Source organism: Castor canadensis, chromosome 14 (genome assembly GCF_047511655.1).
Source record: "Castor canadensis chromosome 14, mCasCan1.hap1v2, whole genome shotgun sequence".
In the NCBI taxonomy this organism is placed as follows: Eukaryota; Metazoa; Chordata; class Mammalia; order Rodentia; family Castoridae; genus Castor; species Castor canadensis.
Window position 1 is genome coordinate 62,729,963 of NC_133399.1, and position 72,089 is coordinate 62,802,051.

The 72,089-nt window shown below is 40.6% G+C and overlaps 1 protein-coding gene and 1 long non-coding RNA gene across 4 annotated transcripts; one reads left to right on the forward strand and one right to left on the reverse strand.

The window, feature by feature from the left end:
- Positions 1-31,319: 31,319 nt before the first annotated feature.
- Positions 31,320-52,876, reverse strand: LOC141416870 (uncharacterized). The gene is made up of 3 exons (XR_012441441.1): positions 52,437-52,876; positions 32,166-32,280; positions 31,320-31,791 (listed from the first exon to the last, which is right to left on the reverse strand). It is a non-coding gene; the product is annotated as an uncharacterized lncRNA (long non-coding RNA).
- Positions 51,052-60,717, forward strand: Dusp26 (dual specificity phosphatase 26). Of its 3 annotated transcripts, none has more exons than XM_074054660.1 (4): positions 51,052-51,176; positions 53,153-53,442; positions 55,070-55,284; positions 56,579-60,717. In XM_074054660.1, exons 2-4 carry the CDS (start codon positions 53,222-53,224, stop codon positions 56,776-56,778), a joined length of 636 nt encoding a protein of 211 aa, XP_073910761.1. In that variant the 5' UTR covers positions 51,052-51,176; positions 53,153-53,221; the 3' UTR covers positions 56,779-60,717. The 3 variants fall into 3 exon arrangements, with proteins under 3 accessions (XP_073910761.1, XP_020042399.1, XP_073910762.1); XM_020186810.2 differs by having other exon boundaries at positions 51,063-51,347; XM_074054661.1 differs by lacking the exon at positions 51,052-51,176 and adding an exon at positions 52,894-53,024.
- Positions 60,718-72,089: the final 11,372 nt, after the last annotated feature.

Below are 72,089 nucleotides of genomic sequence, written 5' to 3' on the forward strand. Positions count from 1 at the left end.
TGCATTTCCTAAAAATTCATTCACAGTACCAGTGTAATTCTTGCCTTAACACTTAGGTAACTGAGATGAGATAGGGTGACCTCCTCTCACCTTCCCTACACCTAAACCTAATGATACAGACGCAATAATAATAATAATAAGTTACAGCAAACAACCCCAGAATCGCAAAGGTCCAGAACCACACAGATGGTTCTCACTACAAGGGAGAACAGCCAAGGCTCTGCAACTTGTCTTCTGAGTTCGGGATAGAAGGAATGGCCTCTCATTTGAGATGAGCTGCTTCTCCAGGTGAATGGAGAATCATCCTGATGGACTCCACAGCTTCTCTGGATGTGCTGCACTGGCCTTTCCAATCCTTTAGATCATTTACAACACCCAGCTACGCCAGGTACGAATGGGGTGAAGTGTGAAATATACTCCTCCCAAAGCAAGCAGGGTAAAACTCAAGACAGTCAGCAGAGACTTCTATTTCTCTTACCAGGAAGGACAGAGAAAATACTTTAATTTTTTTTTTTTTGGGTCTTTTCTTTTTTGGTGCTGGGATTGAACCCAGGGCCCCACGCCTGCTAGGCAAGCACTGTACCACCCAGCTACAGCCCAGCCCAGAGAAAATACTTCTAAGTGATAATGTGATGTGCTCACATTATCACATTCTGTCCTCACTGACGGGCATTAAATCTATCAGCAGTTGTGCCATGCAGATAAGACGGAGCCAGCAGCCCCCATCCCTGGGTAAGTGGTTCCAGATTTCCTATTTTCTTGTATTGAACCCCAAAAATCACATCATTTTTTTCAATTTCTCTTCAAAACTTCAATGTCAACTTTATTTCATTGGCTCCTACTTTCTCCCAAAATTTACTGTATAAAAGAACTTTTTGTTCCCATCTAGCTCCTTTTTTGCAGTTTCTACCCCAACAAGCACACAGGCCTTCCATTCCTGCTAAGCATGAAAGGAAACAAACTGAGCAATAGCAAAAATACCCAACAGTGAGAAACTCCCAAGGCTCAATGAGGCACCCAAAGTCCCTACAGTCAGAAGGTTATGGACTGAACGTATCCTTCCAAAATTCATATATTGAATCCCTAATCCTGGCATGACAGTTTTAGAAAATGGGGCCTTTGGGAGCTAATTAGATTTAGATGAGGTCATGAGGGTGGGGTCCCCATGATAAGATTGATGTTGGTGTCCTTACAAAAAGAGGAAGAAACTAGATCTCTCTCTCTCTCTCTCTCTCTCTCTCTCTCTCTCTCTCTCTCTTCAGACACCTTGATCAGAACTGGAAAAAATAAATTTCTGTTGCTTACAAGCTACCTAGTCTATGACATTCTGTTACAGCAATTCGAGCTAGCCAAAACGTGTAACCTGACTTTCTTTCTGCAGATATCTGGAAGCTCCAAAACACCTTTCTGAAGATGGAGTGTCTCACCATCTAACCCCCTCACTCCACCTGTTATCAGTCCAAAGTCCTAAGAGTGTGGAGGTGGCATTATTTTACAAAGCTACTGTAACAAATTGCCATAAACTTGGTGGCTTAATTAACATGAAAATTTATTCTTTCACCGTTCTGGAGGCTGGAAGCCTGACATTGGTATCACTGGGCTGAAATCAAAGCTATTAGCAGGTCCCCGCTCCCTCCAGAGGCTCTAAAGAACAATTTCTCCCATTTTCTCCCAGTACTCTGACTCAAGCCCACATAGCTCCAACTCTTGCAACGTGGTCATGTTGTCTTAGTGTCTGTGTCAAATATCCTCTGCCTCTGTCTTTTTTTTGTTGTTGGGTGGTTGTTGCTGTTGTTCTTTGGCGGTACTGGGGTTTAAACTCAAGGCCTTTTGCTTCCTAAGCAGGCCTTCTACCATTTGAGCCACACCCCCCCAGTCCTTCTTAGTTGTTCCTTTACAACAGGGTCTGCTGTCATAGCCTAAACTGGCCTTGAACTCAGGATCCTCCTTGCCTCGGCCGCCCAAGTACAGAGATTCCAGACTTGCATCACCACACTCTGTTTCCCTCTTATACATTTAGGGTCACCTGGGTAATCTCCCCACTTCAAAATGTTTTTCCATGTAAGGCAAAAGTCAGAGTTTCCAGGGATTAGGATATGAATATCTTCTGGGAGAACCTTTGCAGACTACTGAAATGTTCCTTGCATAAATAGGAGAGGGTCCCCAGTACCTGCTTGGCCAGAAACTTGGTGGAACCTGAGGGCTCATGAAGCCAAAAGGAACTTTTCTGAACTGGAGAATTCACTGGGGTCACTTGTACTAGAGGAAACACTGAATTAATTTTCTATTCATCTTACAGAAAATACGCCATCACTCTTGCCATATGACGAGGTGATCCTCCTAAGGAAAGCCTTCGAACTTGTAAAGACATTTCAAATCTGACCTTTAGTTAGATTCATAGACATGTATGTTCTGGAGTTGTGGATTGGTTCAATTACAGCTTTGTGATGATCTGGGCATTGTGCTTTCTGTTCCTAGGATGGTCTGTGGCATACCTTCTTTCAGTTATCCAATCAAATCCTAGTTATGGTACAGCTGTGAAGAGATTGGGCCGACACAAAGTGCCAAATCCTTGAGTTAATCAAGAGGGAGAAGGTGCTGATTTGGGTGTGACTTAGTCTTGTGGAAGTACTTTTTTTCTTTGGTGGTGTTGGTACTGGGGTTTGAACTCAGGATGTTGTGCTTGCAAGCACACACTCTACCAATTGACACATGAGTCCAGTCCTTTTTTTCCTCTGGTTATTTTTGAGATAGGATCCTGATGTTTACCCTGGACCATGATCCTCCTATTTTAAGCTTCCCACTATAGCTGGGGTGACAGGCACGTACCCCATGCCCAGCTTTTTTCCATTGAATTTGTGGGTGGGGGTTCTCACAATTTTTTTTTTTTGGTCTGGGTTGGCCTGGAACCACAATTCTTCAGATCCCAGCCTCCCATGTACCTGGGGGTGAAAAGTGTGCACCACCTCAATCCAGCTATTGGTTGACATGGGGTCTTGCGAATTTTTTGCCCAGGTTGGCCTCAAACATGGTCTCCAAACCTCAGCCTCCCAAGTAACCAGGATTATAGGTGTAAGCCACTGGCACCTGGCTCCTGGAAGTACTTTAAACAGCCTATGTCCCTATGAGGTTCTGAAACTGCAGACACAGAGCAGTAAAGATCCTAGGAATGACTTCTACAGTTCCAAACCTCCAAGCATCCTATGTGTGGAAAATCACAGGAAGCTGGAGTACTCCTCCAGCTGGGAGCTAATTGAGCCAACACCAGGTGAGGTGGGTCAGAAAATGGAAAGGGAGAGAGAATTTCATGAAGGAAAGAAATAATCCTGCAGGATTCATCACCAGAAAACCCACTATCTTCCAAGTGTTTTGTAAGCAGAAAGCCATCAGCAGAGAACTGTATGTGTCCTGCCTGAAAGAAGGCTATGCAGATACAGACCTGACTGCCAAGCGGAAACAAGAGTGTTATGAGAATTTATGTTGTCACAGTGTGTTCAGAATCAGGACACCAACTGCAAAGATCCAACTTAACATGACTATAGCCATTTTGCCTGCTAGGTGACTGGCAAGCATCTCAAACACTATAGGACAGAGTCATTAAGAACATCAGCTAAGCGTGTTGTGCTGGCTACTATCTTAACTGATAACAGCTGGACCTCTAAACAGGTTTTGTTTTGTTTTTTGTTTTTTGAGAAAGGCTAGTATATTTATTCTGGGTAGCAGAGATCTACCTTTATCTAGCTTAGCATATAGCCTTTTCCTCCTATCTTGGGGTGCAGTGATATACCTGTCTTGCTGCTGCCCAAGACAAACTGCTGTCCATAAGTCCCCAATAAATTACACTTTGTGCAATTCTGAATCTGTTTACTTCTTTCTTTGGTTTCATGATGCCTTGTACCTTTTTTTTTCCCCCTGCACAACAGGCACCTTCCACCTTTTGAGGTCAGTTCCCATACTCTGGTGTTTCCAAAACACCGCCTTTGGAGCTAGCTTCATCTGCAGCATTCCCCAAAGCCAGCAGGAAGCACATGATATCATGTAGTGTGCCCAGTGGCACCAGTCTAAGCTACACTCCTGCTCCACCCTGGGCTTTGAACTTCCAACATGGCTGGGAAGACCCTACAAAGGGTCTGGGTCCCCTGAAAGTGGTTTGAATACATCCAATCTTGGCAGGAATTCCCCAACCCCTGAGTATACCATAGTCCCCTCCCCAAACACCTCTTCTATACCCCACCCAGCAGCAGACCTAAATCTCAGCTGCCTCTGAACCAGGATCCGGAATTTCAAGACAACCAGACATTTGATCTCAATTCCATTTGAGAGACAAAGGACCATTGCAGTTGTATATATTCATATTGACTCCTGCCGCCTTCAAGTCCTGCACAGGCAGGAAGACAGCAATCAAGGGACTTTGACCAACTTCCAGCACACATGCAGCCTTGTGCTTTCAGATTCTTTCCACCAGGTGGCGATGTGATGAGCCTTTAAAAAATAAACCAAAGATTTTATTTGAGAGACTTATATTTCCTTCCAAATACAAATAGGAACTTTGCTTTCTAGGAATGTGAGGCTGAGCCCAGGAAAAAAGGAACTTGAAATCAGGCTCAATATTATATGAAAGACTCCTCGCCTACTATCTTGGTCATGTTCCTATTCATCTCAGGAACTATCAAAGCTAAACAGGAGGCAGCTAACCAATCAATAAATGGTTATTAAGTTTTTCCAGGATGTCACCTGTTTTCTTCATGTACTTAATCATAAGATATGGAGGGAACTATTGTCCACTTTTAACAGGTGAAAGGTTACTGCTTTCTCATCTTGCTCAAAAGAAAAAGACTTGCCCAAAACCCTGACTTACACATTATCATGTAAAAAAGAAAGAGAGAGAGAGAGAGAGAGCGCATTAAGATTGTCTTTGAAAATAAGGCATTTAACAATTGACAAAAGAAGGTGTAGCAAAAGAATCAGAGTCCAGGTTTTCCACCCTGGCTTCAACTCTTAAAAACTTGAGAAGTTTTCGTCAAGCCACAATGTATAAGTTTCAAGAGCCCCCAAACGCTGATACTAATAGTTACTTAAAAAACCAAGTGGCATCTCAGAGTCTTAGATGCTGTACATTACTAGTCATTAGGAAATGCAAATCAAAGCCACAATGAGATAGCACTAGATAGCCATTAAGCTGGCTTTTACCAAAGAGAACTAGAAAAATCACAAATTTGTTACCTTGGAAAGTAACAAATGTTTTCAAGGATGTGGAGAAATCAGAACCCCATGCACTGCTGGTGGGAATGTAAAGTTAGGCAGTTACTGTGGAAAACAGTTCAGTGGTTACTCAAAAAACTAAACAAGAACTGGTAGAGTTGCTCAAGTGGTAGAGTGCCTGCCTAGCAAGCATGAGGCGCTGAGAGTGGAAGGGAAGGACAGAGAGAGGGAGAGAGGAGGAAGAAATGAATTTAAACAAACTTATCATCCAATACCAAGTACAGATTTGGGAATATTTTTTAAGTGACTATCTTGGTGATTAAACTCCCTGTTTAAAGCTCATTTAAATTACACAGGTGTCTGGTTGCTTCTGACCATGTGACCCTCCCAGCATTCCTTCAGGACTCCCAAACCACATATAAAGCCCCACTGTCTGTGCAGATTCCTCCAGGCAGAGAGGATAAGAGCATAGAGAATTTGGGGAGAGGACAGAAATCAGAAGAGAACATTCAGTGAGTGCCCTGTATACCAAGGAGCAAACGTGTGTTCTTGACCCCTCCTTTTTTTTTCTTTTTTTTTTCATTCATTTATTTACATGTGCATATATTGTTTGGGTCATTTCTCCCCCCTGCCCCCTCCCCCACCCTCTCCCCTCTTCCCCCTTTAGTTCCAGGCAGGTCCTGCTCTGCCTTTATCACTAGTTTTGTTGAAGAAAACAGACAAGCCTAATAAGGAAGACAAAACGTTTTTGCTAGTTGGGTTGAGGATAGCTATACAGAAATATTCCTAGCATTGCTTTCGTTACACATGCTATGACCCATGTTGATTCATCTCTAACTGATCTTTACCCTGGTTACTGATCCCCTGCTCATGATAACCTCAGTTGCTTTAAGATTTCTGTATTAGCTCTTCTGGAGTTGTGGACATCAAATGCTTTCATGTTTTGGGTTTTCTGCCTATTTCTATATCACCCAAATGTGCTCTCCCCTTATCATGTGATCCAAGGTCAACCACATTGCTGCATTTGCCCTAGATCTAAAGTCTGCATATGAGGGAGAAAATACGATTTTTGGTCTTCTGAGCCTGGCTGACCTTGCTCAGAATGATGTTCTCCAGTTCCATCCATTTACTTGCAAATGATAAGATTTCATTCTTCTTCATGGCTGAGTAAAATTCCATCGTGTACAAGTACCACATTTTCTTGATCCATTCATCAGTAGTGGGGCATCTTGGTTGTTTCCACAACTTGGCTATTGTGAATAGTGCTGCAATAAACATGGGTGTGCAGGTGCCTGTGGAGTAATCTGTGTTGTATTTCTTTGGGTGTATCCCCAGGAGTGGGATTGCTGGATCATATGGCAGGTCTATGTTTAGATTTTTAAAGAGTCTCCAAATTTTTTTTCCAGAGTGGTTGCACTAGCTTGCATTCCCACCAGCAATGGACTAGGGTTCCTTTTTCCCCACATCTGCACCAATACTTGTTGTTGGTGGTGTTTTCGATGATGGCTATTCTAACAGGGGTGAGGTGGAATCTTAGTGTGGTTTTGATTTGCATTTCCTTTGTGGCCAGAGATGGTGAGCATTTTTTCGTGTGTTTTTTGGCCATTTGAATTTCTTCTTTTGAGAAAGTTCTATTAAGTTCAGTTGCCCATTTTTTAATTGGATCATTCATTTTAGGAGAGTTTAGTTTCTTAAGTTCCCTGTATATTCTGGTTATCAGTCCCTTGTCTGATGTATAGCTGGTAAATATTTTCTCCCACTCTATGGGTGGTCTCTTCAGTTTAGAGACCATGTCTTTTGTTGTGCAGAAGCTTTTTAATTTTATGAAGTACAGTTTGTCCATCCTTTCTCTTAGTTGCTGGCTGCTGGTGTTGTATTGAGGAAGTCCTTGCCTATGCCTATTAGTTCCAGAGTGTTTCCTGCTCCTTCCTTTAGTAACTTCAGAATTTCAGGTCTGATATTTAGGTCCTTGATCCATTTTGAGTTGATACTAGTACAGGGTGATAGACATGGATCTAGTTTCAGTTTCTTGCAGATGGATAACCACTTTTCCCAGAAACATTTGTTGAAGAGGCTATCTTTTCTCCACTGTATATTTTTGGCACCTTTGTCAAAAATGAGGTGGGTGTAGTTGTATGGATTCATATCTGGATCTTCTATTCTGTTCCCTGGTCTTCATGTCTGTTTTTATGCCAGTACTGTGCTGTTTTTAAGGGTATTGTTTGGTAATATAGTTTGAAGTCAGGTATTGTGATACCTCCGACATTGCTTTTTTTGCTGAGTATTGCCTTGGCTATTCGTGGTCTCTTGTGTTTCCAAATGAACTTTAGAGTAGATTTTTCTATCTCTGTGATGAAAGTCATTGGGATTTTGATGGGAATTGCATTAAATATGTAGATTGCTTTTGGGAGTATAGCCATTTTTACTATGTTGATTCTACCGATCCATGAGCATGGGAGATCTTTCCATCTTCTGTAATCTTCCTCCATTTCTCTCTTCAGGAGTTTGTAATTCTCCTTGTAGAGTTCATTCACATTTTTTGTTAAATATACTCTTTGATATTTGATTTTGGGGGGGGCTATTGTGAATGGAATTATTTCCATATATTCCTTCTCAGTTTGTTCATTGTTGGTGTATAGAAAAGCTAATGATTTTTGTAGGTTGATTTTGTATCCTGCCACCTTACTATAGCTGTTTATGGTGTCTAAGAGTTTTTGGGTAGAGTGTTTTGGGTTTTTAAGGTATAAGATAATTTCATCTGCAAATAAGGATATTTTCACAGTTTCGTTACCTATTTGTATTCCTTTTATTTTTTTTTCTTGCCTAATTGCTCTGGCTAGGAATTCCAGTACTATGTTGAATAGGAGTGGGGAGAGTGGGCACCCTTGTCTCGTTCCTGATTTTCGGGGAAATGTTTTCAGTTTTTCTCAATTAAGTACAATGTTGGCTGTAGGTTTGTCATATATAGCCTTTACAATGTTGAGGTACTTTCCTTCTATTCCTAGTTTTCATAAAGCTTTTATCATTAAGTGGTGTTGGGTCTTGTTGAAGGCTTTTTCTGCATCTATTGAGATGATCAAGTGGTTTTTGTCTTTGCTTCTATTGATGTGCTGTATTACATTTATAGATTTGTGTATGTTGATCCATCCCGGCATCCCTGGGATGAAGCCGACTTGGTCATGGTGTATGATCTTTTTGATGTGTTGTTGGATTTGGTTTGCCATTATTTTATTAAGGATTTTTGCATTAATATTCATTAAGGAAATTGGCCTATAATTCTCCTTTTGGAGGTGTCTTTGTCTGGTATGGGGATGAGAGTAACATTGGCTTCATAGAATGAGTTAGGCAGTGTTCCTTCCCTTTCTATTTCATGGGACAGTTTAAGGGGGGTTGGTATTCTTCTTTAAACGTCTGGTAGAATTCATCAGTGAATCCATTGGGTCCTGGACTTTTCTTTTTTGGGAGACTCTTGATTGCTGCTTCAATTTCTTTTTGTGTTATCGATCTATTCAGATGACTAATATCTTCTTGGTTCAGTTTAGGGTGGTTGTAAGTTTCTGGAAATCTGTCCATTTCTTCAAGATTTTCAAATTTATTAGAATATAGGTTCTCAAAGTAGTCTCTGATGATTTCCTGGATTTCCATGGTGTTTGTTGTTATCTCCCCTTTTGCATTTCTGATTTTATTGATTTGGATTTTTTCTCTCCTCATTTTAGTCAGGTTTGCCAGGGTCTGTCAATCTTATTTATTTTTTCAAAGAACCAGCTTTTCGTTTCATTGATGCTTTGTATGTATTTTTTTGGTTTCTATTTCATTGATTTCAGCCTTTATTTTAATTATTTCTTTCCTTCTGCTTGTTTTGAGATTTGCTTGTTCTTGTTTTTCTAGGAGTTTGAACTGTAGTATTAGGTCATTGATTTGAGATCTTTCTGTCCTTTTAATATATGCACTCATGGCTATAAACTTTCCTCTTAGGACTGCCTTTGCTGTGCCCCATAGTTTCTGGTAAGTTGTGTTTTCATTTTCATTAACTTCCCGGAACCTTTTAATTTCCTCTTTTATTTCATCAATGACCCATTCATCATTGAGCAATGTGTTGTTCAGCTTCCAATTCTTTACGTTTTTTTTACTGCTGTTTTTGTTGTTGATTTCTAGTTTTAATGTGTTGTGCTGAGATAGAATGCATGGGATTATTTCTATTTTCTTATATTTGCTGAGGCTTGCTTTGTGCCCTAAGATATGATCAATTTTTGAGAAGGTTCCATGGGCTGCTGAGAAGAATGTATATTGTGCAGAAGTTGGATGAAATGTTCTGTAGACATCAACTAGGTCCATTTGATCCATGGTGTGGTTTAGTTCCAGAATTTCTTTATTGATTTTTTTGTTTGGATGACCTATCTATTGGTGATAGGGGGGTATTAAGGTCTCCCACTACCACTGTGTTGGAGTTTATATATGTTTTTAGGTCCTTCAGAGTATTTTTGATAAAATTGAGTGCATTGATGTTGGGTGCATATAGGTTGATAATTGTTATTTCCTTTTGGTGTATTTCCCCTTTAATTAGTATAGAGTGTCCTTTTTTATCTTGTTTGATCAATGTAGGTTTGAAGTCTACTTTGTCTGAAATAAGTATGGCTACTCCTGCCTGTTTTCAAGGACCTTTGGCTTGATAAATCTCCTTCCAGCCTTTCACTCTCAGCCAGTGCTTATTACTGTTGATGAGGTTGGTTTCCTGTAGGCAGCAGATTGTTGGATCTGCCAGTTGGTGTCTTTTAATGGGGGAATTTAGTCCATTAACATTCAGTGTTAGTATTAATAACTACATGGTGATTCCTGTCATGTAATTGTCCTTGTTGTTTAAGGGTTTGATTGTGTGCAGCTGAATCAATGTTATTCTTTACTTTCTTGCCTTTTCTTCTCCTGTGGTTTGGTATTGCCTGTCCTTTCATGGTTTTGTTTGCTTTCATTACCTGTGTGCAGAATTCCTTGGAGAATCTTTTGTAGTGGTGGCTTGGTGGTCATATATTGTTTTAGTTTCTGCTTATCGTGGAAGACTTTTATTGCTCCATCTATTTCGAATGATAGTTTTACTGGGTAGAGTATCCTAGGATTGAAGTTATTTTCATTCAGTGCTTGGAAGATCTCACCCCATGCTCTTCTTGCTTTTAATGTTTCTGTTGAGAAGTCTGCTGTGATTTTGATGGGTTTACCTTTGTATGTTATTTGTTTTTTCTCTCTTACAGCCTTCAATATTCTTTCTCTAGTCTCTGTATTTGTTGTTTTAATGATAATATGTCATGGGGTAACTCTACTTTGCTCAGGTCTGTTCGGTGTTCTGGAGGCCTCTTGTACCTGAATGGCCATGGTTTTCTCTAGATTTGGGAAATGTTCTGTTATTATTTTGTTGAATATATTACACATTCCTTTTGCTTGCACCTCTTCTCCTTCTTCAATGCCCATGATTCTCAGGTTTGGTCTTTCGATGGAGTCAGTGAGTTCTTGCATTTTCTTTTCCCAGGTCTTGAGTTGTTTAGTTAATAGTTCTTCAGTTTTTCCTTTAATTGCCATTTCATCTTCAAGTTCTGAGATTCTGTTTTCTGTTTGTTCTATTCTGCTGGAATGGCCTTCCATTTTGTTTTGTATTCCTGTTTCATTCTCCTTTTTTTTGAGGTTTTCCATATCATGGGTTACTCCTTCTTTAATATTGTGAATTTTTGCCCTTAATTCATTTATCTCTCTGCTTATGGTGATCTTTGTTTGAGTTTGGTGTTTGTTTAGGGCTTCTATGATTTCATTTATTTGTTTCTGTGTTTTCTGATATTCTTGAGTTTTGTTGTCTTGGAATTTCTTGAGTGCCTCCTGTACATTTTGGTTGACCATGTCTAGTAGCATCTCTATAAAATTCTCATTAATTACTTGTAGAATTTCTTCTTTCAGTGTGTTCTTGTGTTCTTCGTTGGGTTCCTTGGTATAGTTTATCTTTGTTTTGTTGGAGTCTGGGTCTGGGTATCCGTTTTCTTCATTTTTCTCTAAATCCTGTACAACTTTATTTTGGGGGGAAGAATGGTTTCCATCCCTTTTTCTTCTTCCCATATTTCCACTAGGTACCATTTCTGTACCTGGACTATGTGTAATTTGGTATTAGCTGGGTTACAATATTAATAATAACAAAATCATTAGAGAAGGTTAAAAAAGAGAAAGAGAAGGGAAGATAAAAGGAAGACAGAAGAGAGAAAAAAAGAAAGAAAGAAAGGAAAAAGAAATGGGAGAGATGGTGGGTGATCAAACAGCAAACCAGGCTGGCAAGCCCTTAAAGAAGGCAGAAAAAAAATAATCACCAGTTCTGGAACAGTAGGTTTGCAGGCTTAGTTGTTTTTAGGTCTTTAGTGTGCAGTCCAGTCTGGGCGTGTCTCTTAGGCACACTTGGAGTCCTCTAGTGGTTATCTGGGAAGCCTGTAGAGCTGGGGCCCACTCTGCACAGGGAGCAGGGTTCCTGGCAGGCTGGTGGGTGCCATGGTCTCACACTGGGATGGTGCCTGTCCCAGCAGAGCGGGGCTCCAGTTGTTCCACATGGAGCTGGAGCCTGGGGCTCAGCAGGGCCTGAAGGGCAGTGGGCTCAGGGAGAGGATATCTCCGATATCCCAGAGAGCTGTGGGACTGGCTCCTGGCTGGGGTATGGCACAGACTGGTGGTGGGATCCTGGTGGTCGTGGCCAAGGGGCGGGTATTCCGGCATGGTGTGGCCGGTGCAGCTGAGGGACGGGGATTCTGCCATGTGTGGGTCTGGAACAGAGCTGGGGCCTGGCACAGCCGGAGGGGCCGAGAGCCTGGCAGAACGGAGCAGCAGCTCTGCAGACCTGAGGGGCAGGGATTTGGCAGGCCGGCTGTTCTTATATTAGATCCTGATGGTGAAGCCTTCCACGATCTAAGTCTTTAGAGTGCCGTGTTTTTGGCTGTCCTTGGAGCTTTACCTCAGTCAGGTGTGTCTCCAGCTTCTCCATAGGATCTCTGGGTCAGCTCACGAGGTCTGCAGCTCTGTCTCCATCGCCATCTTGGATCTTGACCCCTCCTTTAAGCCTTCCTATATTAGAATTCATTTCTCTGCATCTGATATTTTCAAGCCTTTTTATGGCATTTCTACAATCCACCCTACTTAAGGTTTATATATACAGTTGTCCCACATCCACAGGGGATTTGTTCTGGGCTCCCTCCCCACATAGATGCCAACATCCACAGGTGCTCAAGTCCTTTGTACAAAATGGATAGTAGAGTGTGTTTGCACGTCCTCCCGTTTTTCTTTTTTTTTTTCTTTTTTTCTTGGTTTTGGTTTTGGTTTTTTTGAGACAGGATTTGTAGCCCAGGATGGGCTTTTACTGGAGTTCTTCCTTCCCCAACCTCCTTAGTGTCGAGATTACAAACATGTACCACCACACCTAGCTTCATCCATTTTAAATCATCTGTAGATTACTTATAATGCCAAATGCAATGTAAATGTTGTGAAATAGTTATCTTATTATTTTTTTAAAGAATAATGACCACACACAAAAAAAGCTGTGTGTACAGATGCAAACTTTTTCCCCAAAGCTTTTTGATCCATAGTTTAATCAGAGGATGTGAACCCTGCAGACATGAACAGGTGGCTGTATGTCCATACATTCCTGTGTCTTAGTTACCATATTATGAGGACCTAACAGGAGGGACCTGACTCTTTCCTTTCCCCTTCCTCCTCATTATCCCCTCTGTCAATGTTAGGAGCTAGCTTGACCTTAGGCAGTCATGGCTGGGGGTCAGAAAAAAGCAACTGAAGCACCAGGAAACAGAAGTAAGGCAAGAGAAAAGAGACAGTATTCCCCAAGTATGTCACTAGGATGTGGACGCAGGTGGGAGAAGGGGATAAGAGCAGTTAAAGCTTAAAGACAAACAACCCCAGGGGAAGGGAGGAAAAAATGAGTCAAGACCTTGTAAGAAACAAAACTAGTACAAACCTATCAGAAAACTGTTTCTGGAGCCTTGTAAAACCTACCCTAAGAACCAGATAAAAACCCCTAGATGTCAAAGTTGTGACAGCTCAGTCTTTCTGACCCCACCAGTGCAGGTGTTCTGCCTTTCTGTACTTCAATAAACTTTATCTCACTTGTCTGGGCTTGTCATTCTCTGATCAATCCTAGACAAGAACCTGACAGAGTTAACCCAGGTAGCATCACAATTGGTCATTCTAGTATCATCACCCCACCCATCTGCAGTAGGCTTAGGGAACATTTGCCATACCTTTTTTTGTCCAAGTTCTATAAATTCCAACCACAGAGTGATTTTTGCCAAGCATTTTTCACTAAAAACAATTTCCTTTGACTAACTTTATTTACTATAAGCTCAACTGTTATCAAGCTCCCCTCCTCCCAAGATATCCACACATCGCTTCATGAAACCCCAAACATAAGCACACACTGACAAATGCTGAAGAGGGTAAGATGTAAATAACATCAAAGGGAAAACTTTAGGAAGGAAAACGCTCTGAAAACAGCCTGTTTGCAGCTTCACTCAACATATAAAAACATGTAGTAACACCTAGCCCATGTTCCTTAAGAAGCTAGTAACTATCTGTGCAAGCAGTCTTCACTCAAAAGAACTCCCAACTCCACAATGTCTTTTCTCCCTGCACAAATTAAGTCAGGAAAGAATTGTTCCCACATATTATCTCATTTAATTTTACACCAACCCAGTGAGGTCCTTCTTACTCTGGCTCCTCACCAATCCCTAACACACCCCCCATACAGCTGAATCCACCAGCAGCTGTCTCTTGCCTCCAGTCATTAGCAAATGGTGTTTCTTCAGCCTGAGCACCTGCCTCTTTCACCAACACCTCCCTTAACATTCTTTTATCTAAAGTCTGCCCCTCTTTCAAGATTTATTGCAAGTCTCTTTCTCCTAAAAACTTTCCATGGCATCTCCACACTCTCAAGTCTGAGTCAGCTACCAGCCCTTCAAGATCCCATACAAACAATTATTACACCCATGGTGGCACAATCAGACTTGTAAAATGAAAATGTGTGTTAACTTGCCTATGTTCTCCAATAGGTTGAGAGATCCATAAGGAGCAGGGCCATTTATATACCTAAAACCTTATTATCAAACACATGATAAGCACTCAACAAGTATCTGTTCAACAGCAACAGCTATGACACATACTATTTTCCTATGTTAGAAATAAGGAAGCTACAACTACTATAGCAGCGAGGAGGATCAGAAGAAAACAGTCTAGGCCTGAGTCCTAATAAAGCAGCAGGGAGGTAGGGATGGCATAGCAGAAAGATAAAACCTGAGAAATCTGAACATGAGGAAGGTCACGTAGCACCAGGGAAAGAAAAGTCACATAGCACTAGGGTAAAGTAGCCTATAAAATTAAATATAACCACATACGGATTAGACCTTGCTTTTTACTTCTGTATCCTGCTTGCAAGGGTATATAAGGTGAGACTCCTTTGTTCTCGGGGCTCAGCCTTTGGACATGTGTCTGCTGAGTCTGTGCTGGCACAATAAAACGTTGCTTCCTGCTAATTGCCTCAGGAGTCCCGTATCTCAGCTAGCAAACTCCCGCAACATTTCTTGGAAGCTCGTTATCTGTGATTTCGGAGATAGTGAGTTATCACCTCCCTTGTCACCAGGGTGTGTCCCCTTAGACTGCCAGAGGAGATCCCACCAGGCACCAATGGGCAGCTTGATCCAGAGGGGGATTCATCCTCATGGCAAGTTGGGGTGAGGGCCTCAGATGCACAATGGAACCCAGTGAGGCACAGGAACTAGCAAGGGAAGGGGAGCACAGCTCATCAGACTGGTAAGAACCCAGCTTCAAATTCAGACTTGTCCCAGGAGGCAGAAGGGGAGCCTGATCACCTCCCAGTGGGACATCTTAGAAACCATGATTTTTGAGGTGAAACCATGTCTCTCAGGTTCAGGGAGCGCTATGGAAGTATGGGGCTGTATGAGAGTATATGAAAATGAGAGCTGAGATGCAGGTTGTGAAGCGAGTGAGGAGTTCCCTCTTGCTCTGTGTCTGTCCTCCCATCTGGTAACAGGAGGAGATGTGTGGAAATCAGAATAAAAACACTCCATTGGACTGTATGATTAATAATTTTAAAAACAGATTTAATGGAGACTACAGAGTTAAATAAACTCCTAACAAGCTAAAGGTCCTTAAAGGTCCTTTGTGAAGTAGATTGGCCTGCTTTTGGTGTAGGGTGGCCTCCGGAAGGGTCACTAGATAAAACTGATTAATGAAACTTACAGAGTAATTGTACAAAAAAAAAAAAAAAGCCTAACACCCAGGAGAATGGGAAAAGCCAAGAGGCTAAAATTGGTCTTCAAAAACCAGACTTTGTTGTTTATTGAAGTTCAGGTAGCAATTTATTGGGCAGACTAAGGAGAAATAGGAGTCTTTCTGTCTTGATGGATAGCTTTGGTGCCCCAGTTTGCACATCTTCACCCAAAATGGGCATCCTGAAGGAGGACTGAGGCTCAGCACTAACTGAGCTCTTACAAAAATTAACACACGAAGGATAGACTTGCACTGATACATCAGATCTAGTCAGATTTGAAAGACAAGGAATGTCACAAAAGGGTTGTGAATGTAGAGAGAGGGAAATGAAGAAATGGAAACAAAATTGAGATGAGGTCTTCATGGGTGAAGTGAGGAGAGAGAGAAAAAAAGAGGGAAGAAAAAAAGAAAAAAATAAAATGTTTAGAGACAGAACAGGATAAAAAGTTTAATACACCCCTTCAGCTGAGCTTTTATGTCTTAAAAATAAAAAGTAAATAAAAACAATTTAGGATTATTAAGATATGCCAGAAATGCTGAACTTGCTGGCACATTTACTTCTAGGGAGCATAAGCAGGGAGAACCTACCTAAAAGGGTAAAAAGAAAAGGAGCAACTTTGACTGTTGCTTGTTAAAAAAAACAGTTCCAAAAGGTTGGAACAGTAAGCTTGGTATGATATTGAGACAGTCATGAGATGCTTATGTTTCCCTTGCTGATGGCTGGTCAGATTATGCATCCATCTAATGGTGTGCTCACAGTGTGTTTGTATGTGTAAGCATCTTCAAAATGGTTCTTAAAATGCTGCTATAAGGTTAATATGATACTGAAGGTTAAAAAAAAAACAGGGTGTTTATTTTAAAGATCTCTATTATAAACTGCTTAGGCTTTTTACACATAAATATGTAAACATCTTGAGAACAGTTATTATAGAGTCAATGTAAAAATTATTACTCTGTTCAATTGTTACTTTTAAAAAATAGGCTATCAAACTTATTTCAATCAGGTCTCACTAAGATGCAGGCATTCAGGGGTTAACACTCTGGCTTAGACCAGAGAGGGGGAAAAAAGAAAAAGAAAAAGAAAAGGGGGACCACAGTCTGCAACAAAAATCTTGGAATTTGGGTAATTAAAGAAATGACCTTCACATGTTTCATTCTGCCATAATTACAATCTGGAATTTAATTATCTCTTATAATACAAGGGTCTATTAACAAATGGGCTTCCTATAAATTGTTTTTATACAAAAAAAATTTAAGGTTGCTTTCTTTCTGGTTTTTTTTCCCATACAAATATAAGGTTCTAAGTTAAAATGTTTTATAAGCCAATTTCAACAAGTAGCATGATATTGAAGATATGATTTTAAAAAATAAGAGAATAAAAAATAGTTTTGGATTAAAAAAGGGATAAAGAGAAGTTCCCCAGGGGATACAAAATAAGTTGTCATAAAGGTACAGAGTAAGTTGTCATAAAAAGATGAAGCTTATAGATGCTTACGTAAGTGACTAAGTTGACTAAAATCTAAGAGTTACATTAAATGTTTTATAAGGTCAAAATTTAATGTACTGGTGTTAAACTAAAAACTTAATTCTCTAAGCTCATAGCAACAAGGCTATCTTTAAAATATAGTATTGTTCTTAATAATGTTTACAAAAAATATTATCTTAAAATAGTTTTTGTTTGTCAAGATAACTGTCCAGGAATTTTTGGTGCAACAGGTTAATCCACAGTTTGGCAAGACAACAGAGTTTATTAAAACACAGAAAAACAAGAGCCAGCTGAGCACAGGAAATACTGCTGCACGGATGTGAGAGTTAAAACAAATTTACTTATGCAAAACCAAAGTGCACCCTCCAGATAGGATTTTTAAAAAAACAAAACAAAACCACTGCACTGGAAGTCAAGACCTCCAGTTTTTATTGGACTCAACAGAATAGAGGTGTTAGTCCTACTCCTTCCACATGTTGGATAGAGGGAATTTTTGCCCTGGGATGGCCAGATTGGGCCTGTTATTTTAGGGGGACTCCACTGACTACAGGTTGATGGGATCCTGCTATATGTCATAAGCCATATGTTAATGTCAACAATCTGGGATGTGATCCGTTATCAAAATCTGAGTCATGATTCTTAGCCACTATGTTTCCTAACTCCATACTTAGACCCCATAAATATTTACCTGTATTCTCTGGTGATTTTTGTCAGGGTTTTAACTACTAAGGTAACTGAATCATGTTCATTTAGGAGTTGGTTTGTGTAGGGGTTAGCAATGAAGACAGCCATATAGGACTAGACCCTCTCCCCCTTGCAGGTGACTTACCTTTACCTCCCTGGATAGATGCCAAGGACAGTTGGGCAGACAGTCACCTAACTACAACTTATCATTCTTGGTTGCCCAGCAACAATATCCCTGAGTAACCTTCCTGATACTTTTCCACTAGCCCCCTACATCTAGCCCAAGCCTGTGTATGGCAATGGGCTCTATCTCTCTTGCTGAGGTCTCCCTCCACAGAACTCCTGCCTAAACAGTAAACCCTGTGCTAGTGTTTGAGCTGTCTCTCTGCCTCTTCCATACCTCTTATTTTCCAGATGACCTCATGGTTAAACAACTGTTGTCTTGGGTGATTCTAATACAGTTGGTACCCTACATTTGTCTGTGACTGGGTATTTGGGGTCACTGACCCTGTTCTCCTCCCTCAACTGATGAAAAAAATCTAAGGTTTTACTTCAAGAGCAACAACTAAACTAATATGTATATATAACCTCTATAGAGCTGTGATGCTGTTGCTTATTCCTGTATATTAAATATATTTATGTTTTTCAAGTATATCAAGCCTCCTAAAACAAAAAATTTAGATAAACATGGTAACAAAAAGTTAGTGGTGCTGATATACTGTTCTGTTAGTTGCCAAATTGTCCATCAGAATTTTAACCATGATTCTTAATTTTTTGTCATTACAGTTCTGATTCTTCTGGGACACTTACAATCAAGTCCATAAAAAATAACTCTATAAACTACTTATGTGTCAACCAGTTTAACTTTTTAGACATCTGCTTTTGTTAGATTTTGTTTTGTATTGTCCTTATCTAGAAGCCTGCTCCTTCTAAGCCACTCCTTCTAAGCCTCTTTGTTGCTTAAATTTAGCCAAAAGGGTCTAGTTGGCACTGACTCCCACCTGATCTGCTTGTTATTCCCTCCCAACGTGGGACCAAGACCAACCAAACAAATAAAATCCAGGAAAAAGCAAATCAAGAAAGATCTTCAGTCTAAGGCCATATCACCCTGATGTGCCCAATCTCTTCTGGTCTAGAAAGGTAAGCAGGGTCAGTTTAGTACTTGGATGGGAGACAGATCTCAGAAGAGATTGTTCAGAGACAAGCAGTCTGGAGACAAGAGGAGAATGCCATCAAAGTTCAAATGGAGTCACTGGTGCCAGACCTCTCAAAAATAACTAAGGCCAAGAGGATTAAAGAAATGGTTCTTATGCATATGTGGCTATCTGGCATGAAAGCCCTTCCAGGCACAAACTTATAATTTTAGACAGGGTCTTCTACTTAAATAGAGACAAAATAACTATTTTTACTGGCTCTAAACATGTCTTTTGATACTTAAAGATGGTGATTTTAACTTTTTTTAAACAATGAGTTTTCTTGGACATATACACTGACATTATATTGTTGCCATAGTAATTCTACTTAGTTAAAAAAAAAGACATTGGGTAAAAAAATAAATAAATAAAATATTCAACCATTAAAACCCCATTGGAGGGGCCCTTTTGTTGTTACCTTGTCTACTCCCACCATAGTTAAAGTAGCAGTGATTTCTCCTTGGATCCACCACAGTCAAGTCAAGCCAGCCTCTCTTGAGTGGGAGTGCATCCCTGATCCAGCTTCACGGGGCAGAATCACCCTCCAGAACCTGAGCACCCTCCCCTGACAGGACTCCTCTTCCCAGGAAACAGCATGGGGCCAAGAAAAACTGAACTATAACCCTGCACTAGTCACCACTGGAAGCTGACTAGTCTATGCATAGCAGAAGCTTGAGGAGTCAACTCTCCAACTAGACAAATGGGTGTTTTCACCCCAGTTATCTCACTGTAATGCACTGTCACCCCTTGTCTGTATCTGCTTCTATAGTTCTCACCCTACTCTTCACCATGGGCTTGGCAGAAACTGCCCTGCTGACTGGTCTCACTGTGAAAGGTTTTTATTTAAAGCTCTCTTCTCTTTTGAGCAGGATGCATAATTACTATTTATTGTTACTGATCTGGTTTAACAAAGGACAAAATACATAGCCCTCCTCCACAAGGGGAAAGCTGCCCCTAACTACACCTGTGGCACCTGTAACCCTGTAAATTTCACTGTACTTAAGACATCTGATTAAACACGGGAAAAAGTAATTAGTATAAAAATAGATAAAAAGGGTCTTGACCCTGAGAGTCCGATACACCTCAAATTAGTAACTGTTATCCATGAGAGTTCCTCTCACTGGCTGAGTCTATAGCCCAGGCACTAAATGTCACTTCATGCTATGTTTGTGGGGGGCACCAACATGGGAGACCATTGGGCTTGAGAAAAAGATGACAAATGGCCTTATATGTAATGATGTTATGAAAATACAAACCCCTAAATTGATGCTCTTTGACCCTAAGTGGGTCCAATCATCAAAGAGGGGAATAATGTAGCAGGGAGGAGGATCAGAAGAAAACAGTCCAGGCTTGAGTCCTGAGAAAGTAGCAGGGAGGTAGGCATGGCATAGCAGAGAGATAAAACCTGAGAAATCTGAACATGAGGTAGGTCACGTAGCACTAGGGAGGGAAAAGGCAAGTAGCACCAGGGTAAATTAGCCTATAAAATTAAATATAACCATATATGGATTAGAACTTGCTTTTTGCTTCTGTAGCCTGCTTGCAAAGGTATATAAGGAGAGACCCCCTTTGTTCTCGGGGCTCAGCCTTTGGACATGAGTCTGCTGAGTTTGTGCTGGCACAATAAAACGTTGCTTCCTGCTCATTGCCTCAAGAGTCCTGTATCTCAGCTAGCAAACTCCCGCAACACTACAGCTATGGATGTTAAAATGTGTCCAGAGACACAGAGCTTATAAGCAGAACACCTGGACTAGAGCTGAGATCCTTCCAATAGTCTACACTGTAATTAAACTCCTCTACCTAAGTGTGTGAGAATTTGATTTAGTAGAAGACTATCAAAATGTCCCACTTGAGTGATTATTTCTCCTTTTGTTTTAGGAATGTTCATCAGAACTTCTCCCCACTACTAAAAATCCTTCCTACTCAAATTTATAAACATAAAGACTGGTAATTTATCAGGTCAGGGATAAAGGAAGTTGAGAAGAAAGATGAGATCTCCTTTTCCAAGTTTTTTACCTTTCAGTTGTATATGTTTTGGGGTCTTGATTTCAAATAACAATATCTGAGAAGTTTGCTATAAGCCTCCCCTTTTTTGATGATACTGAAAAACAGCCATTCAAGGTCGGGGGCATGGTTCACTTGATAGAGCACTTGCCTAGCAAGCACAATGCCCTGAGTTCAAACCCTCATACTGAGTAAAAAATAAACAACTAATTCAGTGATTTGTTGAGCTGTTCTCCTAATTATTCTGTGCCAGGAGCTCTTTAGGGTTCTTAGCGTAACTATAAAAGCCACAGTTGCATTTCCAGATAAGAATATTTTCATAAGAACCAGAAAAATGTTCAGGCTTTGAGTTCTCAGTGGTGATTGCCAGAAATCACCCATGGTATTAGTATCTATCCCTGTGTAACAGACTATGACAATATTAAAAGCTTAGAACAACAAACTTTCATTATCTCACAGTGGATCAGGAATCCAAAAATGGCTTAGGTGGATGGTTTTGGATCACGTTCACTTCTGAGGTTTCAGTCAGAATGTTGCCTAGGTCTACAGTCATCTGAAAACTGGACTGAATTCCAGCCCCAGCACCTGAGATGAAAGAGGAAGCGAGTGAGGAAAGGAGGAAAAAAGAAAGGGAGGGAGGGAGGGAGGGAAGTCATCCACTTGATGGATAATCCGCTCACCAGGTTGTGATCAAGACGGTTCTCAGCTTCTTGCTGGCTTTTAGAAGAGGCCTCAGCTCTTTGCCTTTTAGGTATCTCCATGGCATTGCTTGAGTATCCTCACAAAATGGCAGCTGGTTTCCTTAAAGTACATTATCCAAGAAATTGACAACGAAAGAAGCCACAGTCATCTTATGACCTTGTCTCATAAATCACACACCATCACTTGTACCACATTCTTTTCATTAAAAATCAGACAGTACAGCCCACATCCAAAAGCAGGACATTTCGTTTCCACTTTTAAAGGGAGAAATAGTAAAGAATTTGTGGACTTTTTTTTTTTAAGCCATCATACCCTCCAACTTACAAAAGAATTGATTCACAAATATAAGCCCTTCCTGGTGGACAAGATCTGAACTCTCTCAATGAAGTACCCCAAATTCTCAAGATCCTGGCATGTTCCCAGGCATTAGGAACTAATTATTCTCCTGACTCTAACACTCATTTGTGAATGGCATGATCCCTTCCTCAGTCCAAAGTAACAATCATTTCTCATTGCGTGAAATAGTTACTGAGTGCCGTCAACATCCAGAGTACTGAGCAGAAAGAGGGGAGTGCAGTTAAAAGACAGTAATCCTGCCAGGCGATATAGCTCAATGACAGAGAGTGTGTCAGCATGTAAGAAGCCCTGGGTTCAATCCCCAGCTCCAAAAAGAAGAGAGAGAAAAACAGTGTCCCTGACTCAGAAGGCTCCCAGTTTAGTGCAGGTAAGAAACAAGTGGACGGGTATTACAGTGGGGTATGACAACCATTCTAGAATTGTGCTTTGGGGGCAAAAAGAGATAACTATTCTAAAATGAGAGACAAACACTTACCAAATAAGGTAACATCAGAAATGAGTTTAAATAAAAACAGGATAGAACACAGGGTAAGAAAGCTTAGGTAAACAAATGCATGAAATTAGGAAATTTAATGCATGATGGAATAATTCGGGATTACACATTGTTTCTTAGGATTTGGTGTGCAATTGGATTCAAGGTGGGAAGTAGCCAGAAATTAAATTAAATAGAGGTCACATACTAAAGGAGTGGCCAGTGGGGAGCCATCAAACTACTTTAAGCAGTGAGGACAAAAAGCAAACTTGCATTTCAAAAGATCACTACTTAGCAATGTAAGAAATACATTTGGGGTAACCAAATATATTTTCAATATAAGAAAATAGACAAATAAGAAAGTACCTCAATAATGCCTGCTACTCAGGAAGTAGAGGCAGGAGGATCAAAAGTTTGAGGTCAGCTTGAGCAAATTTATTGAGACCCTGTCTCAAAAACAAAATACAAATGACAGGGCTGAGGCATGGCTGAAGTAAGAGAGTGCTTGCCTAGCATGAGCAAGGCCCTGGATTCAATCCCCAGCCCAGAGAAAGAAAGAGAGAGAGAGAGAAAGGAGGGAGGGACAAAGAGACAGAGAGAGAGAGAGAGAGAGAGAGAGAGAGAAGGAGAGAGAGAGAGAAGAAAGGCAGGGAGGAGAGAGAGAGAGAGACAGAAAGAAAAGAAAGAAAGAAGGAAGGAAGGGAGAAAGGGAGAGAGAGAAAGAAGAAGGAAAGAAGGAATGGAGGAAATAGATTTGGAGTAAATGCAAAATAGAATAAGAGATCAATCTAGAGGCTGTTAGGATGACCCAAATAAGAAATGAGAAGTGGCTGGTGATGTGGCTCAGTGGTAGAGCACTTGCCTAGCAGGTGCAAAGCCCTGGTTTGATCCCCAGTGCCACTAAAAATAAAAGGAAAAAAAAATGTGGCCCATTCAAACAGTCACAGTGATAGTTAGAGGAAAAGGATAATATGAAGGATTAGAAGATACAGGTAGTGACATAAATTGGTGACATGTTTAATAAAATGGGAATGGGGAAGGGACCAAGAGACCCCGAGGCGGTTAGGTCTCGGGATTAGGCAATGGAAGGAAAGCCTAGTAAGACTGGAATAGAACAGGAGTAGGGAACAGAAAACAAGTTTGAGTGCTTGGAGATAAATACGAATGCAAAAATACCTCATTAGTTTGTGCTCCCCAACCAGAGACTCATTTGAGTTAATAGAAAACTAAATTGTAGATTTCATGTGAAAAAATAAGATTGTGTTGCATTTTTGTTCTTCCTTGTTTTGTTTATTTATGTATTTTGTTTGGTTTGGTTTTTGTGAGATTTTTGGTGGGACTGGAGTTTGAACTCAGGGCTTTGCCCTTGCAAAGCAGGCATTCTACTGCTTGAGCCACATATCTAGTCCATTTTTCTATGGATATTTTGAAGCTGGAGTCTCACAAACTATTTACCCAAGCTGGCCCTGGACTTGGTTTCTTGAGGTAGTATCCCACCATACAGCCCAACTGGCCTTGAACTCTTCATCCTCCCACCTCTGCCTCCCAAGTGTTGAAATTATAGACATGTACCACCACACCCAGTTTACTTACATTTTTATTATTTTATATTTCTATTCTGATTCATTTTTATTTTTGTTGTTATTGTCTACTATTTGGCCTGCTTTATTGAGTCTCCTTTTACAGACATATACGAACTTTATAATTGTTTAGATTTAAATGGTTATTCCCAAAGATACAGAAAACAACTTCTTTCCCTGCATTTTTTTAAATGTCCCTTTCTAACTCATTAATTGATGATACACTCACACAATGAAATAATATGTTTCTTTAAAATGACTTGTATTTAACTACTCATGAAAATACTCCTAAGTGAAAAAAAGTTCGGGTTTCATGCAAAATACTATGAATGGTGATTTTAATTTTCCTAAAACTATGTGTATATTTATGCACACAGAAAAATGGAACATAAAACAGTAAAATAGTATGCTATCTCTGAGTGCTAGGATTTGGGAATGATTTTTTTATATTTCCTTTATGTGTTTCTATGTATTTGCTAAATTCTTGACAATAAATATTTAATATACTAGAGTTTAAAAATTAATATTGTTTCCAAATGTTTTGTTCTATAAATTTATTCTACACCTCCAGTGTCAAATCGTAAAGCTGAAAACAAAGTCATCAAATCAGCAGAAGTTATCTTTGGAGTGTGGGAATAAGAGAAGTATGTTTTCTTTGCAATATTTTACATTTTTCTTAGGTTAGAAATCTGTGTAATTAGAAACAGGTTTTGGAAGGAAACAGATTCATTTCCTTCCTCTGCCCCATCAAAGTTCTCTCAGGAAAGGGCCTGATGTTAGTCATTTGCACCTCAGTATGAATTTGACACTTCTTCCCCAGAGGCACTTACCTTCCCGTTATGCTCTCTAATTAGAAGGAAAACTAAGTTCTAGAAGGTTCAGATGGCATGTGGTTTACCCCCCTACTGGCCCACAGACTGCCATAAATATCAGTTCTGTCCTCAAAGGAGATCGCCTCTTCCTGATCCACCCCTCTCCTGCCAGGGATGAATAGCCCATCTCTGCAGTTTCCTTCTTTGATTATCATATTCCCCCATATGTTGCCTCTTCAGAGTTCTGTGTGAGATTCCTTGGCTGGGAAGCGTGTTCGCTGCATAGTCTCTTATAAGAAAAACCACAGCAGCCTCCAGTGGCTGCAGAAGTGAATTCCTCCTCAGTCTCTTTTTCTTTCTCCCAACCACAAATTTGTTTTCACTAATTTTCCCCCGTTCATTTATCCAAGATTTTCTGAAACAACTTAAGTGTCAGATGTCCCACTATTACTTTTTTGGACCCTCTGACTTTTCTCAGGTCATGCATTCTGATCCTTGGTTCAAAAAGTCTGGCTACCATAAACGACCTCCTCAGACTATAGCTCAAGAGAGAAGTATGTGATTAAGCATGCACAAAAATAAATAAGATATTATACAGCACACATACACATGCACGAGTGCACTCTCTCTCTCTCTCTCACACACACACACACACACACACACACACACTGCACATATGCTCCCGTGAAAAAATAATGAATGAGAAAATGTAGTCTGCATAAGAGACAGGTGACCATATGAGTTATACACAGTGTGGTGTTATTAATAATTATTTGCTGAGTACCTACTATGAACCAGGTGCTGTAGTAAAGGATTTATAGACCTTATCTCATTTATTCCTCACAAAAAATCAAATCACAGTACATATTGGATTTTAAAATTAAGATTTAGAGGCTGGCAGAGTGGCTCAAGTGGTAAAGCACCTGCATAGTAAATGCAAAGCCCTGGGTTCAAACCCCAGTACTGCAAAAAAAAAATTATATATATATAAGATTTATCATATATATATATATATATATATATATATATATATATATATGATTTAGAGATAGGCACAGTGCTTTATACTTGTAATCCCAGCACTCAGAAATCTGAGGCAGGAAGATTTGAGTTGGAGGCCAGCTTGGGCTACATAGTGAGACTCTGCCAAAAAACAACACCAAGAAGAGAAGCATCAGTTATCTGACTTCAAAGCCCATGCTATGCATTCCTGCCCTTGTGGTACAGTTTGGGAGGAAGCTAGAACAATCTTCCTGAGCCCTACCACTCAGCTCCAAAATAAGCCTTCAATTTGCACTTTACTTTGTAGATGGCTGTGTATGTGCATGTGTGTGTGGGTACAGTCTCACAACAGCCCTTTGAGGTTAATGGGGCCTGGTAAAATACTAATTCCTCTTTTACAGGGAAGCGACTAAGGCTCAATGAGATTGATTTGTCATAGGCAATGAACCAACTGAGGGCCAATACTCAAACACTGTGTTCTTTTATGTACTCCTCCCTTCCTGTGCTGGGAAATTCCCTTCCAGAGACAAAACCTTTCTTTCATCCCATCATCAGAAAGAACCCAGGATGCCAGCTGAACTTCTAGGCAATGAATCACTGTGGACGGCTGAGTTTTCTTGATAGCCAAGGACTTGCTGCCTCACTGTTACTGATTTCTTCCTACTTCTTTTATTTCTTCCCCCCCTGCTCCTGAGTGCCTCAATTGTTTTTTAGCCTTATGGGATAGTCTATATGTGATTGCTTTCTAATGTGAGCCACAACCCATACAGGGCTACTCGTATAGATCAGGAAAAATGAGGCATGGGAAACAATAGCCAGGAATTCACAGATAAGGATTGTACTAACAATAGCTTGATTAAAAACATACAGATATACAGATTTCCTTGCTTTAAATTTCACAAGCTGCAACATTCAGTAAAAAGGGAAAAAACAACAATTCTCTCCCTCTGACCTTGCCTCTTGCCCAAATAATTGGTATGCCTGAGGACTGAGAGCACAGGACTAATGAAATTCATTTATCCTGGGAAAAAATACCTGAGAAAATGACTCCTTTGGACACAAAACATGTTTACAAAGGAAAATAATTACCACAAAGATGGACTCCTGGCTTGAAGGGAGCATGTGGTGGGACCCATCCTTTGTTTAAAAGGATGCTCAAAAATCTATGTCATAAGACCAGTATTTAATAAGCAGGCTAACCTTGAAATCTTTGGGTCCAGCTGATAAAACAGTATAATAAGACAACTAATTAAATATACCAGGTATTTAAAAAATTCCTATTTTCCTAACGTGAATTTCAGCAAAACCGCCAACCCATTTTTTTCACCAGAAATACCCCTGACATTAGAGCACTGTTATCAGTTGTGCTCCCACCCATGTCTGGGCTTCAAACTATCTTTCTGTCTTTCCTTTGCTTTGCTTTCTTTACTAATAAACTTTCTTGGTCTCTTGATGTGTCCTATTGTTTTTTGAGACAACATCATGAACTCAGTGCCCACGCACCAGGCAGAGGCCTCCTCCTTTTTGCAGACCTTCTTCCAGGAGCAAAGCTGGTTCCAGTAAGAGGATAAGTTACCTAGCAGAATACACTCTGTAAGCATCAACGGCTCAAGTCAAGGGAGAAAGCTGGATCTACATTCCTCATAGACATGTGGGAGGCTCTGAGACGTCATGAGCAACTTCAACAACTCATCCTGCATGATATTATACCAAGTTTCTTATCTTCCTGGAAATAAAAGTGCTAAATGTACTTTTTGTGTGACAACATAAGGATATAAGGACAAATCTAATAACTATTTATTTAGAACTTACCATTAATTAATGTTTTAATTGCTTTACATACAAATTCATTACTCAATATTAACTCATGCTTTCATTTACTTTGCAACTCTGTGACATAGTAATGTCCACAGACTATTGGAGTATTTAGAACTATTTATCTCTACATTTTTTAGTTCTTAGATATTTCCCTTTTCCTGAAACCTCCATTGTTATTAGATTGCTAAATATCACCGCTCCTGATTTCTGATTTGCTTCCTTTGATCTGTGGATTTAGAAGGAAAAACCAATTGTTTTATATCCAGAAAAGGGTAAATCTGCTTTGATAAGGGCATATCAGTACATGTGTGGCACCCACATAAGAACATACACTAAATACCTACTCTGTTCATTTTAGATAACAGGGCCTTTATTTTTTAACCCTTTATGTTGAAATATTTCAAGCTTATAGATATGTTCCAAGAATATTTCTAGGAATTTCCATATGTCCTTCAGCAACTTTTCACTAACTGTAACTACAAGTATCAATGAGTTCATGGGATACAATTTCTCAGTATCACTGGTAAAGAATGAGGCCATTAAAAGGATCATTTAATCTCATACATCTAATCGCTGCTATAGTTTGGATACTGAATAGCCCCCAAAAGCCCATGTGTTAGAAGCTTGGTCCCAGGATAGTACTATTGGGATGTGGTAGGAAGTTTAAGAATTGGAACGTAGTAGGAATTCTTCTGGGCATTGCGGACATGACCCCAAGGGGTTCTTTTTCTCTTTGCTTCTTGGCAGTAAGGTGAGTGGTTTTACTCTACCACATACTCCCAGCACGGTGTCCTAGCTATCCACAGACCCAAACCAATGGAGCCAAAAAATCTTGGACTAACAGCTCCAAACTTGTGAGCCAAAATAAACCTTTTCTCTTTATAAGGTGGTAATTTCAAGCATTTGTTACACAGATGGAATAATGAGTAACAACCTAATGAACTGAAAGCTACCGTCAAGAATTGATTTCATTTTATTTATTTATTTATTTATTTATGGTTTTTTTGGTTTTTATGGTTTTTATGGTTTTATGTAGCTCAGGCTGACCTGGAACACGTGATCCTCCTGCCTCAGCCTCCCAAGTCAAAGTCTGTAATAGTATCAAAAGGAACATTCATTGCAACACTATTTGTAGCAGCAAGAGATCAAAAGCAAACCATTTGCCCATCAACGGCATATTGGTTGACTATACTATGACATCATGATACAATAGAATTAGGAGCATTTTTGATTCTGAAGACAAGTGAGTGCCAGGATATATTGTTAAGCTTAAGAGAAAAAAAATTTTGCAAAAAAAATCAAACTACCATTTATCAAAGAAGAAGGTGACTAATGGCATTTTTCTTATGTTTAATAATGGAAACATAAAACTTATTTATTTATTTGCAGATCTGAGGATCAAATGCAAGGCCCTGCACACACAGGGCAAGTACTCCACCACTGGGCTATAGCCTCAGCTCCAAAATTGTACAATTTTTTTGGCAGCACTGAAATTTGAACTCAGGGCCTCATACTGGCTAGGCAGTCATGCTCCCAGTTTGAGCCATGCCCCAAAATTTTAATTTTTAAAAATCATTACACATAGTGGGAAGGGGATGAGGATAGAAGCTAGACTTCCCTGAACCTGGGGATTTTGAAAATGTGTCCACAAATTCTTTCATACTCCTCCCTTTGTGAGATGTAGAATGGACTTAATGAGCTGTTTCCAAATATATAGAATAAGTAAGTAAATACAATACACGAGAAGTAGTGAGATATCTCTTTTAAATTCTTCTCCTCCTTCATCTTTGTCTTCGTCTCCTCTTCCCCCACCTCTTCCACGTGCTCCAGGGAGAGCCACCTTCCACATCTTAAGGACACCCACACAAGCCTGTGTCAGATCCCATCTACATACTTCTTCATAAAACAACAGAACATCAAAAATGAGAACTAAAATAGTCTATTACCACACAAACCATCTACATCTACATAGTTTACCATCTAATTTTCATTGTCTTCAAGCCTAGCTTTGCTATTCCAGGAGACGCTTGCCTGAGAAGGTAAAAGCTGCAAATAATGTTATTGTTCATCTTATGAACTTATCAAAAGGAATAGCAACCGAGGAAAACATCAACTTACAGTTTACATCCCAAAGTTCATTGAACTCCACCTCTCAAAATCCTTACTTTGCTATTTCACAAATCCCAAACTTTGTCACTCACCCAGTTCCAATCAAAAACCCACACTGAACAACATACTTTATATCAGGCTTCAAATGTCAATAAATTCAACCTTACCCTTACTCTGGAGACCTTATCAAATTCCGTTAAGTCTGTATTCATTCACCCTTACCATGTGCTATGGTTTGAAATGATTATCCCTCCAATTTATGCAGGATTTTAATCTCAGAGTCTGGCATTCATGGTTAAGAAGGAGGAAGTTTAACCCCACTCTGGTGTTTACTTTGGGAAATGATTAGATTAGATAAGGTGATTAGAATGGAGACACTATGATTGGATCCTGGTAGCTTTATAAGGAGAAGGGAGACTCAGACACAGACACACATACTCTTGCCATGATATGATAGAGCCAAGCAAACCCTCAGCAGAGCCTGTTGTACACTATTTGCCTCTTGTACTTCCATCATCATGAACCAGAATAAATCTCTTGTCTTTAAAAAGTAAGTTGTTTCATATCTTTTGTTATAGTAACAAAAAGCTGACTGGCCCCATTGCTGAGCAATAATTCCAATTTGGGCTGATGGACAGGTTGTTGGGGTGATAGCCAGAACCTGATATTTGATAATCTTGGAGGAACCACTCAGATCTGGTCAAGATCAAGATATCTTTTCCATCAAAGTCTAATATCCTGGACCTGAAAGCAGTACCTCCTTTGCACCTGATAGTACAGTAAGTAGGTATCATATAGGTTCTTCTCACTGAACTCCCCGTGTGCTGAATTTATGTTATCTCCTGTGAGGAAGGAACCATTTTAAGGAATCTTTTGGTTATATAATTAGATTTTTGAAAAGTTCTTAATTTTGAAGGAAGTCTGATTTATTACTAACAACATTAGTGTATATCTCTGACCTTGTCATTTAATTGTGCATCTACTAGAGGTAAGTCGTAGAGAACAGGACAGGCATGAGCCCTAAAATAAACTCACTCATCAAACTAGCCCTGGAGACTTGTTCAGAAGGTTTCTTCCCAGATCAGTAGTCTATGAACAAACTTTGCCCTGAGTCACTCATCAAACCACTCAGAGAACTTTCCTCAGTCTTCTCTTGTTTTGTCCATGAGATTGTAATCCTAAAAGAGATTTTCTCTACCAGTTTTTTTCCTTCTTCTGAAACTAGAAACCTTGACAGGGTTTATAGTCGGATGGGCACCTCATTAGAATGATGTCCCCCAAACATAAAGCGTACAGGCAGCACTGTGGATTGTCTCTCACTGCAGTCTGATGGGTTTGTCTCAGCCTAAACCTAAGTGAGACTTCCTCTGGGGCACATTTCTTTTACTTTCATGTATTTATACTGTAACACAAGTTTGGATACTTATCTTTTTAAATAGCATGGTTTCATGAAAGATGATTTAAAACACCAGTGATCACTCTGTCAACTGGTGATATGAACAAAATTGGTTATTTAAGTGGAATATTAGAATTTCAAAAAATATCTTTAATCAAACATCTACATTTTTTTCATTGGTATGAGGGGGCAGCCAAAAGAAACTCAGACTCCAAAATCTCTTTCTTAAACCAAGGTAAAAAAGGAAGTGAAAAATTTAATAATCTCTCTCTCTTAGATTTCCCTAAATCACAGCTCCACAGTTAATAGCTTTTATCCTACTATTCCTCATCCTAAATCCTTATTCCTCAATTTCCATCTCCCCTGTCTTTCCTTCTGATCTGTCCCTTTTCCTTTCAAGAGGGCCAGAAGCCCTCAACGATCAATTAAGCAAGGAAAAGTGGTTATAGTTGATTTTAAGCTCTTATCTCACTCTAAGCTGAGAGCTAATGTCAAAAACCTTAGAAGCCTAGATAGGCTAGAAAGAAATTTGCAGAAATGGTGTTTCCAGCCTGGAGAATTCCAACCTGTCCCACTATTGTCAGGGGCATTCATTTTACTGAGACTGGTATTAAAGATCTTTTCAAAGACCGGCCACACTCAGGTTCTTCACTGTCCATGTCACTAAAATATAAAAAGAAAAAATGAAATTCTAACATTCAAGTTAGCAAAGTTCTTTGAGACTCTCAAGCTTTCTTGGCCTAAGGTATTGTTGGGTTTTTGTTTATTTGTTTGTTTTTGTTCTTTTTGTGGTACTGGGGTTTGAAGCCAGGGCCTCACACTTGCTAGGTTTGCTAAGGAGGCCCTCTACCATTTGAGCGCTCTGCCAGCCCTAAGGTATTAGTTTTAATAATGAGCTCACCTACTGCTGTAGCTTATCAACTCTGCCCAGGAGTTAGTAACTGACAGAGTTAGAAATATCACTTTAAAGTCTAGACTTTCCCCTATTGCAAGAAGACACCATCAAATGTTTCAAAGGACTCATGCAATATACCTACTCTTATCATCCACAGGTAGGGGTAACCTTTCTTCAGCATCATTCTTGATGCTTTAAACATTCTTGTCTGGAGATCTGGATTTTGGGAACATTCATCGCAGAACAGCCCTTGAATCCTGATGGAAAGCACAATATCAGGCCCAGTTAACAGCAAATACAGCAGTGAAACTGCAAAGACTAGATTCAAGCCTATGCCTTGGCTTCAAGATGTCCACCCCCTAATTCCAAAAGTCTGTGGATACATTACATTACATAGCAGAAGGGATTTAGAATGTGTGATTAAACTAAGGACCTTGAGATAGATTATCCTGGGTTTTCCAGGTACACCTAATATATTCACAAGCATCCTCATAAAAGGGAACCAGGAAGATTACAAACAAAGAAAAGTCACTGTGAAAACAGATGTGTAGGGACAGAGAGATTTGAAAATATTACATTGCTGATTTTAAAATGAAGGAATGCATCATTAGCCAAGGAATGCAGGAAGCTTTCAGAAGCTTGAAAAGGCAAACAGATTCTCTCCTACAACCTCCAGAAAGAATGCAGCCCGTACTCTTCTTTTGAACTTTTGACATCTGGAAATGCAAGAAAATATGTGTGGGGTTTTTCAATGACCATTAGGAACATAAATTCAAAGTGAAAAGCTGTAATTGCCAACCCATCCATACTTAGATGGGGAAAGCAGTTATTCTCTATTTGTGTCGTTTTAAGCCATAAGTTTGTGAGAACCTGTTGCAGAAGCAATAAGAAACAAACACAATGTCACTTAAAGAGACATAAACTACCCTGAATCACAGGAAGACTGTCCTCCCTGTTGGAGACCCCATCCTGAGCATTCATAGGGACATGCAGGAATAGTCTTTGGGAAGAGACCAAAGGCCAAGATCTTTGAGCCATGCAGGTGTCTGACTGGTAGATGCAACAGCTCCTTCCAAAGTCCATGCAACGGGGCTATACACTGCCTCTCTTTAATGTGCGCTCCTTTGTCATCAGCTTCTCTAGCAATCATTTTTTTCTCTGACGCTGATTTAGCACCATTTTAACTATGTTATAGAGCCCATTCTTAAAACTGCTTTTTTGCATCCTTCATCTCTCCTTCATGTGAGCCTAATAGCTGGCTACAATTTACTCAAGGACTGGCCAAAATATAAAACAAACTGGCTGCTGAGTTTGTACATGGATTTCTTTAAGACCCAGTCAGCTTCCCTCCATACCAGGTCCATATTGTAAGCCAGCTGGGTTTCTGGGTAACTGACACTCAACTGTTAGATGACTTTTTAGATAGCAAGACCCACAAGCAAGCCAGGCATCCCAAAAGCTAAAACCTATCTAAAAACCTCTGAGAAAAGAAAGTTCTCAGGAACTAAAACAATACTCAGGGGACATTTCGTTGGAACTTTTGTTTGACTTTTTGATTTCTTTCTTTGTTTTTGTTTTGTTTATTTTTGTTTTTGTTTTTGGTGGTACTAGAGTTTGAACTCAGGGTCTACTGCTTGCTTAAGCAGGCACTCTACCACTTGAGCTTTGCCTCCAGCCCTGGAGCTATCTTTTATAACCGAACTTCCACTGAAACACATTTGGAAGAGGATAAAGGGGTTGGTGTATACAGCCATGTGTCACTTAACAAAGTAGATACAGTCTGAGAAATGCATCTGTAGGTGATTTTGCCACTGTAGGAAGAGTATAAGATGGTATGGTTATGATGTCACTAGACTATAACCTTTTTTCTTTTTTTTTTTTGAAACAGGGTCTTATATTGCCCAGGCTGGCCTCAAACTTATGATCGGCTTGCCTCAGCTTCCTAACTGCTGTGATTTGCAGGCAAGTACCACCATGCCTGATCAACTAGGCTTTAGTCTTATAGTACCTCCATTGTGTATACAGTCTGCCATTGACTGAAATGTCATTATTCAGCACATGACTGCATTTGGAAGATATCTCAGTTTCACAAGTAAGATAGGTTGCTTTCCTTTGCCGTATATCAATGTTATTCACCTGAGGGTAATTTTGTCCCAATGGAATATTTGGCAATGTTTACAGACATTCTTGGATGTCGCATGGGGTGGTTGGGGGTGAAAGTGCTAATGATATCTTACAGCATTAGTGCCAACCCCAACTGGGATACTGCAATACAATTCTGATGCTACCATTCCTGAGTTAATGCAGACATCCCTGGTTAGGTTTAAAGAGCTTCATAAGATTACTATTACTTTAGACACCTGCTATAAGTCTTGGGCATTCCCACGCTCCCCCAACTTATGATTGACTTTGCCTCCACCCCCAGTTCCATAATTCGCTAAAGTAAGTCACAAAAATCCAAAAAGTGCTACACTTAAAATTAGTTTTATTATGAAGGAGAAACAGTGAGATCTGGGAGGCAGTGAAGAGTTTCCCTACCCTCTCTATGTGGTAAAGGGTACCACCTTCTCAGCACATCAATGAATTCAACAACCAAGAAGTTTCTCTGAACTTCAGTGTTAGAGATTTTTTTGAGTTTTCTTTATATTGACTCATTGAATCATTAGCAACACAATCGAACTCACTCTTCAGTTACTCCTAACCCCCAGAAGTTACATGGCTAAAAATTCCAACCCTTTAATTTTGTACTTACTTTTCTGGAAAGCTTGCTACATCTTGAAACTTGTTGGGGCCCCCATGCATCAATTTGCTATAGTCTGGATCTGCAACATCCCTGAAAGGCTCACATGTTAAAAGCTTGGTTCTCAACCTGTGGCACTATTGGGAGGCAGTGGAAACTTTAAGAGGTGAGGCCCAGTGAGAGATTTTAAGTTACTGAAGGGATCTCAAAGGTGACTGCGGGACCCTAATCTCTTCTTGATTCTCTTTTACTTCCCAACCATTTGACAAATAGTTTTGCTCTGTCACATGCTCCCACCATGATATGCCACCTTGCCACAAGTCCAGCTAATCACAGACTAAAGCATCTAAAATTGTGAGCCAAAATAATTTTTTTCTCTTTAGCAGAATGTTTTCTCTTTATAAATTGATCTATCTCAGATATTTATTTTAGTAATGGAAAGATAAACAACACACACTTCATTAGCATAATAAACACATTTCTGTCACTCTGAAATATCAAGGCTTTTAGACTCCTACAGGGATAAAGGCTAGCCAAATTCTGTATTAAGTGATACACCCACAATAAGAAATTATCTGGCCTAAAATGTCAATGGTGCCAAGAATGAGAAACCTACTCTATATCTAATGGTATAGATAGTAGAGATTTCATTACTTGATGCCAAATATTATTGATGAGTAAAACCATGGACTGGGGATGTATTTCAATGGTAGCTGGGGGTATAGCACTTGTGTGACATGCATAAGGTACTGGGTTTGATCCTCACCATTAAAAAAAAAGTTAGAGTTATCAGATAATCCCATAAGGTTATTTTGGCCAAAAATAGATAATAGGGTGGCCTCCAATGACTATTTTATTTAAAAGACCTAGTGACTACTCCTTTTAAGCTAAACATGTTACCTTAGTAAATCAATGCCCCCTTTCAGGTGGGTCGTTAATGTCACCAAGTTCTTCTGTTCTGGCCTCTCAATTCCTCCTCTGGGGAAAAAGAGATTTCTACATGACTTAAATCAAGTAGAAGAAAAACTGGGCCTTGACTTTATTTTAAAACCTAAATCTTACCCACTGGAAGAGTATTCTTATTTGCTTTCTTTCTTCCACAAATGCTTTACAAAGGGCCTAAAAAGTAAGATGAATCCTAGAATATAGCAGGCAAGTTAGATGATGTCACCAAGACTATGGGACTCCCCACCTGAGAAATGCCTGAGATTAGACGGGCAGCGATGCAGAACAAAGATCTTTACCTTGGGAATAGGCACCCTTCTAGGGGAAAAGTGTTGTAGTACAACATCCTGCAGACTTCTGGAATATCCTCTGGAGTTATTAATATTACAGAAGAGTTCCGAGAATCAAACAGAGATCAGGAAATTGGGTAACTCAGCTAATAACACCAAATTTGATTTTGTAAACATGCTATGGCCTTTATTTAATTTGAGCATACTTGGTTCCTGGCTGAGAAGCGGACTATAATTCTGAACATGATCCTTCTCTTAGTATATTTCCTTTTACTCAGATGAATGGTCTTCAGGGTCTTAAATGTTGAGTTGCAACACTGTCCCATAAAATAATGCAAAAAACGATCATCCAATAAAGAGAACAAGAAATCCTGATGCTTATGGAGGTTGAAACAAATACCCTCAGAGCCTTGGAGGTTGACCAGCCATTCCCAGGAACTCAATACATGACTTGATAGGTCTAATAGCAGTGAAGATCTACATGAATCAAACCCCAGATACTAATGTCTGTCTAGTTCAGAATGAAGATTCACCAAATGGAGAACAACAAAAACCAAAGCTTGCTATCAGCATTATCATAACCTCACTACAACATTATCTTCAGACTTAACCAATAAGGTAAACTTGCAAACAGCTTCATTATTCATCCTAAGAACTTATCAAAATACCCAGCAACTCTAGAAAGCATCAATATATACTTTCTATCACAAGACTCTGAACTCAAAATCCTCATCTCAAAATCCTCACCTCGCTATTTTCACAAATCCTAAATCATGATAATTACCCAATTCTAACTGCAAGATCCACCTTAAAGCAAATTTCAAAATTTCAATAAATCAGACTATGTAGTTCCTTCTCAGAGTCACTGTCTGCAAAGTTAGCATTCTCCCTTCTTGTGATAGGTAATAAACTCAGCTTTGTGTAATCATGAGATTATTCTGATGATATTTGGGAAAGCAGCATTCTACAAGGACTAACAGAAAATTCTAAAGCCACAAAGAGAGAAAACAGATTTCAATAAAGAAATGGAAATAATTCTTTTAGAAAGAAAGAAAAAAACTCATCAGCAAAAATAAATGCTAGAAGACAATGAGATATCTTTCATGTGCTGAAGAAGCAGAATTAGAAATCTAAATTTCTAAACTTGGGCAACATATCATTTACAAGTGAAGAAAAATTAGAAATCTTTATACAGCCAAACACTTAGAAATTTACTACCAATAGCCACTTCCAAAATGAACTTAGAAGGAATGAAGAGAATGAAGAAGCAACCGTTTGCAGAAGAATTGTTTTTAAATGCTGGTAAGTCTAAAGAAATATTGAATGTAAAAAAATTAGAATAGCAATCATTTTTGTGTGTTTTCAAAACCCAGCTGGCACTCCTAGTTAAAGATAGCATATTAAAAATAAGCATTTAATTCTGCTTCTTCCTGAAGTGATACAAAAGTCACAGTAGATTTTTAAAAAAGAAAGAAAGAAAGAAAACCTAAGACCCATCAGAATGAAAAAAACAGGGATTTTTTTTTTGGAGGTACTGGGGTTTGAACTCAGGGCCTTGTGCTTGGCAAGCAGGCACTATTACCTTTTGAGACACTCCACCAGCCCTGTTTTTAGTGATTTTTTTTTTTTTTTTGAGAAAGAGACTCTCAAACTATTTCCCCAGGGCTGGCTTTGAACCACGATCCTCCTGATCTCTGTCTTCTGAGTAGCTGGGATCACAGGCGTGAGCCACTGGCACCTGGCAGAACAGGAAGTATTTTAATAGCAATGGATGCTAAAAGAGCAGAAGGCAAGTCAATTGAGAATATTGACAATCAACCTTATTTACTCCACAGAATATCCAAAAGGCCAGGGAATTGACAAAACAAGGTACCTCTGGAAGTAAGTGTGAAGATGAACTCAAACACAGACTTAACCAGAAGACTGTTCAAGTTAAACCTCAGGGCTCTCATTGCTGCACAGTCAGGCAACCACTCTATCCTCACACCAGTGAACACTGGAAGTTCATTCTCAAAATGAAACAGAGTCTCTCGATTGCAGGGACACCAGGCATAGCTAAGAAGGTGGTATCATTCTAAAAACAGAGTTTCAGAATGTTAGTCAGACTTTTTGTTGCTGTGACCAAATTCCTGAACAAACAATTTAAGGAAGGAAAGATTTACTTTGGCTCCTGTTTTTAAAGATTTCAATCCATGGACACTTTGGCTCCATTGTTTCTGGGCCAATTGTGGGACAGAACATCATAATAAGGAGCATGTGAAGGACCAAAGTTGCTCACTTCAAGGTGGTCAGGAAGCAGAAACAGACAGATAGGAAGGAGCCAGAGAAAGGTATCCTTCAAAGCCACACCCTCAGTAGCCTATTTCCCCCAAATAGGTTCCATCCCCTAAATTTCATCCACCTCCCAATAATGCCATCATATTGTGAATCCATCCAGGTATGCATCCATTGAATAGGTCAAAGACCTCAGGATCCAATCACTTCCCAAAATCCCTTCAGCTGGTCACATAAACCCAATATATGAGCCTATGGGGGACATTCAATATTCATATCACAACACAGAAGATGGTCAAGCAAAGTAATTAGTTAATATAATAAATAATCAATACAATAAAATAAAAATGGGATGCCCTAGAGACAGGACATCCAAAGGCAAAAAGAAACCCAACATGACAGTCAAGGAGATCCCATGGTAAGCTCTACATACTGTAGAGGGTAACCAGTTCAGATGTGGATAAGTCAGAAGAATCCAGAATGGACTTACTGATAATAATAATAACATAATATTCAGACAAGATCTGGTGCGTTCAGGGTGGTATGGCCATAGACAAAAGATAATATTCAGAGATTAACTATATTCGCCAAGAGGAATTTAGGCAATTGGCAGAGTAAGGGGGCTGAATTAGTGAGGAATCCATTGAAAATTGAGAAAATTAAGCAAAAAAAATTATTAACAGAAGGCAAAATAGAAAGATATGCAAGAAAAGTAATCACACATATCATATGATTCAACTTTGGATAATAATTTAGTTTAATATCCTAAACTTTGAATATTTATTTAACAAAATTATGATGTAGCCATATAAGAAAATAGGGAGGGCTGGTGGAGTGGCTCAGCTAGTAGAGTGCCTGCCTAGAAGCCTGAGATCCTGAGTTCAAACCCCAGAACCACCAAAAAAAAGAAAATAGGGAGAAAGAGAGCCAGGCATGGTGGTTCACACCTATAATCCTAGCTCTTGGAAAGATTGAAGTTGGAGATCAAGAGTTTGAGGCCATCCTGGACAACATAGTGAGTTCCATCCAGTGTTGACTACAAAGGACAGGAACCGATGGCTCATGCCTATAATCCTAGCTATTCAAGAGGGAGAGATCAGGAAGATGGCAGTTCAAAGCCAGCACAGGCAAATATGTCATGAGATCCTATCTTGGAAATACCCAACACAAGAAAGGCTGGCAGAATGGATCAAGTGGTACAGTGCCTACCTAGCAAGTGTGAGGCCCTGAGTTCAAACCCCATTAACACACAAAAAAAGTGAAGAAACAATTAATTAATTTAAAAATTTTTTTAAAGAAAGAGTAGAGAAACAGGGTATGTTTACATAGGGGTAGGAGGATGAAATAACAGTAAATCCTAATCCTCAGACTTCATAGTAATAAATTAATCAACAATGTCTAAAGTTAAAAATCAATAAAAAGCCATATGAACATATTGTGGAGAGGTATAAGATTAAATGAATATTGAAAGAAACAACTGAAATTTTTCAGTATGTTGCTTCCAGGCAGTGGAAAAAGAACTGGGGGAGGAAGAGTGGGCAAAAGATTTTTAATAAGTATTGAATAATTTGATACTTTAAATAAGTATTGAAGAATCTGTCATGTGACAAATGTTAAGACTTTTTAAAAATTACAATATTCAGAGAGATCCAAGATGGTGGTTAGGGTAGTGAATCAGAATTCCTGAGCTCTGTGACTTCAGAAACCACCTCAAGATGTGGGCGCTACACTTGGGCCAGGGACAGAAATAGCACATCAACCTAGCTAACAACTAAGTTAGTCACAACACAAAAAATTAAATCAAGGGAAAGAAAACAGGCAATAGCCAAAGAAGAAAAAAAAAAATCAATAGAGGATTTAGTTGGAAATAAAGAAAATGGATATCCAGTTCCTGACCCCAGAAAAATAATGATAAATGTCACTAATGAGCTCAGTGACTACCACAAAAAATCCTTCAAATAGGAAATCATAGAAGAGGTCACTGAGAAACTCATGGAGAAGGAACTAGACACCATTAACCAGAAAGTACAAGATGCACTCAAGAAATTTCAAGACACCACAAATAAAGAACTTGAGAAGACATAGAAACAACTAAATAAACTCAGAGAGGACTTTAACAAACACCAAAGTGAAACAAAGGACACTATAAAAGGAGAGATATATGAAATAAAGAAGACAATACAAATATAAAAGAGGAGTTGAGCAAAGATATGGAAAACTTCAGAAAAAAGAATCAAACAGAAATCCTGGAAATAAAAAGTTCCTTTAGTCAAAAAAAAAAAAAAAAACACAGTGGAAGGCCACTCCAGCAGACTATAACAAGTGGAAGACAGAATCTCAGCTCAAAGATAAAATAGAAATTAAAGAAAAAGCAGAAGAACTCTAAGTCAAACAACTCAAGAGCTGTGAAAGGAATATGCAAGAACTCAGTGACTCCAACCAAACCTGAGAATCATGGGCATTGAAGAAGGAGAAGATGTGCAAGCCAAAGGGGTACACAATATATTCAATGAAATAATAACAGATAATTTCCCAAACTTCAAGAAAGATTTGCCTATTCAGGTACAGGAAGCCTCCAGGACATCAAACTTGACCACAATAGAACCTCTCCATGGCATATTATCATTAAAACAACTATCACAGAGAACAGAGAAAGAATATTGAAGTCTGTAAGAGAGGAAGAAAACCAAATAATGTATAAAGGCAAACCCATCAAAATAACAGCAGATTTCTCAACAAAAGCTTTAAAAGCAAGAAGGGCATGGAATGTGTATTCTGGGCACTAAATGAAAATAATTTCAGCCCTAGGCTACTCTACCCAGCAAAATTATCATACAAAATTGACAGAGGAAGAAAAGTCTTCCATGATAAAAAAAAAAAAAACTAAAACAACATGTGACCATCAAGCTACCACTATGGAAGATTCTACAAGGAATTCTGCACACAGAAGATGAAAGCAAACAAAACCACCAGAGGTCAGGAAGGATTAAACTGCAGGAGAAGAAAAGACAGGTAATCAGAGGGTAGCATTGATTTTGGCTGCACACACTCAAATCCTTAAACAACAAAAACAACTAAATGGCAGGATTCACCACATGCCTATCAATACTAACACTGAATGTCAATGGACTCACCTCCCCCAACAAAAAACACTGCTTGCCAAACTGGATTAAAAAGGAAGATCCAATAATATGTTGTTTACAAGAGTCTCATGTTATTGACAGAAATAAACACTGGCTTAGGGTGTAAGTCTAGAATAAGATTTACCAAGCTAATAGCCCCTGAAAACAGGCAGAAGTAGCAATGCATATATCAGACAAAGCAGACTTCAAACTTACATTGGTCAAACAAGACAAAGAAGGTCACTTCATACTAATAAAAAGGGCAATACATCAAAAGGATATAACAATAATCAACCTGTATGCACCCAATGTTACTACACCCAACTTCATCAAACATATACTAAAGGACTTAGCATCACATATAGACCCCAACACAGTGATAGTAAGAGACTTTAATACCCCTCTATCACCAATAGATAGGTCATCCACACAAACAATCAACAAAGAAATCCTACACCTAAATGACACCATAGATCAAATTGACCTAACTGATGTCTACAGAATATTTCATACAGCAACAGCATAATTTACATTCTTCTCAGCAGCCCATGGAACATTCACTAAAATAGACCGTATCTCAGGGCACAAAGCAAGCCTCAACAAATATAAGAAAATTGAAATATAACATAGAATTCTTCTGCATTCTATCTGATCACAATGCAATAAAACTAGAACTCAAAAACAAAAGTAGCAGCAAAAAATACAAAAATAATTGGGGGCCAAACAATGCTTGATGATCAGTGGGTCATAGAAGAAATAAGAGAGGAAATTAAAAGGTTCCTGGAAGTTAACTAAAATTAAAACACCACCTAACAGAACATATGGGACACAGCAAAAGCAGTCCTAGGGGGAAAGTTTATAGCCATGAGTGCATATAGTAAAAGAACAGAAAGATCTCAAATAAACAAACTAATGCTATAGCTCAAACTCCTAGAAAAACAAGACCTAAACCCAAAACAAACAGGAGAGAAATAATAAAAAGAAGGGCCAAAATTAATGGAATAGAAACCAAAAAAAACCATGCAAAGAACCAACGAAACAAACAGCAGTTTCTTTGAAAAATTAAACAAGATTGACAAGCCACTGGCAAATCTGACTAAAATGAAGATGGAAAAGATACAAAGTAGTAAAATCAGAAACAAAAAAGGGGAGATAACAACAAACACCAAAGAAACCCAGGGAATCATCAGGTACTACTTTGGAACCTATATTCAAATAAATTGGAAAATCTTGAAGAAACAGACAAATTTCTAGATACTTGTGACCATCCAAAATTGGACCAAGAGGATACAAAATCAACTTACAAAAATCAGTAGCCTTTCTATACGCCAAAAATTAACAAATTGAGAAAGAATATAGGACAATAATTCCATTTATAATAGTCTCAGAAAAATCAAATACCTAGGAGTAAATTTAACGAAGGATGTAAATGACCTGTACAAGGAGAGCCACAAATTGTTGAAGAAAGAGATCAAAAAAGACTAAACAAGGTGGAAAAATATCCCATGCTCACAGATTGGCAGTATCAACATAGTAAAAATGGCTATACTACCAAAAGCAATCTACATGTTCAACCCAATTCCCATCAAAATCCTAATGACACTCATTACAGATATTGAAAAAAATCTACCCTAAAGTTCATTTGAAAATACAAAAGACTGTGAATAGCCAAGTCAACACTGACCAAAAAGAACAATGCTGGAGGTATCACAGTACCAGATTTCAAACTGTACTATAGAGCAATAGCAATAAAAACAGCATGGTTCTGGCACAAAAACAGAAATGAAGACCAGTGGAACAGAAGAGAGGACCCAGATATGAATCCACACTGCTATGTCCACCAATTTTTTGACAAAGGCACAAAAAACACACAGTGTCAAAAAGGCAGCCTCTTCAACAAATGTTCCTTGGAAAAGTGGTTATTTGCCTGAAGAAAACTGAAACTAAATCCATGCCTGTCACCCTGTACTAGTATCAACTCAAAGTGGATTAAGGACCTTAATATCGGACCTGAAAGCTTGAAGTTAGTACAGGAAAGAGCAGGGAAAACTCTGGAAGCAGTAGGAATAGGCAAGGAATCCTCAGTAAAACTCATGTGGCTCAGCAATTAAGAGAAAGGATGGACAAATGGGATTTCATGAAATTAAAAAGCTTCTGCAGCACAAAAGAAATGGTTTCTAAATTGAAGAGACCACTCACAGAATGTGAGAAAATTTTTGCTAGCTATATATAAAACAAGGGACTGATAATCAGAATATACAGGAAGCTCAAAAATCTAAACTCCCCAAAAATCAATGAACCAAAAAGTAGTGGCAACTGAACTTAATAGAACTTTCTCAAAGGAAGAAATCCAAATGGCTAAAAACACATGAAAAAATGCTCACCATCCCTGGCCATAAAGGAAATGCAAATCAAAACCACAGTGATTCCACCTCACTCCTGTTAGAATAGCTATCATCAAAACAACAACAAATGTTGGTGACAATGTGGAGAAAAAGGAACCCTCATATACTGCTGGTGGGAATGGAAGCTAGCGCAACCATTTTGGAAAACAATATGGAGGCTTCTTAAAAAACTAAACATAGATCTGCCATATGATCCAGCAATACCACTCCTCGGGATATACATGAAGGAATGCGACTCAGGTTATTACAAAGGTACCTGCACACCCATGTTTACTACAGCACTATTCACAATAGCCAAGTTATAGAAATAGCCAAGATACCCCACTACCAATGAATGGATTAAGAAAATGTAGTAATTATACATAGTGGAATTTTATTCAGTCACAAAGAGGAATGAAATTTTGTCATTCACAAGTAAATGGATGAAACTGGAGAACATCATCTTAAGCAAAGTTAACCAGGCTGAGAAGGCCAAAAATCACAGGTTCTCCCTCACATTCAGATTATAGACTAAAACAAATGCAGTAATATTATTGGACATGGGTCACACACTAAGGGGAGACTGCACATGGGAGGGATAGGGAAAGGGAAGAAAACCAAAAACTTGAATGTGGTTGATGTGCTCACTGTAGAGGAGCAAATACAGTAATCTTAAATTGGCAGAGGCTACTTTGGGAAGGGATCAGGAAGTAGTAAAGAGGTCTGGTACAGATGAACCAATTTGGGTGGTAATACACCTGCATGGAAACAACACAAGAAATCTCCCTGTATATCTATCGTTATCTCAAAGTAGCAAAAATGTTATGTTTTTCTTTTTATTTTTTATGCTTTTTCTTCGACAAGATTGGAGAACAAGAGGGAAAAACAGATTCTGTCTAGGGCCTGGTGGACAGGGGGAGGGGAGGTTGGCCCAAATAACATATACACATATAAGTAAATGTAAAAACAATAAAATAATCTTTTAAAATGTATTATCAAAAATAACTGAAGTTTTAACTTTAAAAAATAAAATTAAAAGAAATTTTTAAAAATTCAGTATTCAAAATACCAGATAATGAAGAAGATGTGAGAAAAGGTATTTCTGAGGGAAGTTGTCATAAAAATTCTTAGAGCCTAATACTCCCATGCCTAGGCATGTAGTAAAGATTATGTGTTCTTTTTCCTACTTAAAAAAATAATTTAAAAAAAAACAGTATGGTGGTACATACCTCTAATCGCAGCTCTCAGGAGGCTGAGACAAGAGGATCCAGAGTTCTAGGTCACTCTGAGCAACATACTGAAAACCCATCTCAAAATGAATTAATTAATTAAATGGAATAAAAATGTAAATCCTTATCTTGTTCAGGAACAATACCAATTAAATTTAGACTTCGTCTAACTTTCAAATCAGCAGGGCAATACCAATTAAATTTAGACTTCGTCTAACTTTCAAATCAGCAGGGCTTAATCAAGAGAATAAAGAACACCAGGTAAATCCAACTAAAGTAATGTAATGAAACAACATGATAAATAGAAAAGACAGAATAAGATGACGGAAATTATTTTAAATGTACCAATAATCATAATAGATATAAAAAGATACTGTTTAAAATAGATTGATTTTAGAAGAAAGGAAAAGAAAAAACTAAATACAGACTGATTTTCAAATCTTGTCATAAACAGTCTATACAAGTTACACTTAAAATAGAGGAAGGAAAGAGGTAGGGAGGGAGGAAGGGAAGAAGGAAGGAAGGAAGGAAGGAAGGAAGGAAGGAAGGAAGGAAGGAAGGAAAAGGAAGGAAGGAAGGAAGGAAGGAAAGATGATAGAAAACCAAACAAAGAGATTTTTTTGTGTGTGGGGTGGGTGCTTGGTTAGTTTATGTTTCTGGTTTTTTGTTTTTTTGGTTTTTGTTTTGTTTTGTTTTTTGGTGGTACTGGGATTTGAACTCAGGATCTCCAGGCCTCAAGCTTGCTAGGCAGGAACTCTACCACATAAGCCATGCCCCCAGTCCTTTTTTTTGTTATTAATGTAGTTTGTTTTTTTGCTCAGGGTTTCACACTTGCAAAGTAGGTGCTCTACCTCTTAAGTACACTTCCAGCCCATTTTTTTTCTGGTTATTTTGGAGATGAGTCCCATGAACTATTTGCTGGAGCTGGCCTTGAACCATGATCTTCCTGATCTCAGGTAGAATTATAGATATGAGCAGCTGACACCTGGCTTTGTTTCTGGTTTTTGAGACAAGGTCTCACTATACAGCTCAGGCTGATCTTAAACTCTCAGACCTCCTTCCTCAAGCCTCCAAGTACTGGGGTTACACATATGTACCACCACATACTCAAGAGATTTCATTAATGCAAGAAAAACACAAAAACAAAATGGTCATACATCTAAATATCAGACAAAAAATTTAAAGCAAAAAGTATTAAGAGTCTTAGATTGCTTAGTGACCAAAAAAAAAAAAAATTTTTTTTTGCATTGCTGGGGTCTGAATTCAGGGCCTCACACTTGCTATGCAGGTGCTCTACCAATTGAGCCACTCTGCCAAACCCCAAAATTTTTTAAATAACTAAAGAAATAACTCCTGTAAACTTTGTGTATCTAATAACACAGCGTGGTAATGTCTCAAGTGAAAATTGACAGAATTAGAAGGAATAATTAACAAGTTTACAAACATAGGAGATTTTAATCCCTTCCTCAAGACCAAAATGTTAAGAATTTAGAATATTTTGAAATCTTATGTAGAAGGGAGACAAAAATAGAAATTTTAATGCATAGATTAAATTTTCTTTCATATATTCTTTGCAAGCATATGTGGTTCATTTACTAAAAATTGGCTATATATGAAGCCATTAAGGAAGTATCAAATAATTATATAAAACTGACATTTAAAATTAATTCAAGGCTGGGCATGGTGGTACATATCCATAATCCCAGCACTTGGGGTACAGAGGCCAGGCTGGGCTATATTGTGAGACACTGTATCAAAAAACAAAGAAAAGAAAACTAATTCATCTTGATTGTTTAAATTAATTCATTCTTATTGTAGCAAATTTGGCAAATGAAGACCAAATTTTGGGATTGTACTTTAAAGAAACTCAGTGAAATCAGGGTGAGGTGGCAAATGCTTACAATCCCAGCACAGGGGAGGCAGGCAGGAGGATCATGAGTTCTAGGCCAGCCTGTGCTACATAGTCTCAAAATACCAAAAATAAATAAATAAAAATGATCTGTAGTTCCACTCTGTCTAGCGTTTACCTCTTTTAATACTTGGCAGATTGACATTCAGTCTTTTCCAAAATGTGTATCATACATGTTTTTTCTTTCTTTTATGTTAGTGCTGAGATTTACTGCATATTTCTTTTGTATCCTTTTTTTTTTAATTTGCAAATTATAATCCCAGTTTACTTGTCTCTCTAATGGGGGGGAGTGGTAATCCCAGACACATTTGTCTCTCTAATGGTGGGGGGGCGGTAATTTGCACCTTGCACTAACATGTGATCCTTAGAAAATTAATATTCATAGTAGGAAAATGTTTTCATCCCCGGGTAATCAGCAGGAAAATGGCCACCAAATACACTGGTGGAGGGCTGGAGAAGGAAGCAATTGAACTTGAAGCAAAACCAGGTTCTCATTCTGCCCAGTTGTCTTCCTCCCTTATTCAGTCAGCAGGCAGGGGAAATCCCCACTAACACCAGGTAGATGCCTAAAGGGACAGACACACAAATCACCAGAGGACACCTGGCGGGTAGTGGAGAAAAAGGCAAGAAAGAAGCAGAAGGACTGTCAGTCCTCTGTTATTTGAAGATTTAGGTGAAGGTTTAGGTGAAAGCTCTGTTTTACCAGCTGCAGATTTCAAGATCACAGCCCAGGGAAGATGAGCATGGCAGTAGCTAGGGCGGGGTTAGGAGAAAGCCCAGTTCCTGTACACAGAAGAAAGAATCATGGAGCAGCAGGGAACATTCCCAGGGACTAAAGGCGACTTCTCCCACCTCTCAGCACCACTAGGGAGCCACGCCCCTAAGGACAAAGACCTTGAGGTTTGAGAATGCTTCTTTTTGGAAAACCTCCAGACTCTTGTGGGAAATTCCTATTGTTTCTCTTAAATGCATGGTACACAGTAGGGGTGGATACATTTTAACTATTACTATTCTTTTTTCATGTAGTAGAGAGATTTGAGGCATAGACTTCAGGCTAAAATGGTACTAGGTTTAAAGTCATGCTCAAATCTCACTCATTGTTAGCTCTTTGTCCTCTCTGGAGTAGTTTTACCACCAATCTAAACCTGTTTCCTCAACTATAAATGGAATTAATAATATCTATTTATAGGACTGATGGAGTGACTCAAGTGGTAGACATCTATCTAGCAAGTGTGAGGCCCTGAGTTCAAACCCTAATACCACCAAAAAAAAAAAAAAGATTAAAAACATACCTATTTATGAGATTAAATTAGCTAATGTAAGTAAAGACCAGCCTATGGTCAAATGGTAGCTATTAGAATTATCATTTGATATGCATTTTGTTGGTCTGTCTTCTTAGAGTCTTTTTATTTTTAATATTCTGCTAATATTAAACTTCTGCCTTTTGAAATTTACTTCCCCTTGTATTTTTTTTTTCCAGTGCTGGGGATCTTAACCCAGGGCCTCACACAATGCTAGGCAAGTGCTCTACCACTGAGCTTCCTTCACCCCCCACTCACTTATCCCTAACTTTCAATAACCTCATTTTCACATTAATCCTGGTGTGTGTGTGTGTGTGTGTGTGTGTGTGTGTGTGTGTATGTGCGTGCATGTGTATCCGTTCATGACCTCCATCTTCCACTAAGGGGACTAAGGATTTAAATAAAGTAAATATAGCTCATAGATCCTTTAATAGAAGTCTATATGAACATGAGGAAGGAAATAGATGAAGAAGAGTGGATCTAGAAAGGCTTTACAGAAAAAGTGGTTCTTTAGCCTAGTCTTCAAATATTAAAGTTTTGAATAAGATGGGCTCACAGATTAACTGTGAGTGAGTTAACTAACACAACCAAATGTCAGACTCCTCAAGTATTCACTGAGGATAATACCCACTCAAAATGTCGGTGGAATTAAATGTGCTGATGTATGTGAAGCCCAAGGAACAGACAGATATAAATGATCAATACATGCCATTTCTCTTTCTTTCCTCTCCTTTCCCATTCTACCTTCTCTAGTATCCCTTCCCTGAGAATCTTCCTCCATCCTCCTTCCTTCTCTCCATCCTTTTTATAGTTTGGTATTACCTGGAAACATCACAAGCCTGCTTATCAGGAAAACTATGAAACCACTTGATCTACGGCTGGCCTGTGGAAATGTCTTCATGGAGATGTTGGTCCAGGGACAGTTTCTATGGTTACCTATAAACAGATCCCCATATGATCCATGAGAAAAGGGCAATGCTTGTTAAAAATTGAGATCAATTTTACCTACAACATCCTCTCAACCTGAAATGGGAGTTTTAGGCCCCAGGCCCAAATTCCTGGTGTTCCACATGTCTGGTACAGCTGCTTGCCCCAACACGCCAAATAAAGACAGGGTGAAGGGCAGCAAAAAGAGATTCATTACACGACATGGGAAACCATGGGAAGAGGCAAAATAAGAACTTCAGCACATCTTCAGCCATCTTCTGGGTACAGGCATGAACTTCAGGTTTAAATAAAGGAAGAATTGGGGCAGGGAGAGAAAGATATGCATAAACAGTCCCAGGTACAGATGTGGCCTGGTTGGTCATTATCTCGGTTCTGGTTCCCCAAGGGTTCCAGAGAAATTGTTGTCACTGACATCACCTGAGGGGAGCAATCTGGTTCCCATGAGATGATCACTCCTACTCCAGGGTGCAACTTCATACTTGGGGAGTGGTCTGTCCTATAAAGCTCTGCTGTACCTTAAGGGTAGTTTTGGTCCCTTGTCATAAAGATGTTACCCATCAGTCCTGTGTTTCCTGCATTCCAAGATGGTTGCAAAGTGAAAGGCTTAGAACAAGGGCAGATACAAAAACAGAGGTAGGGGTGCCCAGCTTTTCTCCCGCTTTTAGTCAATTTGTGAGCCCAGGTAAGCAGTCAGTGCTCTTCAGCAAAAACGGTTTAAGTACTTGTTACAAACAAGTACTTAACAACAATCCTGAGGACTCTTGCTTAAAATGAGGCTGATCTTATGATTAAGTGCTCTTTCATAATTTATTTTGTGGTAATTATTAGTAGATTTGCCTGGATCTACAAATTAAAATCTCAATTCTCCAGTCAAGGGGTGAGGAATTCAACTCTTCATGTAAAATGCCATACCAAGAAAGCACAGGGAAAACTGAAAACGAATTGAATTTGCCTCTCTGGAGAAGAAACACTAGGAGGTAGATGAATCCTAGGTGGCCAAAAAGTCTCGCCCCTTCCCCACAAACCTGACTCATCTGCTCTCCCAGCTGGGAATGTAGATTCCAATTCCTGACCTCAGCCATAGTTGATCCATCATCTTCAAATCCCAACTCGGCCCCATCCTGAACTTACCTGCTTCCTGCCTTTCTTCTAGAAGACAGCTAGAGTTCTGCCTAGTTCTCAACTCCATGGGATAACATTCCTTCTCTCTCTCCATCCTCATCCCATCCCACCCCCATCCCACAAGGAAGTAGGCTCTGGGAAAGGCAGCAGTCCTTACCCTCAGGTCTGTTCACTCTTAGCCTGTACAAGAAAAGCCAGTGATGCTAAATATAACTAAAATGCAATACATAGAAAAGATGTAGAAATTAATTTCTTCTGGAGTCTGGGAAAAATGGAGTTCACTGTGAGCCAAGCTGCTGAAAAAGCCTTCCTGAATGAAACCTAAGGTGCATTCTCCATGGTAAGGGTAGGTGTTAGAGGTAGGAAAGGACGTGAACTTTGGAGTCAGACTGCCATTGTTTGATGCTCAGCTCCACCAATACCTAGTTGGGTGACCTGGGCGATTTACTTAGCCCTCCTCCTCTTTAAAATGAAGACCAGACTACCTACCTTATAGACTTATGATGAGGCAGAAAAGTGTTAAGATATGCGAAGCACATGCCTATGGTAAATGCTAATATGGGTACCTGATGATCGCTCTTCTGTATAATGAGAAATGGACAGATGAGTGTACACAGCATGTCTGTGTAATGAACTCACTCTCTCTGGGAGGAGTATGTGTGTTTGACACTGCCTAGGAAGGCTTGCAATCTTTGGGCAAAATGCTTTGCAATTGGCCGGCTATGACACCACTCAGCTTGCCTGCGAGGCGGTGCCGCCGTGGCTACGTGGATCTGTCTGGTCTGGAATCCGGGGCGGGCTGGTGGGGGTGCGGTGCGCCCACGCTGCGTGGCGGCTCGGGTCACTGAGTGTGAGACAGTGTCCCTGGGTGTCAGCAACGCACACACCGGTAGGAACCCTGCTTCGACGTGGGTGTCATGACTTAAAAATAGATGCTAATCCGGCAGCGCGCGCGAGCAGCAGCAGCCCCGGCGGCGGCGTTGCGGGAGATCATGGCCGTGGGGCGGCCTGCGCCTGCGATCGGCCTCGGGAACTGACAGCGCCCACTGCGCGCAAACAGGTAGAGGGGCCTCGGCTTCCAGACTCCCCCCAGCCTCGCCAGGCCGGGCAGGGGCGCGCGCTGGAGACTGGGGGCGAGAGGGGGACAAGCAAGGGGCATCGCAGCCCTGCGAGGGCTCCCTCCCTCCACCCTCTGCGTTGGCAAAGCGCTGAGGCGACGGCCATGGACCTGTTACAGCGGCGATGGAGGGAGAGGGCTGCGGGTGATGGGACTAGAGAATAACCAGGGGTGTATCCAGGGACAGAATGGGGCTTTACCCCTAGCAGACTCAGGGTCTGCTTTCTGCAGCTGGGCTCCTTCCCACTGCTCTCACCTTTCCTTATTACCGAGGAAGCAGGATCTATTAGGGGAAAAGGCTGTCTAGGAAGAAAGGGTGGGGTCTTCAGGTATGGGAAGGAAAGATGGTGGTGGTGGTTGTGGTGCTATATTTCTGTTTCTCCTGCCCTAGCCATTGAAACAATATTTGTCCCTACACACCTGAACATGGAGTCTTCCCTTTCTAGTCTTGATTCCCAAACCTTTGTTCTGATGTCCTGTGAGCACTTGGTCTCTCCCGCCCTGAGGGAAGGGAGAAGTGGGTCTGGTTGAGAGAGTGTGCAGTCATGGACAAAGATGGCCTCTCACTGCTGGACATTCAGTTGAGGTCTTGGGTGGCAGAAGGCAGGGAAGGGATTGGGAGTGGGCTCTGCAGGGTAGGCCACCCTTTCAAACAAGGAAGACCATAGGTGTGAGAGTCAAAGAGGGATGATTTGCCACAGTTGCCTGTCAGCCTAAAGGTCCCAGAGCAAGCCTCAAAGGCTGACCCTTTCCAGTTGTGAAGCTCAAAGTAGGACTCCACTTTCAGAAGGGCCTACTGCCCACAGATACTCTGAAACTCTTGGTAAAGCCCCTCGTGACTAACCCTCTGCTTGGGTGTGTAGGGTCAGTCCATTCCAACAGCACTAAAGATGGTGATTCTGAGCCTCTGAGCACCAGGCCTCTGGGATCTCTCATTTTCCCCTTTCTTTCTTCCTCTCCAGGCCCCATCATCTGCCCCTCCACACCACACACAGACACAGCTCCAACCCTTCTTTGCCCCGTAATTCTCACCTTAGAGATGAGGCTTGATCAAAGGAGGGCAGTTTGCCTGTTGTGTGGTTTACCTGTTGTGCGCATAGTTTGGCGCCTTCTTCCATTAGCTCTCACATCCCCAAACTTACTCTTTATTGCTGTTTCCTATTCACCCCATCCCCTTGTAGATGCTTCCCCTTGTGGCTGGCTTATCTCTGAGGCAGGCAGGTCAAGAATGGGTTAAGGCACTTCATCCCTCTGGCACCTAGGAAGCAGGCCTGGCATATGTTGTGGCCCCAGCTGTTGTTGTCTTCCTGCTGATTTTCTCCGGATGGGTCCAAAGCCACCCCCATCCCTATTCCAGCTCCCTAGACTCTCTGCCTATAGCCCCAGGCAGATGAGACCCAGATCCAGGCTGGCAAGCACCCCACACCCAAATGCCCAATGTTTGTATGTGCATGTTTGTGTTGGCAGTGGGGGTGGGGCAGTGGAGCAGAAACCCAGCAGCTGGGCAGCTCCCTCTTCTCGTAAACAAGGACATGTGACTCTCCCACCTCCCTGCATGACAGAACCAAAGAGCTCAGTAAAAGGAGCCGCCACAGCTTGAAGAAGAAGGCAATCCTGAAGGTCTTTACCTGGGCTGGCCTTGCTGTCCCTTGAAGATCTTCTCCCCGGGGCCCAGCCCAGTTGGGAAGGGAAGCAGCTGCTCTGGACTCCTCAAGTGTGTCTCACATCCCTTTTTCTTCCAAAAACAGCTACCTAGTGACCGAACCCATCATCACTACAGTAACCGTGCAGCTGCCAGGGTTCCTGCTGCCTAGAAAATGTGCCCTGGTAACTGGCTTTGGGCCTCCATGACTTTTATGACCCGCTTTTCCCGGAGTAGCTCCAGGTCTCCTGTTCGCACAAGAGGGAGCCTGGAAGAGATGCCCACCGTTCAACATCCCTTCCTCAACGTCTTTGAGTTGGAGAGACTTCTCTACACAGGCAAGACAGCTTGTAACCATGCTGACGAGGTCTGGCCAGGCCTCTACCTTGGAGACCAGTATGTACCGGGTAGATTGGGACAGTGGCTGTGGGGCGGGGTGTGTTTGGAGGTGGGGTATAGAAAGGAGAAGGGAAAGGGTGGCAGACAGACACTGAGTTGTGTTGCTGGTTTCAGGTCAAAGACTGAAGACAGAGGGCACATGAGTACAGGCTGGAGGATTTGGGGGAGTTTGAACAGAATTATTGAAATACTCACATCTGGACAGAAAAACTCTTATTCATTTAGCAAAAATTTAGTACTGACTGCCAAGGCTATGTACCAGGCACATTGCTCTGACCTTCCAGCTGTTGAACTATGGCTCTGGAAAAAGGCAGCCACTAAGACAGGAGCAGGAGGTAATATGCTGAAGATGTGGTGAGCTGGGATCTCTAGAGAACAAGCAAAGCCACAGTGTCTTCAGGGGCTACAAGATGGGTGTTAGGGAGAGAGGAATATCAAAGGAAGGGCAATCCCTCCTTGTGTCCCTCAAGACCTTTATCCTATGTGCACGAGGATTTTCTTGCATGCATTTTCACCCTTAATCTTCACAACTGCCTCCTGTAATAGGTACTAGCTCCTCCCTCACTGTCCCCAGGTTACAGATGAGAAAACTGAAGCTCAGGGGAGTTGTGAGTGGCCCAAGGTCACACATGTCATAAGTTGCAGAGTCAGGACTTGGAGAGTCAAGTTCATTGCTCTTTCTCCTTAAGGAGTTTGCATAGCGTAGATAGAGGGTTTTGTGGGGGGTATCTACCACTAAGCAGAAGGGGAATGGGCCAGATGAACATTTGAAGGTGACATTACAAAACAGGGTAAATGTGAGCCACAGAATAACTGCCAAAACCAAAGAGGATTCTGGGTGTCAATGAGCCTATAAAGTTATTGGGGAGTTAAGTTAGCAGGGAGCCAGGCACAGTGGTATTCAAATGTAATCCCAGCCCTTGAGAGGCTGAGGCAGGAAGGTCTCAAGTCCCAGGTCAGTCTGAGCTACATAGGAAGACCCTGTCTCAAAAAAAAAAAAAAAAAAGAAAGAGGAGGAAGAAGAAGAAAAAGAGGAGATTAACAGGGATACCACATAAATTTGTTTTTATTTTTAATTATTTTGATGCTAGGGATACTGAGCCAGGCCCCTGACCCTAGCTAGCAAGGATGCTAAATGTGAGCAGTTCTGACAACCCTCCTGATGCTCACATCTTCTCTGCAACGCTCATGTCAGTATGTTGATTTCTCTTTGCTTGAATACCTGGTGACAGGAAACTTATTCTGTCCCAAGGTGCTCTAAGGCTTCTTTGGCTAGATCCCACTGTTAATACACTGACATGTTTCCCTACAAAATTAACCCTTTGATCTTATTTCTGCTCTTAAGGCCCTGTAGATCAAGGAAAACCCCACTTCCTCAGAGCACTCTTTCAATATTTAATTATGATCATTTACACCCCATCCCCTAGTCTTCTCTTCTCCAGCCAAAACATATTCAGCTCTCTCAAACACTGTTCACAGGACAAGACTTCAAGTCAGTGCCCCTCTTCCTCCCTTCAGGGATGTTAATACATACAGTAGGACCTGGAGCCAGTGATAGTACCTGGACCAAAAACTTCCCTGACACCTGGCTTCCCCACCCTCCTCTAAACTCTGCTCAATCCAGGGACATGGCCAACAACCGCCGTGAGCTTCGTCGCCTGGGCATCACTCACGTCCTCAACGCCTCACACAACAGGTGGCGAGGCCCACCTGAGGCCTACGAGGGGTTGGGCATCCGCTACCTGGGTGTGGAGGCCCACGACTCACCAGCCTTTGACATGAGCATCCACTTCCAGACGGCTGCCGACTTCATCCACCGGGCACTGAGCCAGCCGGGAGGTAAGAGGGGAGAGCCAAAAGGAGGAAAGAGTTAGGGACTTGAAGTTCATGAGAAGCCCAATGGGCCAAGTATGGAGAGCTATGACAAAATGTTCACAATATAATGCTAAGGAAAGAAAAATATTCTCTCAATCCTTTCTGTTCAAGGCAATACATAAAAAAAAAAAAAGGAAATTGTCCAAATTGTTAAGTGCACCTGGGTGGTAAGATTGTGGATGCTATAGGTTTTGCATTTTGTTCTTTAAACATATTTCTGTGTTTTCCAGTTATTTTTTACCTTAAGCAAGATAACAATGCTTAGTGATCAAAAGAAAATACAGTCTTCATCCTTAGACTTAACAACCACAGATGGAAAATATTTGGGGAAAAAAGTCTGGACTAAATACGTACAGAATTTTATTTCTTGTTACTATTCCCTGAGCAATGCAGTGTAACAATTATTTGTGTAACATTTACACAAATGTAAATATTAGTTATAAACAATCTAGAAATAACTTAAAGTATATAGGAGGATGTGTGTATGCTATATGCAAATAACTGTGCCATTTTATATAAGGGACTTAAACATTGGATGGCTTTGGTATCTGCAGGGAATCCTGGCACCAATCTGCCTTGAATACAAAACAACTACGATTCATGTGAATAAAAAGATATGTAATGATTGAGAGAAACAGCAAGATAGAAGAGTGGGGGAGCCAGGCACGGTGGTACATGCCTGGAGTCCCTGCTACTTGGGAGGCTGAGGCAGGAGGATTCATTGAGCCTAGGCCAAGATCTTGAGGCCAACCTGAGCAACAGATCAAGACCCTGTCTCAAAAAACAAAGAACAACAACAAAAGTAGGGTGGAAGAGACTGAAGACAGCCCAGGTTCAACACAGAGGTGTTTCCTATTGATGCACTCAGCAAATATTAACTGAGACTCTGCTCTGTGCAAATCTAGGTTTTAAGTCAGGGATAAGTCTTTGCCTTTTTCAGGTTTACAGACCCTGAGGGGCTGCACGTCCTCTCCATCTCACTCTGTTGAGGCCTCTCCCCTTGCTGGAAAGTGTGTTTTTGTTGTTGTTATTGTTTGTTTTGGGGGCTAGGAACTGAATCCAGGGTCGTGCCCGTGCTAGACACACACTGTATTATTACCAAACTATACCCCCAGCCCAGGATCTGTCGACATTAAGGAATAGCACTCACCTGCACCCATTCCTGTCTCCATGCACCTCTGCTTACCTTCTTTCTATTCACCTGTCCAGATCACCCTGCTTCTAGCCTCCTCCCAGCTGATTCTGTGTCTCTTCACAGGGAAGATCCTGGTGCACTGCGCTGTGGGCGTGAGCCGGTCTGCCACCCTGGTGCTGGCCTACCTCATGCTGTACCACCACTTCACCCTCGTGGAAGCCATCAAAAAAGTCAAGGATCACCGAGGCATCATCCCCAACCGGGGCTTCCTGAGGCAGCTTCTGGCCCTGGACCGTAGGCTGCGGCAGGGTCTGGAAGCTTGAAGGGAGGGGAAGGGAAGTCAGGCCAGGCCTGTCAGTGGGTCCCTGGCTCCCAGCTGGAGAGAGAGGTCCAGGTGGCAAGTAGTAGAAAGTCTAGATAACCCACCCTCCCCTGGTGGCTGGAGAGAAGAGGACCCCAGCCACTCTTGCTCTTTTTGGGAGGGGATAAGGAATAAGACTGGGTAGTGTGGTGGATGGACTAACTGTAGGTAGAAGTGGTCCTGGGATTCAGACACTGCTGAATTCCACCAAGGTGTGTTCAGTGACTAGTAGTCCCTTTCCCACTTTGTGTTCAAGTGTTCCCTTCTGTCACTTACTGAAGCAAAAGGGCCATCTGTATCCTATGTCTGAGCAGGGAGTCAGGGATGCAGAAGCACGGGTGTATACAGACCACAACATAGAGACAGAATAGAGAAGAGATGGTGTGAAAAGCCATGAATCCAGAGGAAGAACTCACAGGTTTGTTACTCCAAGCACAGGAAGAAGAGGTGTGGGAGGTTTACCATGGGAGCTGCTCATGGTCGAAAGAATGACAGAGGTGCATGACTCAGAGTCTTCAGATGGTAACTTGCATACTGGATCCAGGTGACTGGGGAAAAATAAAAATGGTGGAAAAGAAGAGAGATCCTTGATATCATATACAGTTTTAAAGGGTTCTGTGCCTCTCTGCTGGGAAGCCCAGCTTTGGTGGGCATAGCTGTGGGCCCTGACCTCCTCATGATGGTGATAAATACCTCCACCAGTTTTTATGGAAGCACTAGGAAATCTTGAGCTGCTATTTCCAGATAGTCCACAGAGAGGCAGAAGAGCACCAACAACTCTAGATCTACCGCTGCTTTGTGTCACCAGGAAACCAGATCCTCCTCTTTCCATGCTTACCCTGGGTCTGTCTGTGCCCACTAGTCCTCATTCCATTGAGATAACAGAATATCAACGTTAAATCAATCCCAGCCCTGAATCTCCTACATTTAGGGGTTTGTGTTTTACCTGGTGCCACAGTATCGAAAAGGGCGGGAGAGAGATGACATAACTGCTTTCTCTTCTAATCCTTACAGGTGTGCTCAGAGGAATGTAACACGATATCCTTAGCAAAGTTAATCAAAAATGAGCCAGTATTTAATCATTTCTCTTAGACCATATTTGATGACAGCCCTTCTCATGGTTTGAAGCTAGCTCCCATGATACTCTTCTGTCTTACTTTCAGCCTAACAGCTCTGTTTGTTTCCAACAGTCTGTAATTTGTCCTCTTTCCAGTTTCCTCACCACCCTGCATCCTTTCCTTCTTTTAGTAACCAGAATTCCAGATCTCTCAGAATTTTTAGGTCTTAATGCTCCCAAGTAGACTTATAAAATAGGAGGGAAGAAGCTCTGTGGACTGGAGTCTCACGATTTGGGCACTGTTGAGAGACAAATTTCTCTGAAGGACAGAGGGAGGCCTTGGTTAGCAGTGGTAACTCTTATTAAAATGTGTTAATCCCCTTATCAGAGCCATGAGCCACAGGACTTAGTATAACTAAAAGAATTCAAGGGCTGGGGATGTAGCTCAGTGATAGAATGCTTATCTAACATTCATGAGGCACTGGGCTTGCTCCCTAGCACTGGAAATAATAATTATTAATAAACTCAAAAATACCTCAGGCTCTTAGAAAGACTCGCTGTAACTATGATCAGATCAGGATAGCATACAAGTTAATCAGCACCTCCTTTGTATTCGTCTAGAATCCACACCATTTTTGTTCAATCTGAATGTACCCTACACTTTGTTCCTGATTAAAAAAACTTGAGAATGTAATTCTAACTTTTAGTAGTGAAGTATAGCTACTTAAGTATATCTGACAAAAACAAACAAACAACAACAAGAAAAAAAAAACGGCATCCAGATTATCTTTGCAGAGCAAGTTAAATCTTTTTATTATTTAACAAAAGCCATGATACGGCTATGCTAGACATACTTCTGTCTTCAGAGATACAAACTCCTTTAATCCTCATAAACCCCTTGAGACGTAGGTGTAAGTGGCAATGCTTAGGAACGGGTGATCAAGGTTATCTAATTTGCCCAAGGACATATGAATAGTAAGCGGAAGAGCCAGAATTAAACCTGGCTTCTCTGGTTCCAGAATCTGTGTATAAACATCATATTGCTACGTTTTGCCTTCAGCTCCTCCATGTAAGGTTGTATGTAAGTGTGGCAGAGGGTGAGTGGGCCTGTGGTGTCAGACATAGGAAGAATTGGAATTGCTACTGAGCAACTCCCCCAAACCTTCAGACTGGCTGCTCCACTTTCGCTGGCTTTGATTGTTTGCATTTGGAAATATTAGTTGATTGAGGATCCCCCTGTCTTTTCTAGATTGCCACTCTAAAGAGACCTATGTGGTTCAAAGAGAAGGAGAGGGAGCCCACAACCTGGTCATCACACAGGTAGAATCAGTCCCATCCTCCAAGCAGGCCTTAGCGTGACACCTGTCGCTCCCACCTACCAAAACTGAGGTTCCGTGTCCAGCTCCCTCCATCCTAGTCTTAAGCAATTGACCATTTGGACCAAAACAAAGGGTCTGAAAATTAACAGGAAGAAATGTACTCCTGTTAGATGCAGCCTGTGCCTCCAGCTACCTGAGCCTAAGTCTTCTGTAGGTGACATCCCAGTCAATCTTGTCACTCTGCTCCTTCCCTGGTCTCTAGTCTCCACCTCTGCAGTTGATGCAACCCCTTGAGGCAGACCCTGGAGACCACTGGAGAGAGGGGATGTTTGCCTGATCCTTCACCCCTGTAACTAGTCCAAACTGAGAGGTGCACAGGGAGTGCTGCTAAGAGTAAACTGCTGCTTCTGAGCCCCGGAATAGCAGGTGGAACTGGGGTGAGACAAGTAGCTGATTCAGAATTATGCTGGCTCTAGAGTACTCCATTTTGCTTTAGCCAAGGGTCTCTGCTAGAAACAGATGCCTTAAAAGGAAATTTGAGGCTCAATAATAGAGCACTTGCTTACCATACTTGAGAACCTGCATTCAATCCTCAGAACAACAAAAAAGAAAAAAAAAAAAAAAACCACACATTTTTTTTTTTAAAGGTTGGTGGAAGGAGAGAAAAACCCAAATCTATTGACCCTGTGGACTGTGCCACCTTACCTGATATATTAATCTATTTTCTGGTCCTATAACAGAACACTTGGTGCTGGGCACTTTCTAAAGAAAAGAGGTTTATTTAGCTCACAGTTCAGAAGGGTGAGAATCCAAGATCAGGTGGCCCCAGTGGTTTGGTGACTCGTGAGGACACCCTGGCTGTATCATATTGTAGTGGATGGTGTCAAGGTGGGAGCATGTGTGAGAGGGAGATCACATGGTAAGACAGAAGGCCAGAGAGAGATTCAGGGGTCTTGATCTTTTATAACTCACTCTCAATAAAACTAGCTGAGGTCCCATGAGAACTTTACTTGTCCCATCCAAGTACAGTGCCACTAATGACCTAACTACCTTCCACTAGGCCCCATCTTTTGAAGGGCCCACCACCTCTTCATATCACTGAGTGATTGCACACTGAAGACCAAACATGAACCTTTGTGGAATAACCTACACCCAAACCATAGTACCTGGCCAAAGGAATTTTGCTTATATGATTACAATCAAAACCTTGAAATGGATATTAGCCCTGGGCTCAACCACATGAATCCTTAAAAGTATGAACCTTTTCTTTAGTATGAGATTTGATGTGAGAAGGATTGGACCCAATTGCTTGTTCTCTAGAGGGAGGCAGTCATTAGCTAAGGAATGCTGGTGGCTTTTAGAAGATGGAAAAGGCAAGAAAGTGAATTCTCCTCTAGAACCTCCAAAAAAGAATACAGCCCTATTGACTGCTTGATTTTAGCCCAGTGAGATCTGTCAAACTGGTGACTACCTAGCTATAAAATAATAAATGTGTACTGTAAATAAATACATATTGCTTAAGCCATTAAGTGTGTGGTAATTTGTTGCAGCAGTACAAAACTAATACAGGCCCTTTGACTCACCATGAAGAACTGACCCCGTGGACATCCAGCCACTGTTAAAAATGACAGAACTGGGGCTGGTGGAGTGGCTCAAGTGGTAGAGCACCTGCCCTAGCAAGCATGAGGCCCTGAGTACCAAAAAACAAAAAAAAAAAAAGACAAGACTGGTAGTAGGGCAAGATTGTGGCTCAGTGGAAAAGCACTTGCCCACCCATGCAAAAGGACCTGAGTTCAAGCCTTAGCACAGCATAAAATAGTAATAAATAAATAAGACTAACCTTCAACATGGTCTGAAAATTTGAGACCTGGTGATGCAAAAATACAGGGAGAAGGATTCATCTGAAAAGGACTTTGAATAGGGTGTGGGAGTAGAGGTGGGGTGCAAACTGGTAACAGAAGGTGTTTTGCTTATTGTGCTTTAAAATTACTTAAATTTGGTTTTCCAAAGACCTTATGACCCATACTTGCACATGACAGCAATCTGTCCCGTTCTGAAGGGTTGAGTGCCTGCTCTCCTACTCACCTCTTCCCGTTTCTCACTATTTTCTGACACCAGACCTGCTTCACTCCTTAAGATCATTCACCTGCAAACTGTGGGGTAAATCAACCCCACCGCTATGTCCTAATACCTTTCCCAGAAATATAAGATACTCCTTATCCTAAGAAATCCCTGATTTTCTTCCAACCCAGATCTTCCCCTGCCATTCCTGGGATGTTCTTAGTTTGTGGGCAGTGGTTGTTGGCTTTCCGGATGACCTAGGATTTTTCCTCTGATTTGGCAGACCCTTAAATCTCCAGCCAAATTCCCATTCAGTGTCAGGAGCCAGCGTAAGAGAAGGAGTCTTTCAGGAAGAAATCTCGGAAGTACTTGGGGAAAGGCCCAGCCTTGCCCTTGGGAAGCAGGGAGAAGTTTATGTTCCCAAGCCGGCTTTTGATGGTCTGCAGACTACAAGACAGAAACCTTCTCTTTGGCCTATGTAACTCTCCTTGGGGCGGCTGTTTAGGCTGTTAAGAGATATAGAGATAAAATCAGGCCCCTCCCCTCTGACCATGGCGTTTATTCACAAACTGGGTTAAGGCTGGGCAAGTTCACTGTCTCAGTTCATAACCTTGAGAAAGCCTCATCCCAGTTGTGATTAATAATCAATGGCAGCCTGGGAGAGGACACGGCCAGAGGGTGAGTAAAATGCTGACCTGGGAGATAAGCCAGAGTTTGCTCCAAGAATGTCCAGGAGAGACCCAGAGCAGTGGCACAGGGCCATTCATAACACTTTATCCCAGCCCCACACACCTTAGCCCCTGCTCCTAGGAGAGAGGGGGCCCTCACTTGGATTAGGAGAAAGGAGAGATATGTCTCAAAATTCATCACATGAAGGGTAAAAGGAAGCAAAGTGAGGCTGAACACCCAAGGGCAAGGCTCTTTCCATTTTCCTCTGCCAAGACTTGCTAGGTACAAAAAAAGCTTCCAGCTGCCAAGCAAGATGAACCTGGGATCCAGCCCAACTTATTCACACAGGTGAATGATCACAACCTCAAAAAAATACCTCAACAGGAGCTGAGGATGTTGTTCAGTGATACAGTGTGGCCTTGGTGTTCAATGCTAATACCCCAAGGCCACAGGGGGTGTCAGGAGAATGTCAAGTCCAGTGACCCTTTTTCTTTTCTTTCTCTCTCTCTTTTTTCCCCTTTTGTTCTTTCTTCCTCTCTCTTTCCTTTTTTAAACTTTTGTTGGAGACAAACATCTTTATTAAAGATACTACTGAAAATCTGGCAAACATTTCAAAACACGTTTGAAAGCATGCTTCCCTTTTCAACTGACAGCACTTTGAAAAAACAATACGATAAAGCAACTCACTTGAATCAACATTGGTTCAAAGTCCCTGCTTTTTTGACTGCATAACTTACGTTCTCACATAAGCTTAAAACAAGTGAGCTTAAGTCAACATTAACAGATTAGCTCCATGAAATGGAAGTTTGTGCTGTTGATGAATCACAGTATGTTAGGATTAAATATATCCATTCTTTTCTATATTCCTGGCTCCCAGGAGGCAAAAAAAAGAATCTTTAAATACACATGACATGTGGGTAATAGGCTCTCACCTATTTATATACTGCTGTGAAGTATTTTTTGAAGAAACCTATGCAAAGAAGCTAGCTTAGTGATTTTTTTTTTGGCGTGGGGGAGGTAGGGGAAAGGGGTGGAGAGGGTTGCTAGGGATCAAACCCAGGACCTTCCTTGCACATGCTAGGTTAAGAGCTTTACCACTGAGCTATATCCCCAACCCTGAATCCCAATATTTCAAATAGATTTCACTGGGGCCACTGATGTAAAAGGGGGACAGGAGAGGAACCCCACTATGATTCAATCAAACAGCTCTACTTTTCTTTTGTGTATATGCAGATTTTGTTTTGTTTTTTGATGCTAGGGAATGAATCCCAGGCCAATCACATGCTCTACCACTAAGGTATACTCCCAGCTCCTGCTATTTGTTTCTAAATATTACTGCATAAAAAGATTATGCTACTTAAAAAAAAAGTTTGAAAAACAGCAATCTTACCTAATCCTTCACCTTATAAATGAGAAAAATGAGAGCTAGAGAAGTGACTAGAAGGTACAAAAATAGCACCAAAAACAGAACTCAGGTAGAAAGAGATTGCCAGGTGTCTACCTGTATTCATTACCCCTTCTCCTTTTATTAATAGACCTTCCCTGAGCCTTCCCTAGGCACATGACTGTCCAGTGAGAGACTATATTCAACAGCCTCCCTTGCACAGAGATGTGACCATAAGACTAAATTCTCACCAATGGAAGGCAAGCAAAAGGAATGCTCTATTTCTTACAAGGAGAAGGTTGTCCTTTCACTCTTTGGTGCCCTTCCTTTGGGATGGGATACAAGATAGACAACTGTTAAGCCAGTTTCTGTTGCATAAACAAGGGAAATCTCTCAGGACACTGGCAAGGTGCAAAAGAACCTGGGTCTCCAGTCAGCTTTGAAGAAGAACCACTCCATGTCCTGCACCTGTCACTTTACTTTGGAATACTTATGATACAAAAAGAAAGTGCATCATTTGAGCATTCTAGGATTTTTCTCTCTGTTATAGTAGCTATATTGTTTAGCTATTGCTGGGTAATGAATTACTCCAAAATTCAGTGGCATAAAACAACGAGTATTTATTTTTGTCTATAGTTTCTGTGGGTCAAGAACTCAAGAGCAGCATTAAGTGTGTGGTTCTGTCTCCGGAGCTTGTGATGTTGCAGCCTCAAGTGTGATAAGAGCTACAATATCCACTCCCGAGCTCATTCCTGTGGCTGTGATAAGAGAACTAGCTCCTTGCCATGTGGCTTTTCCGTACATGACTGGCTTTGTGACACGGTACTGGCTTCGCCCAGAGCAAATGACACAAGAGCAAGAGTGGCCAAGAAGGAAGCTGCAGTGCATTTTTATGACCTAGTCCCCAAAGTCAAGCACTGTCACTTCCACTTTATTTTCAGAAGTCATCAAGTACAGCCCAACTGAAGCAGATAGAACTAGGCTTTACCTCACTTCTTAAAGGAAAGAATACTAAAAGGTTTGTTTGCTGTGGGCAGGGTGGGGGGGTTGTTTTGTTTTTGAGACATAGTCTCACTGTGTTGCCAGGCTGACTTTGAACTTCCAGGCTCAAGTAATTCTCCTGCTTCAGCCTCCCAAGTAAGTAAAGTAAGTAGCTGGGACAATAGTCATGGACCAGTGATCCAGTTAGGGATTTGTGACCCTATTTTCAAAACTACCACAGTGGTTTAACCTGCATCTTAACTAATACAAAAGGTCTACTGGCTCCTAGTCTGTTGCATATATCTCTCTTTTGTTTTTTTGTTTGTTTGTTTTGCAGTACTGGGTTTGAACTCGGGGTCTATACCTTTAACCACAACACCAGCCCTTTTTTTGTGATGGGTTTTTTTGAGATAGGGTTTCATATGGTCGCACGAACTATTTGTCCAGGCTGGCTTCAAACCATGATCCTCCTGATCTCTGTTTCCTGAGTAGCTATGATTACCAGCGTCCAGCTTCTTGTGCAGCTCTGAGCAATCATACTTCATGATATAGTTGAAGAACAGTAATAACACTATTGGGGACTTTATACTGGTCAGGCAGATGGCGAGCATTTTGTGAACATTTTGTCCCCATATGACCCTGGGTGGTAGAGACTACTAGTAGTACTAATTTTACATGTGAGGAAACAGGTCTAGTTAACTTCATTCCATGCCAGACCCCAGGGCTTTACTCTACTACTGCACTAGTGTTGGGGAAACAAGAAGCTTTGGGGAGAGAGACCAAATTTGTCTGGAATTCTGGTGCCAATACTTGGTTATATGATTTTGGTAAGACTTACTCTTTCTTTCTTTTTTTTGGCAGTACTGAGGTTTGAACTCACAGTTTCATGATTGCCAAGCAAGCACTCTACCACTTGAACCACACTTCCAGCCCAAGACAATAACAATCTCTCAGGGGTCTTGGTGAGGAAAAAATGAAACTGAAAGCACTGAGCATAGTGCTAGCACATGGTGGCAAGGGTCAATAAAAGTGTTCTCTTTTGATTTTTTTTTTTGTCTTTCTCAAATCTCCACTCTCACACAAGAGAAAGTTCTGCTCTGGCCAACAGTATTTTCTTCATTTCAGAAAGCCAGAAATATAGCAGGAATGTGCAGAATTTCTGGGCAACCAGGTTAGCCTGAACTCCATATATTCTTTGTACCCCAGCTTGCTCTGATACTTAGGAAAGTCATCTTTGGACGCTTAAGAAATGCTTAGAAAAAGCCCCTGACACCATTGCAGGGCTGCTGCCTCCCTTCTGGAGAGAGAAAGGATTTTCCTCCTCAATCACACCAATACCTCTGTCTCCTATTAGATTTACCACTTGTGTTTGTTGCTGAGAGACAGATGGAAACATTGGATCAGGATCTGGGTGCATTGCTGGGTAAACTATAAACACCTATGGCCATGAGTGCATCAATTCCCTAAGAGAATCCTTGCACCCAGAGCTCCAGGGTATCTGGACAGAAGAAAGCCAGACTAAAGAATGAAGAGTGAAGGGGCCAGGGGCATAGCTCAATGGCAGAGTGTGTACTTAGCATACGCAAGGCCCTGGGTTCCAGCCCTAGAACTCCCCTCCCTAAAAAGAAGTGTAAAGGTCTAATTAGCCCCATACACAGAACAACTCTTAGCCACTTCCAAGAATTGCATGTTTGTTTCATGAAAACTCTTCTTTTTTTTTCCTGAAAGTTACTGTATAAACTTTATTCAGTTTTCCCTATTGTTGACATCATCTATCACCATGATGCAATTGTCAAAACTAGGAAATTGATATTACCATAATACAGTTACCTAAACTTCAGATTTTATTTTTTTCCACCAATGTCCTCCTTCTATTACACATCATCTAAAGGACCACATTGTACTTGTCACATCTTCCTGGTCTTCTCTGGGAAGTTAAGGCATTTCCTTGTTTTTTCACAACCTAACTGCTGTGAACACCAGTCAGGTATCCTACAGAATGTTTCCAATCCGGGATTTCTTTTGTTTCTCTCATGATGAGGCTCAGGTTTTGAGTCTTAGGAAAGAATACCACAGAGGTGAGGAGCTTTTCTCATCACGTCAAAAGGTACTCAGTATCCATACAACATGACTGGTGATGTTAACATTCCTCATTTGGTTAAGGAAGGTTTTCAAGATTTTGCCACCATAGAGTTTAGATTTTCTCCTTATTGTAATCTTCGGAAGCTAGCTCACTCTCAGGGGGAGGCAGGTGTAAGCTTCTTGGGAGTGGAAAAACTCTTTTCTAAGACATGACAACATTTGGGAAAATTGAACCAGGGATGGTGGTACCCTTATGTAATCCCAGCAGTCAGAAGATTGAAGCAGGAGGATCTTAAATTCAAAGCTAGCTTGGGCTACATTTTGAGAACCTGTCTCAAAACAAAACAAAACCTAACAAAACGAAGTGTGGGGAAATGTTGCAACTTGTTCACTTGTTCTTAATCATCATGATTTACATCAACCATGGTTACCATTCTCTTACTTATTTTAAGACTGGATTTGGAAGCCCATGGAAAAGAGTCTCTCACAAAAGGAGAAAGGACATGACTAAACATCTGCCTCCAGGCCCCTCCTCAGACTTGGCTGTCTTCCCTCTCCCCCAACTGCCAAGGACTTAAGGGAGGGAGGGGAGCACGGATGCCCAGAAGCGCTTTCTGGAAGCTTAGTACCATCTTTCCCTTTTTCCTTGGAAGATTCAGAAACATAATTCTACTTTAGCTTTCTTGAGTGGCTTTTATTACATTATCCATCATTTTCACTGTGTCAGTTTCTTCCTAAACAAAAGAACTAGATCTGACACTTCAAGATGGGTATAGGAGCCAGCATCTGGTTGTGGGGTGACGTATCTAAATTGGATTAGCATGATGGAAGAGGGCTGGTGAGTGGCTTAGGCGGTAGAGCACTTGCCTTAGCAAGCATGAGGCCCTGAGTTCTAATCTCAGTACCACCACAAAAAAAAAGTAAAAAAAAAAAAAATTAAGGCCACTCTACTTCTGGGTTGGTAGAATGACTCAAGTGGTAGAGCACCTGCATAGGTGCTGAGTTAAAATCCCAGATTGCTAAAAAAAGAGGACACCATTATGGAAGAAATCAACTTGTTTTCAGTAAGACCCTTCAGTGCAGGGAAAGACTGGTACTGAACCAATTCTTTTTTTTTTAACTTTATTTTTACTTTTATTAAGACATATTTGGGGAGACATTATAGTAATTCAATACATGTAAACAATGTGTAATAGTCAAATCAGGGTAATAAGCATTTCTATCTCTTCATTCAACCACTAATCACTTTTATGTGCTGCGAATTTCCTACTCTTCTAGTCATTTTGAAATATATCATAGTTTGATTTAACCATTACTTACTCTACTGTGCTAAAGAAAAATCAGAATCAATTCCTCCACTCTGTGTTGTGGCACCTCTTACTAAGCTCCTTTCTGTCTCTCTCCCCACCCCTAATTCCATTCTGCATTTTTTGGCAGTATTGGGATTTGAACTCAGGGCAGGTGTTCTACCATTTGAACCACTCCTCCAACCCTATTTTTATGTTGGGTATTTGCCGAGGGCTGGCTTCAAACCAGACTCTTCTTGATCTTGCCTCCTGAGTCCCTAGGATTACAGGTGTGAGCACCTCACTCCCTTTTATTCTTCAAGGTTGACTTACTGCTTCCAAAAGTGAGTGAGAACATGTGGTATTTGTCTTTCTGGATCTGGCTTGTTTCACCTAACATAATGTTCTCCAGTTCTACCCATGTTGCTGTAAATGAGAGGATTCCATTCTTTTTTATGACTGAATATTTTACCATTGTGTTAATATACCACATTTTAAAATCCATTTATCCACCAAAGGGCATCTGGGTGAATTCCATATTCTGGCTATTGTGAATAGTGCTGCAATAAATGAGAATGCAAGCATCTTTTTGGTATAATGATTTTATCTCCTTGGATTTATACTCTATGGTAGTGGAATTGCTGATCATATGGTGATTCTATTCTTAGTTTTTGAGGAATCTGCATACTGTTTCCCATAATGACCCTACTAATTTATATTCCCACTAACAGTGCACGTAAGCTCCCTTTTCTCCATATCCTCACCAGTATATTTGCTGTTTTTTGTTTTCTGTCTTTTTTGAGCGTAGCCATTCTAACTGGGGTGAGGTGATATGTCATTGTGGTTTTAAATTACATTTCTCTGATGACTAGTGAAATTGAGCATATTTTTATTTATTTAGTGATACTGGTGTTTGAACTCAGGGCCTTGTACTTGCTAGGCACTCTACCATTTAAGCCACACCCCTAGCTTGAGTGCACTTCTTTTGCACTTGTTTTGGCCATTGGTATGTCATCTTTTGAGAAGTATCTGTTCTTCAGCCCATTTTTAAATTAGATTGTTTGGTCTTTTGGTATTCAGCTTTTTTAGTTCCTTATGTCTTTTGGATGTCATCTATTGTCAGATGAACACTTTGTAAATAGTTTCTCTCATTCTGTAGAATCAATTCTCTCTCTCTCTCTCTCTCTCTCTCTCTCTCTCTCTATGGGGTCTCAATATGTAACCCAGGTTAGCTGGCATCAAACTCACAATACTCATGCCTCAGGCTCCCAAGTGCCTGGGATTAAAAGTGTCACTAAATTCTATTGAATATTTCCTTTACAGTACAGAAGCCTCTTGGATATAATCCCATTTGTCTAATTTTGTTGCCTGATCCTCTTGGGTCCTATACAAAAAATCATTATCTACACCAATATCTTGAAGTGTTTTCTCACTTAATTTCATAATTTCAGGGTTAACATTTAGATCTTTGATCCATTTGGAGTTAAAGTTTTGTGTACAGTGAAAGGAAGGGATCTAGCTTCATTTTTCTACATAAGCAATTTTATCAGTAACATTTATGGAAGAGACTGTCTTATCTTTACTGTATGTTCTTGGCACTGTTCAGAAATTAGTGGACTGGCCAAACACTGGTGGCTCATACCTGTAATCCTAGCTACTTGGGAAGCTAAGATCTGGAAGATCATGGTTTGAGGCCAGTCTGAGGAAATAGTTTGGCAGACTCCTTCTCCAAAATAACCAGAATAAAATGGACTAGAGGCATGGCTCAAGCAGTAGAATCACCTGCTTTGCAAGCACAAAGCCCTGAGTTCAAGCCCCAGCCCTGGAGAGACCATGATAGCAGATAGTCAATAGACCCCAGAACTGTGAGCTCTCACAAGTCTGAAAAAAAACTATAGGTTCATATAGCAACAAGGGTCTGGGAACCTGGCTTCTCTGCCAAGTAGGATACCGCCAGTACATAAGCAAACCAATGAACAATGACTAACCTTTAAATTAGCTTTTTATAACAGAAAACAGCCCTAGAAGCCCAGGCACTATGGCTGCCTCCTGTGTATAGGATTACAGGCATGAGCCACTGGTGCCCAGCTTCCCTCCTTTGTCTTTTTAAAATTTTTCCTCTTTCTTTCTCTGAAGAGCAAAAACTCAACACAGAGAACTGCAGAACAAGTTCTGAAAGCACCTGAATTAGCCTGGACCCACCAAAAATCATGGACACAGGACCTCTGCCACCTGACTGCAACCTGGACCTCTGACCCTCACAAGAAAGATACTGCAACCCATTCAGGTGAGCATGCCACACCATCTACTTTGGAGGAAGTCACACAGTACAACACAACTTGTGGGCAGATTGCACGCCCCCTTACTTAACAAAACTGTTGGCCTAATAAACTGAGGAAAATCTACAACCTTACCTGGTAGAGGAGGAATGGCTAAGCCTGTGCAACCTGGGGAAAATAACAAGGCATTCTATCACCTTGGAGAAACTGGTAGGGAGCTGAAACTAACAGCCTTTTCAGAAAAGTGCATTTGACCTAACAGCTGAACTCCAGCAACCAGGCTTGCTGGGTGGGAGGGGCTGCCCACTGCTCACACATCAGCTCCTCAAGGGACCACTTTGGAGGTGCACTTGGGCAAACAAACTGACCCTGACTTCCCTCCCCCACCACCAAGAGAAGCCTGAGCTTAAACATCCTGAGTGGAACCCCCACCTCCACCAACCTGTGCGGTAGAAAGGGGCACCACTAATTGCCAGCATCCCAGCATATCAGAGGGGCAGGGACCCGGAGAAAGCCCTGTCAGAAGGGATGACACCCAGATTCAAAATCTGAAGGAAGCACTCAGTGTACTTATTGAACTCAGGAAACTCACTGCTTTCCATAACAAGAGCTTTGGACAATAAATACATATTTTTAAAATTTATTTTTTACTTATATCTTTTTTCTATTCTGTTGAAATTTTAATGTTAGCCATCTCTTGTTCCACTTTCTTTTCTCTCCCCCTACTTTTGTCTCTTTTCTTCTTTCTTCCTACCTTCCCTCTCCTTATCTTCTGCTCCTCTCCCTCCTTTCCCACTCCTGTCCCTATCTCCTCCACAGTAGTCTACCATACCAATGTTACACATTGCTCCCACCCTTCCTTTCCCTCTGTAATCACTGGCAATAGCACCCTCCTGCACAATGACTGAACTACACTTTTACACATAGGACCTTATTACCCCATAGCCCCCACACCTCATACCTCTTCTCTCCCTCATCTCATCCCCAACCCTCCTCTTCTTCTATTCCCATCATTTTTATTGCCTAAGTATTAATCTCTACGGAAACAACTGTTATTTCCCCAATACCCACTGTTTATACATAATACTGCCAAGGGTTTTATATATTATGTAAATAACTGGTTTGACGTTGAATCTGTGAGTTTGTTATTTCTAAGTTACACTTCTAGGTCAATGATCAGAAATGTTACAACAACCTAGCTAACAACTAAACTATTCAGAGCATAGAAATTAAGTCAAGGGAAAGATAACAGGTGATTAAAATCCCCAACCAACTAATCAACAAACATGAGCAAATCTCAAAATAGAAACATGGGGAATAAAAGAATGTAGGGGAATATGACTCCTCATAGTCCTTTTGATTAACAATCACACAATAAATGATTTGGTGTACAATGAAGGGAAGGAATCCTCAGTTGCTGAGGTCAGAAGAATGATAACAAGAATTTTTAAGGAACTTAAAGAGGACCTACAAAAACAACTCAATGAATCCCAAGATAACACAGATAAAAAAAACTTGAGAAGACCCAGAAACAACTAAATGATCTCAAAAGAGTATTCCAACAAACATTGGAACAAAACCAAGGAAATTATAAAATAAAATAAAAACGATAAATGAAATAAAGAAGGTAGTAAATATGTTAAAGAGGAGCTTAATGAAGATATGGAAAGTCTCCAAAAAAAAAAAAAAGAATCAAACAGAACTCTGGAAACAAAAGTTCCTTAAGTCAAATAAAAAATACAGTTGAAAGTCACTTCAGCAGGCTAGAACAAGTAGAAGCCAGAATTTCAGGGCTTGAAGACAGGTAGATACTAAAGAAAAAACAGAAGAATACTTAGAGGAAAGATAAGATTTGTGAAAGGAATGTGCAAGAACTCTGTAACTCCATCAAAAGACCAAACCTGCAAATCATGGGCATCAAAGAAGAAGAGGTGTTAGCCAAAGGGATAGGAAGCATAATCAACAAAATAATAGGAGAAAAGTTCCCAAATCTTGAGAAAGAGATGCCCATCAATAACAAATAGATATGATCAAAATAGAACCTCTCCACAGCATATTATAGTTAAAACAATTAGCACAAAGAACATTGAAAAGCTATGAGAGAAAAACCAAATGACATATAAAGGCAAACCCATCAAAATAATAGTAGAATTTT

Bases quoted from the DNA above. Each gene is read 5' to 3' on its own strand.
- Dusp26 (XM_074054660.1), top strand. From the start codon at position 53,222: ATGTGCCCTGGTAACTGGCTTTGGGCCTCCATGACTTTTATGACCCGC. The intron at 53,443-55,069 runs GTATGTACCGGG...TGCTCAATCCAG, and splicing joins GGCCTCTACCTTGGAGACCA to GGACATGGCCAACAACCGCC. The intron at 55,285-56,578 runs GTAAGAGGGGAG...GTCTCTTCACAG, and splicing joins GGCACTGAGCCAGCCGGGAG to GGAAGATCCTGGTGCACTGC.